Here is a 60,948-nt window from a genome sequence, read left to right on the forward strand (position 1 = left end):
TGGTGCCAAAGACACCATTTCTCTCTATAAATAGTGGTTGTGCCATTGGCTGGTAGCTGACGACCCGACCCTCACTCACTCTCTCTTTCTCTCTCGTTTTTCCGATGGCTCGGTTGGATCAAACAGGGGCCATCCCATGCACGTTCCCCATTCCAACCTCCCTTTTTCCCTTCTCTCTCCCCTCCTCGCCACCATTTCCATGAGACAACAACTATTATGGCCTCTGCGTTGATCTTGAACGAGACCATCCTACCTCTCTCTCTCTTCCTTCTTGAGAGAGGGTCGGGGTTAGAGAGCTTTTGGGATAGGGAACAGCTATGCTTAAAAATATGTGCCGATGAATAAACAAGCCACGTGTTACTTTGAGATTTATGCAGATAGATGAATTAACTATCGTTCACTTTGAGACCTGTGCAGATAGGTGAATGAAAAGTTTCTAAGTGCTTTGAGATATATGAAGTAGGTGTTCCAACGGTAAAATTGTATCAAAAAAAAAAAAATGAACCATAAATGATACAATTCACTTTTTTTTTTATTTTTTAAATTAGAGCTCAGCCTAAAAAAATTGACAACAGTAATAATTTTTTTCAAAAAATAGATTTATGATATCATGTGATAGTCAACTGACACCTCTTTATTAAGAGAGATGAATAATGGGATCATTTTTGAACACTTTAAGAATTTGAAGGTGGCATTTGAAATTTTTTAAAAATGAAAGAGTATTAGCTGTATTGGCCTAAAAATTTAAGAAGGTGAAATTATAATTTTCTTTAAAAAATAAAACAAGGATTAGCTGAAAAAATCATTGGGAGATAGAGATAGGAAGTATGGAAATAAATATATACCTTATGCTTTTAATTTTTTTTTTTATGTGCGAGAATACCAAACTTGAATATTTAATATAAATATTTTAAAATTCAAATTTTTCAATAATGAGTCCAGAAATCTTAAGAGGCTCTTATATTTATTATTATTACAATGGACGTCTATAGTCCTCATTCCTTGCAATTTCAAACGAACCATTTACAAGCATCCACGAAAAAAAAAAAAAGATTTCATGACAAACGCGTTACGAGAAGCATGATATCGCTGGGTACTTCCCTTTTTGGCCGTAGAGGCCTATGTACATGTATCGCACGCAAATGCTGCAGTGGAGGGCGTACGAGGCAGTCAAGTGTGCGTCTCAGGTGCCGATGGGGGCTCCTGATGCCAGTGCCAGAGCCAGACCCAGGGTTCATCGTTTGCCATCACGACAAACCAACGGTTGTGATTCACCCACTGCCCTGTCCCTTTTCCTCGATCCCAGCTTTTCAGCCACTGGATGCCATGCACGTGAACCACTTCCACCCTGGACCAGCACCCAGCCGTACACTTCTGGACCGTCTGATCACGGATAGAGACGTGTGAGCATCAGATACACCACATGCAGGACCATAGCTGACCGTAGTCCATTTTAATGGTTCAGATCTTAGTCAAACTCCCCCGTTGTTGAGAAAGTAGCCAGCGGTCAGATCAGATGTACTGCTATTCTGCACCGTCTGATCAAGGATAGGGACCAGCTAGTCTGGCGAACAACGACTTCATGGAGGACCTCAGGTTAATTATACCAGCGGCTTTGGGTGGTTGGGATTTCAAAGTTAGGAGCCAGCGGCCAAATGTACTGCTCTAGACCGTCTGATCAGAGATAGGGGCGCGTTAGCCTTAAATAGATGGGAACGGGGGACTCGGCACGGGATCAAAAAATAGCTCCATTCGTGATGCAGTTCGGAGTCCCATCTCTACTGAGGTGTTATTTAAGCAAATAATATATATATATATATATTAATTTATTTTTCATCACAGCAGGAAGCAACGCACATCATCGGCAATTATAATATAATAATATATTTAATGTATAGTATTGCTCGTAGGAGTAAAAGTTCAAAAGATGGATAAAAGAAGGAAGGCAAATGAATGCTTGTGAGGGTAGAACTGAAGAGACACAGGAGAGTAGACATGAGTAGGGATAAATGATATCACAATAAATTTGGCTTATAATTTATGTAGACTAAAAAATACTGCAGTGCACGTTTATAAAAATACTTGGCCCATAGTTTATGTAAATGAGGGAACACTGCAGTACAAATTTATAGAAGCCGACCAGATCATAGTAATATTTGTGATTAAATTTGAATAGATTTAAACTTTTAGCTTAACGAGATATGGGCCCTTCGAGGCTTCGATTACCGCTTTTGTGGTTGTTATAGCATCACCATGAATACTTTATTTGTTATCACACGTGATAAAAGACTAAATTTTTATAATAATTTTTAATAAAATATATTTTCTTGCGATGCAGACCCAGTCACCATCTCATCACTCGCATCACCCATTCACATTCAAGGCAAGGTACAGAAGAAAATGCATGGATCTATGAACAAATTGTTCTCAAAATAGACATCCTTTAACTTTTCTTTTTAATTTATGTAGTGACTGTAAAATGTGGTTACTGTTTGCAGATTGATAGAATGCAACAGTAACAGTAGCTCCCTCTTTCGTATGTCCTTTTGATGTGTTCGAGCTTATTATGATTAGACCATCTGATCAAAGATAAGGACCGGGTCTCCCATCATTCTAGCCGAAAATTCCAACGGCCCAGATCTATTAGCGAACAGAGCATCACCCGTCCCACCGTTATGAATGCCAACGGCGCGGTAGCGGCGATCGGCAGGGCTACTTCCGTAAAATAACAGAGAATCGGGGGTATTTCCTTTAGACGGCGACCGCGCGTTCATCGAGCTGGAAGAAGAAGGGGGGGAAGGGAGTTCGGGATTCATAATCCCATTGAATGCTGAAGAGAAGAAGAAAAGGTCGGAATTCTTCGATCGTGACTTCTTGCTTGCCCGCTCGGCGTTGAGGGTTGGGGTTTAGGGTTTACGGAACCGCCAATCCCCTGGTCTTCTCGTCCCAAGTTCGGAGTTTTATTGATTCTGGGCATCATTTGAGCTTTGGATGCTTCTTCGAGGGAGCGAGCTGATAGTTTACTCCGTTTTGAGGGATTTCTTTGCTGTGTGTTGGGTTTGAGGATTTGGGGGGGGGGGGGGTTCGCCGACGGAAAGCCCGGGTTTCTCGGAGGTTTTTTTCTTTGTTTGGAAGGTTTCGGAGGCTATCCGGGTAAGAAATCTAGGATATTTTGTTGCTTTTATGAGACGGCGTTCTTGGTCCTGGATTTGGAGGTCCGGGGGCAGTTTTGGTAATCTGGGATCCTCTTAGGCTCCTGCTATTCCTGTGAAAAGGGGTTTCTCTAGTCTTCCTATCGATAATTAGCAGATTGATTTGAAGGAATAAATCAGGAATTTTTGGAAAGATTTTTTTACCTTTCTTCAAGGTTTCCTAGGGTTTTTCACCCTATGGTTTAAGGGTTCCAGGAGTTAGCTACTGTACAAGGTGGCTGGATCCCTTTTTGTGTGTCGTTTTCTTGCACAAGGAACAGTACCTTCACGGGAACAGTGCTTCGATGCCCGTCTACCGTCTCATGGCCTTCCCCACTTCTTAACTCTTTAAAAAAGAGGACCATTCTTTCAAGCAGCAGCAAAAGCAAGGATTTTGGTCGCATCCGGAGTTTATTTCTCCAAGGACTCGGATTTGGGGGATTGGAAGAGAAGGGTTCTGATAAAGGCTGAGAAAAGGAGGGTCTTTTTACGGATCTTTGATGGCTATTTTGTGAATTCTCGAGAAATTTTATTACCAGAAAATTGCGTAGAAAACAAAAGTGACAGGAAGAAGAAATAGTGTAAGAAAAAGGGTAAGATTATTGTGTTGTCTGGAGTTCTGGTTAAAAGAGTCTTTTCCTTCTTGATTGTTTTGATACAGCGATAACAACAGTAGGTTCTGATGTCTGTTATTTACGTTAGCCTGGCGGGATCGGTGTCGTCTTGATGGGGAGCTTTATTTTGTCACGCACTTGGGACTTTCTTCTGCTTCTCTGTTTTTTGTTTTGCTGTTGCTCATAATAGGAGGCCTGTCTCTGTGGGTTGGTTTACGTTTGAATTCTGAGGGGAAGAGATGAGTTCTAGCCTACTACAGAAGCGAGGGAAGAGTGTCAAGGGCTTTGATGCTGCCGAGAAGGTTGTGGTAGCTGTCAAGGCTTTCAAGGAAATCTCAAAGACCGCCCTTGAATGGGCTTTAACCCATGTTGTTCAACCTGGTGACTGTATCACACTTCTGGTTGTGGTTCCACCGCACAGTTCAGGTATCTCTTCTCCATTGTTTCTTCCTATCCTTTTTTTTTCCCCTGTTTCTTGGCCACTTTTGCCATGTAGTTCTTCTCAGTCTTCCATTAGCTTCCTTCTTATGATGAATTCTGAATGACATTTATTGACCCCTGATGGTGCAGTCACTGGCCTGGTTATGGATACTATGATAGTTACCATGTTATCTCACATCCCTGTTTTTGAAACGTTTTCTATTGTGCGTTATATCTAAAAACCGACGCATTTTTCTCTTTGAAACCTCCTGTTCAGTATTCCTAAGAAGGTGGTTTGGGTTCATAGGTTGCGGAATGCGGATGTTTTACAAACCTTAGCTGTTGATATCACATCCAGATTTCACATTTTGAGCATTGAGAAGCCTTTTTTCTAGCTAAAGCTTTTCACTAGGTCATATCGACTCTTCATTTTGGTGCCTTGGCGAGTAGATTGCTTAATTAGGATTTGCATCCTTGAGAGTTGAGACATGTTAAAAAATATGGCTTTATGAAAAATGATTTTGGTTAGAAGTTTATTCCTAAATCACATGTCACTCTATAAAGCAAAGTATACTATGATGTTAAGGATATCTGTTTGTTGTGAAACTAATTTTAGATCTGAATAATCATATATCTTGCTGTTAGCTGATGACCGGAAAACCTATGAGCTTGTTTTGGTTTTAATCCTTCAGGTAGAAAACTATGGGGATTTCCAAGATTTGCAGGGGACTGTGCCAGTGGTCACAGGAAGTCCCTTTTTGGAACTACATTAGAGCAGAAGTCTGATATTACAGATACATGTACTCAGATGATGCTTCGGCTTCATGACATTTATGATCCAAAAAAGGTAAAGTACCCAAGAAATTTCTGTCAGTTCTTCCTGTTCACTTCTCTTTGCTAGCTGTTACATGATTTCTTTTTTTTTTTTTTTTGATGTTTTGTAGATAAATATCAAGGTGAAGGTCGTTTCTGGATCACCTTGTGGTGCTGTAGCTGCTGAATGCAAGCGAGCTCAAGCAAACTGGGTCGTATTGGACAAGTAATGATTAAGCTGTTAAATGATTTTGTTTGATTTTGTTTTTTTTTTTTTAAGGCAAGCAGGATTAGATGTCTAAGCTATGCTTCTTCCATTGCCAATAGATTTTCTTTTCCATTTTATTTGTTGACTGGATCCACTCTTTTTCATACAACTTCCATTTACAGAGAACTGAAGCATGAGGAGAAGCGCTGCATGGAAGAGCTACAATGTAACATAGTGGTTATGAAACGTTCTCAACCAAAAGTTCTTCGTTTGAATCTCACAGGATCTTCTGAGGCAGAGTCACAAGTGTCCTGTCCACTGCCTTCTGAGCTGGATAAATCATCCAGAGAAACTACAAAGGATATGAGAGATCCTCAGAATTCCATTAGAGGGCCAGCTGTGACACCAACCAGCAGCCCTGAAGTAGAGACACCATTTACTGCTACTGAAGCTGGAACATCTTCAGTGTCAAGCTCCGATCCTGGAACTTCACCATTTTGTATTTCTGAAACTAATGGCGGTCTTAAGAGGGGGGAACAGTTAATCACAAAGGAAATCCAGAATTTAAATGTAACCAGCTCTGACTCTGACAGCGAAAGTTTGTCTCCTTCAACATCCTTAGATTATCAGCCCTGGATGGCTGAGATCCTCTGTGATGGCTGCACATCTTCAAAGCAAGTTGAAGAATTGTCACAACAACGTGATAGTAAAGCCTGTATCTCCAAAGCAAAAGCATTGTTGGAAAAATTCTCTAAACTTGATCAGGAAGGTGGAATTGTTAATCTGAACTCCAGATCAAATTTGAAGTTCAATGGAAATGTCAGAGAAGCAATTTCACTATCTAGAAATGTACCTCTAGAGCCACCTCCATTATGTTCAATATGTCAGCACAAGGCACCTGTGTTTGGAAAGCCTCCAAGGTGGTTCAGTTATTCTGAACTAGAACTTGCTACAGGTGGGTTCTCTCAAGCAAACTTCCTGGCCGAGGGTGGTTTTGGATCTGTTCACAGAGGGGTCCTGCCAGATGGTCAGGCAATTGCTGTTAAACAGCACAAATTAGCTAGTTCACAGGGCGATCAGGAGTTCTGCTCAGAGGTGGAAGTCCTAAGCTGCGCACAGCATCGTAACGTCGTTATGCTAATTGGGTTTTGTATTGAGGACAGGAGAAGGTTGCTTGTTTATGAATATATCTGCAATGGATCATTGGATTCACATCTTTATGGTAATTCCTTTAATTATTTACCTGCAGCCCATTCTTACATGGTAGATAGTTAGTGTAGTTTTACTAGGTATTGTTGTATAAGTGTTGGAGATGGATTATCTATTTTTACCAATTTTTCTAATCTCTAATATCTCAGTTGTTTCGGTGGGTGACCGATACCGAAATGGATCAAGTTCATGGTTTATCCTGCACAAGATGGAGCGCTGAAGAAATTTCTAAATAACTTAAACATTCCAACACTATTGTAATATTGACCTATATAATAAACCAGATTGACTGGTGCTTGATGCATCGATGTTACCCTTTAGTAAATAAAAAATCTATAGTAAATTTAAACATTGTTAGTTTTAGTTTATAAGAAACCTATAACTAATTAAAATGCAGAAAAGAAAGACTGAGATTCTTTGCCAATATGTTGCTATCCTTTCGCAGATATGTTGATTTTTTTATTTATATTGGCATAGATAATCAAGTCTGTATTTTATAAAACTGTATTGATGAGTGCCCAATAGAAATACAAACTGATATATCATTTGAGATTTGGAAAAACAAAAATGTGGCTATCATGACCTTTATACAAAGAAGGGCCTGACTTCCTGGCTGCAATATCCTCTCAGGGACAAAAAGATAAAAATGCCTACAACATGAGATGATAATGTATGTTACTTGAAAGTTGTTAATTATGTAAGTTTTCTGTTGTGTGTAGGCCGTAATAGACAGCCACTGGAGTGGTCTGCTAGGCAAAAGATTGCAGTGGGAGCAGCACGAGGGTTGAGATACCTTCATGAAGAGTGCAGAGTTGGTTGCATTGTCCACCGGGACATGAGACCTAATAACATTCTTATTACCCATGATTTTGAACCACTGGTATGACCTCCATGCTCATTTATTAGGTCATTGATTCTCTGTGATTGTTTTGAACCTATCTTGAAACAATTTAAACTCATTCTTCATTGGATTTACTTGGCCCTGAAAGCAGGTATTAATGTCTTTACTGCATGTATTCAGTTAATATATCCATCATTTGTGCAAGTTACTCTTCATTTGATCCATAGAAAAATCAAATCCAATGACTGTCTAGTTCATCTTGTGTTTGTTCAGTTTTTAGAAGAGTCCTCTGTACAGTTCGGAAGGTCCTTCTCATTGTCATGATTTTTCTTGAATGTATTTATTCATTTATTTAGGCTAGCTCTGTATCCAGTTTTCAGTTTTCAAGGTTAGAGAGCAAACTATATTTCTTCAGAAGTTTTTCAGTTGGTCACACCTGTTTCCTTTGTGGTCTCTACCATGAACAACCAGCATTTTCTGCCAATTTTAGTTGGAGCCATTTTGTCCCTGTGTGAGACCATGACAACTGTCATAACATCCTTCCCCCAAAATCTACACTGCCATCAGTTGCATCCTAGACTTCTCCATTCTTTACCTTTTCCTGCGCTCTGATCCTTCAACAGGTATGTGGAACTTGTTTCTTGTTTTGTATCTATTGGCCTGTATTTGATTAAATGGGATGTATGTTCTGAGGTGCAGTGTGGAGAGGAACTGTACAATTTAGTAAGTTGTTTCAATTGGGTGCTTTGAATACTCATCCTCAAATTCAGAGGGTGGAATGATTATATCTGAAGAAACTAACTTATTATTTTGACGGTCTTGCATGTTAAGTAGAAGATTCACCTTAGGGAGGTATTCCTACTGAGAAATTCACAAATTTAAGTGGAAGATTTACCTTAGGGAGGTATTTCTACTTAGAAACCCATTACCATGTTTGGACTTGCTTTTGGATGCTTCTAGCAATCCCCCGTCATGCATCATTTATTGCTTTCATAATATAGGGTCATTTGGGTAGCTCCTCATCCTCCTCTAATGTAGGAAGATTCCATATTCCATTGTGCAAGCTAAAAACATGTTTATATGGTTTGTTTTGAGTTTAGAAGTTGCATGATACTTCATTTACTTGGTTTTCTCATATGCAAATTAAGTAATCAATTAGCTTCATTCTTTCTCCACCTTTCTTTAGTTTTATCATTTTTTTTTTGTGGTTGAGGAGTTACCTCTATAGTCTATAGTTTGTGTATGCTGGAATTTCTGCATAAATCTGAACAACTTCAACATGATGAGTGTAATCACAGAAAAAAAGATCTGAACTCTTTTCATGGCTAATCTCAAAATCAGTCTACATTAAATATTCTGTGGAAAGGATACTTAGTGAAGATTGGAGCTAAATATTGAACTTAAACAAGATTCGTACTAGTTGCATGGACAAAGAGGAAAAAGTTTCCACTATCATGTTCAGAAGTTGCAAAATGGTTTCGCTTACTGCATTTGCTAGGATGATGAAGGTAAAGTTGACTTCATGCATACGAGGTTGCTAGCAGCCATCAACCCTACCCCAACAGCACATATACATACGCATACACATACAACCAAACAACAGTGGTAAACTTTTAATACCTATTTATGTACATTAAGGTGGGTCATTAGCTTCCTAGCTTTGAATGCATCATATGCAAATGTCGGTTACTTGAGTAATTGAAGTAAATACAGTTCCAAAATGAAATACATAATGAAGATCATCTTTGAACATTTGAAGCATTTTGAACATGATAGCTATTTATTGTTGAGAGGAAAAGGGAAACAAAACTAAATATGACAGTAGAATCAAGATAACTTGTTCCTCATGAAGTGTTGAAGTAGAATAGGCTTTGACCAGTAATAATGTGGAAGCTCATCATCATAATAGTTGTTCTGCATATCTGAAAATCATAGTTCTCTGGTGCTAAATCTTGTGCTTAGGTGGATTTATGCCTGATAGCTGATTGATGCTCATAAATTCACGTACCTCTATGAGATTGTATTGAAACACCACATCTGATGCTTCCCACGTCCACTTTAGCAAGTCTATCAGCCATCATGGTAGCTGTCATCCCATTTGGTACATTTAGCAGTAGTTCAGTAGTGCTCTCCAGCAAACATATACTCATCAAACAAACTAGTATACATATTAATGCCTCCTTTGAGAGGCAACCAACTCCTAAGTAACTCAAAAAAAAATGTTTTTCTCCATTTTCACTTAAATGATACACAGGGTTCCTGAAGTGGATCTTTTCAGAAGAAAATAAATTCTGTGGAACCGAGGAAATTGCATCTGCTTTACTAGATGTCTTGCCTTGGTCAATAATCAATAAACCATGCTTTTGCTATTGTTTCTTTGTTCTTAATCTGTAATAATGGAACCTTTCTAGATTTTCAAGTGAGCTACCATCAAAATTCAACTTTTATGTAGTTGGAGACAATTATCACCTAGGCTTGTGAAGTACTAACTAGTGGTTATTGGAGAAGGATGATGAATCAATTTTATTTGTAGGTTTTGAAAATCACATGTTCATTATGTTTCCTTCTCATATATTCTTTTTCTTTATATAAATCTATCAATGAACTCTGTTTATGTTATATATACATAGACTCCTTGTTTGGTGTTTTGTTCATTAAAAATAGGTTCCTTTAACATGTAGACTTGCTTTTATTCCATAAAAATGTTTTCATTCACTTCCAGACTTGCTTAGGTTTCTGCTAACCATTTTTCTAATTGCTCATTCTTTGAAACAAAGGAACTTGAATCTCTTATGGGAGTGCTTAATGACTTCCATCTGATTTTTTCCAATTTAAACAATGTAATGTGACCTTGTTGACCCCATTTCCTGTTCTTTTCAGCAACAGAAGTTGATATCTGTAGGGTACTGCAGCAATGTAAAGATGTTGTTCCTCTAGATAATCTTATTCCAACATCAAATTTTCTGTACATTGATCTCTCTTTTTATGTTTTAACCATAGACTTTGCAGTTAAGTTCCTGATTCTCATTCCATTGAGCTGACAGTGCTGTCAGTCAACTATGTTAATGAATGTGTTAGGCTATATCCATCACATGCCAACCAAATTATGAAAGTGCATGCATACCTGACTTATCATCTCTTCTTGATTTGCTGGTTCCTCATTCTGGTACATAGAAGATTGGGATGAGTCTTATGTCGGGATTGGAAGTTTGACACCAGTCAAAAGTAAGAACTATTATTCTAAGGCGAACCCAGCAGGGTGGGTTGATATATTTCAAATGTCACGTCTCTGTAGATGCCTCTATTTGGGAACATGACATTCCACTATTACATTTCTTCCATTTCTTCCCTTAGGAGTAATGACTGAATGTATGCATTATATTTGCAGGCCACCCCCCCCCCCCCCCCAATCAACAAAAAAAAAAAAAGAAAAAAGAATGTGTTCATTGTTCACAATCATATAGCATTTAATTTGAGGCTAGTTGTATCAAAAAGCTATACTTCTGTTTTATTGGGGCTTTGGCTTCAATGACAATTGTTGGATGTACATAAGAATCATTATGGCATCTAAGTTTTATGATGATTTTTTTTTAAGGTTGGGGATTTTGGCCTGGCAAGATGGCAGCCTGATGGGGACCAAGGTGTGGAAACAAGAGTGATCGGCACCTTTGGGTAAACTTGGATTAGAATAATACATCTTCATTCTTTTGAGAGTAAATAGGGTGTATCTAAATCACCTCTGGTGAGTTATAGGTATCTGGCACCAGAGTATGCACAAAGCGGCCAAATTACAGAAAAAGCTGATGTGTATTCCTTTGGAGTGGTACTGGTGGAACTTGTCACTGGACGAAAAGCTGTCGATATTAACCGACCGAAGGGTCAGCAGTGCCTTACTGAATGGGTAAGTTGCATATTAACAACACTCCCCATGAGGAACAAATAAATTTCTATTCACGTGCATGGATCTGTTATATCATTTGGTTAGAACCATTAATGTTGGCTTGGTGATAGTAATATCTTTCTCTGGAAATGTACTTTTTGCTGCACTGGCTTCATGAAAATGCTGAGCAAATTATTAATCTTTTGTTCTTAAGAAAATATAGAAACTGTTGCGAACTGTTTTTTGGGTGTAAGGTCCCTGGATTTAATCTTAATATTGTCGTAACTTGTTTGAGTAGGCTCGACCTTTACTGGAAGAGTATGCAATTGAAGAGCTTATAGATCCACGTTTGGGGGACCATTACTCTGAACACGAAGTCTACTGCATGTTGCATGCAGCATCGTTGTGCATCCGACGTGATCCTCACGCAAGGCCCCGTATGTCGCAGGTAAGTCTGAATTATATTTGCAAAATCAAGATCTGCAAAAAGGGACAGTAGACTATTTTTCTGATCCTCAAATAATTTGTGGTTGTCATGTAAATAAAAAAAAAAGGTTCTTCGAATATTGGAGGGTGACATGGTCGTGGAACCCAGTTACATTTCAACACCTGGCTATGACATTGGAAACAAGAGTGGACGGATGTGGCGAGATCAGCAGCAGCATCCACTATACAGTGGTCCGGTCCGGCAGGTGGATTTGGAAGGTTTTAGTAGGAAGCACTCCTATGAGGCTATAAAGGCTGCTTGGGAGAGAGAGAGGGAGGGCTTCATGCGTAGATGGTGATGGACTCCTAAGCACCATGCTATGCCAAGGCATCCCTAATGCAATGTGTATTCTTCTCTGTTCTGTTTTCCCATCTATCTTTGCTCCTACTTAGTATGGTCTTCATCAATTTATAGATGGTATTTTGTTAGGATGCTGTTGTATAGAAATGTCATTAGGTTTATCAATTTATACATTGTAGGATTGATGTTGTTTTGTGAGTGAATGCAGAGCCACTTTTTTGTTAAATTGCTTCTCTCTCTCTCTCTCTCTGCTCTTGGTCAATGAAATCTTCTAAGCACTTGAATTTAACATATCAGAATTCTTCGAGGTGCATAAACCAAAACTGAGAAACCAATTCGCAAATTAAAGGTCGGTTGAGATGTTATCTTTGAAGAGTAATGCCTTATCTAACAAAATTTCGGGGGAACTCAATTCCAGCCCTTTGTTTAACTGGTATCTTATGTGGAGCCCTTATATAGTCGGCATTCTACTTTCCCCCCTTGCACAAAATTAAGCTTGTGATTTGCCAACAATTAGATGTGTACATACTTATCTTTCTTTTGTGTACTTATAAATAAACCAGAGATTACATATAAATGTTTAGGCATAAACTCAGTAGAGTGAGATTATTAAATGACAGTCGATCTGAGGGTTGGGTCTCAATTATCATATTTTTCAGCATTGTCTTGTTTAATTGGATTCATTCAATTAAGGAGGGCTCATTGCGCAAAGCTGGTGAACCCCATCCAAAGCCTAAACATCTTTTTCCTTTGTGTTATTTTTATATAAGCGAAGCAGGTAGAGTCAGACCTCAAGGCTTCTCAACTTTTTTTTTTTTTTTCGAAAAACTTTTCCATTGTTGAATTAGTCTTTTGCGTCTGGTGTCCGGTCACGAGAAGCATTTAGCTGTGGAGTTGACTCATTCCCCGTTCCAATAACAATGTGATCTGTGTCTTCCGCAACTTTTCTCGCCTGGCTCTCGAGCATCAAATCATCCGATATCAAATTCACTGCAGGGGAATCACTCTGATGTAACTACTGAAAGCTTAGTACTTCTTTTTTGAGGACGGTGCCTGCCCTATTGTCAGCGTCTCTTGTCATTTACTAGTACCAGACTGCACTGACCTGGCCACAAGAGGAAAGAATTATTTGGCAGGGTCTGAAAAGATGGATGCTACTTAAAACAAAAAAAAAAAGGGAAGGCCTCCGGTTACCTGCCCTCTGCTATCCCCACCTCACATCAAAGAGAAATGCTGGGTCTTGTTTCTATGTACTCTAATAAAATGAGTGATCTATCTAAGTCTGTCATTTTCTGTCCATCCCAAATATTGATGATTTTTACAGTATATTTATTGAAAAATTTACATATGTACTAGTTTGATATTTGAGAATGAAATCCATTAGCTCAGCAAATCCCGCAACATGCATGTCTCTAATTGCTTTTATCTCTTTATCTTATATCTTAAATATATCGCAAATTTGAATATGAAGGCCTAAGTTGCACGATCAATAATTTTTCTCATCATAGTACTTTTCTAAAACTAGGGTTATAGAGAATTTGCATTCCCTCCAAACTCATTCAAGTTGCTAACAAACTATTTTGCTGGAAGAAATTGATGTCTCTTTATAGTCTTTGTTTCTAAAAATGTACTTGTTTGTAGCAATAAAACTAGAACTTTTTCCATCCCTTGTTATCAATGAATGAAGCCAAGAAAGCTGCTGTTCAAGTTACGGTTGTATGCCATAGTCCATCTTGTGACCTCCAAAGTTGCACAGCTTATAAATGCCGAACATCTGACCCCAGTCGACCCGCAAGTTCCTCCACTTCACCCTTTCCATGACGCTGCTTATATGAAGAACAGGTCATATCGTACGGATAAGACATCTAGGCTTCAAAAGACCTCGTGATTGGTTAGTGCTAAGCTTGAAACCTGTGGACGACAGTGGAATCAGAAGAGACAGGATTTGGTTAGGCTGGGATCCGACCCTGACCTTCATGGTTCGTATGCGCTCAACGTTTGGATCACCAATGCGCAAGGCCAGAAGATGTACGGAGACACGAGAGGACAAGCAACAGGGAAAGTGGAGCGCATGCAACTATGATTTTAAAAAAAAAAAAATAGCGTCCATCAGATTTGATGCAGCTTTAAGCTGGAGGATTTTTAATATACAAAGTCACGACCTGAGGAGGATTTTTAATATATACCAAGACCTGGCCCCGTTATCATCCCTACCGACCGCTCAGGTCAGCTTCAGTCTTGACCTCAGCCTCAGGTCAGCGTCAGGCCGAGATGAGTAGGCTTGGTTTTGAGCTTGCAGAGTATGGTTGTTGTCGCCTTCGATTAATAATCGATCTTGCCGCCTATCAGTTAACTTGTTAATTTCCAATTCAAGTGGTCAATTTGTCGTTGAGGCCATCCACCGAGCAAAAGACGTTGACGGTGAGAGGAGGAATCATCAAGAACTCATCTGACTGTCTTTTAAGAGACCGAAATCTATTGAATCCCAACATCATAGCATACTTCGACCATTTTTTCTACTTTTTTCCATTGCATGATCAAGAGGCCGAGGGTTTTTTTTTTTTTCGGTCTATGACCTGGAACATATTGGTACATGGCATGGGGAAAACATAAAACCAATACAGTGAGAAAAAACAAAGGGTAAAGCATCAATCACAGAAAAAGCTGCAAGAAGTCTCCACCAGCCTTGCTAAGATTGTAGGAGGTCCAGTAAACTAGTTTTCCAAGAAAACACTCTAGTCCAATGATGTTATAGAAGGTGCAGGATCCTGTCGTGGCTCGCGAATTCAGATCAAACTGTTCTCACACTGTTATAAGAAAAAATAAATTAAAAACATCGCTGACAAACTTATGTTGCCAATAACCATGAACAGGACTCAACAGGCAGCGTACAGGCTGGAACATCCAAACCAACCCTATAAGAACCTCATGTTCCCAATCAAGTAAAGATGTGGCTAATGTCACCTGAAAGAGCCAAGATTGTTCAAAACCTTGAGAAGCCACCCAGCATATCAAGAAGTTTAAACCTCTGCACTTGCTTTGTTGGGTAATAAAACCTCTACATCTGGTCAGGGCGGGCAGTTCGTCAATGACTGACTATATGAATTTATTCACTGGAGGAACACGTAAATCCAATATCATTAAGATTTTCATCAACAGGGAGATGCAAACATAATAAAAATATACCAAGTGATGCAATATTCTATATAAGGAGAATAAAATAGCAAAAGGAGAAGCACGACCAAAATCGATATAAATAGCGCGCCATAGCAAGCAGTGGTAAGTCCTACAGTTAATCAGACATATTTGTGATGACTTCCAATTTCACTCAAATATACATAGCTGAAAACAAAGGAGAACAGGAAACAACATTTTTACTGGATCCTAGCAACATATCTAAATTAAGAACAGATTAAATAAAGATAGTCGCAGATAGGCACAATTTTATCACGCAGCAAGCTCTCTACTTCCCAAGAGTGGGAAACTGTCCAGGATCCTCAATTGAAGGAGCAGCAGCTGGAACACTTGTGCCCCCACCGCTAAACCCACCTCTGAATGGTCCACGACCAGCCCGGCCCCTGCCACGGCCACGACCAGCTGGACTGTAGTATCTTTCTCCTTCAGCCGGTTTTAGAAACTCATTGATGTTCACAGACTAACAAAAAAAAAGTCCACCAGTCAATTTATTGAGCAGATGTTATTGCAAGTGAAGACTGGTGTGCAAATTAGACAATATATACCTTCTTAGCCCGTTCATCACGATCAGCAACATCTTTCTTTTTAGCCATATCCTTATCAGAACCCTAAGGAGAAAATGTTGTATCAAAAGGTGATTATAAATTACCTAGAACCTAGATGAGGCCTGTAAAGGATGAAAAAAGAATGAAACATGTTACAATAGCCAAAACAAGCTTACCAGCTTGACAAATACATCACCATTTCCTTTCTTCAACGAGAGCTGTTGCATGGACTGCAACTCCCTATCAATTTCAACTTTTCTCTCTTCGGTCTTCAATGCAAGTAGTGCTTTTCGCTTCTCCTCCCTTATCTTCTCATACTCCTCCAGAGTCATCTCCTATACAATCCAATTCAACAAGGCAAGGGAAAAAATGTCTGTACCAAGTTAGTAATTACAAAATTAAGTCCAAAATCACACTCTGGCATGAAGAAAAAAGAAAAGCAAAAAAAATATACGAGAAATGGTGGTAATAAACATTTTCAATGATGTTTTCCAGAATCATAAATTCTTTTTAAATCATTCACCCTAAGGTTTCTGCGTGTGGGAAGATCTGAGAGAAATTATTCACTATGCCAAACATGATTGCTTGACATGTGGAACCACAGGATCACAATTTCCATTGACCACTATGCAGAATGTGCACAGAATCACGTGAACCTACAAAAAGAGGTTGGACCATGTTATGAGAAAGAGTTGACATGTTGCTCTTTCTGTACCCAAACAGCATTAGAACAGTGAAGTTGGATTCCTGCCCTGAACCAGGTTTTCCAGTTGCATGAATCAAGCTTAAACATCCCAGACATCCCAGAAAACCAATGAATGGTATTCTGGAAAAGATAATCTTACAGCATCATGGGTGCGTCGGTCTCTGTATACCAGTGGCAAGTAACCCTGTGAAGGACTCATACTTCAAAAATTAACACCAAAATTCACAAACATCCAGTAATAACCATTTGAAAACTCTCAAAGGAAAGCTGTGTGGAAGACATGGCTTAGAGCTATTTAGATTCTCTTTGAACAACTATAGTAAATCATATATAACCATCAACTTAAAGGTATGAATGGAGCAGCACTTTTAGGTCAAAATCCAATTGTAAGATAAACAAATAAAATCCTTGATCCATCTTTCATCACAAAAGAAAAAGAAAAGGAAAAAGAACTAGATTGGAAATTGATGATATACATATACAACGTATTGAATATTATATGTATGGCAGTTTCCCGAATCGATACATGATAGAGGTGCATGTCAAAACCTTGAAATTGCCATAATGAACGGAATATCTATTGGCTGGGTGAAATTGAATGCTTGCAGAAACTTTTGTTTGTGTTGTGCCTTAACCCATGCAAGACCTTTTGGAACAGCCATAACAACCACAATTACAGAGAGTTTAACCCAAACTCCCAAATTAAACAGAACTGCTTATAAACAAATAATTTCTCCCAAGGCTCTTGTCACAAGCAGCAACATAAGTTGCTCATGCACAAGATGAACCACAGGAGGCTTTATCTATGCCTGCAACGGAACTGAGTAGCACAGAAGAGCATCCCAACAAGCCACCCAATTCTCTCAAAGGCAAGTAGGAACAGAAGTGATGTTTGACATTATATTTATACACAACAGGGTATAATTGGGTTCAGGATAGGAGCCAATAAAAACTGTAACAGGGTCTAATCTCTAGTCAGAAGATCCTAACTGCTAGTTACAGAATTGAATTACTAAAAAAACAATCTTAAATTTCACTCTATCAAAAAGATACTTATCCAGTATATGCATCAGCAATAGACAACCAGAAATTTTACCTAAAATCCCAAAAAAATGGAATTGCATTACAATATATAGGTAAAAGACTTATAGAGGTTCTTTTGCAAGCAAAAGCATAATAACCAATACATTTTAAAAAAAAATAGTTAGAGATGATTACAAAATACATAGGTGAAAGATTTCCAAAGGCCCTTCTTGCAAGCAACGACGTAGCTTGCTCCCACACAATTGAACATATGAAGGCCTTGGAAGGTTTTATTTATGCCTGCAACGGAACTGAGCAACACAAAAGTGCATGAAAGCAAGCCACCCAGTTCTCTCAAAGGCAAGAAAAGAACAGAATTCTGGCTTATCCATATATTAGTAAATCGTAAGGAAATTGCAGCAGCGGCTCATCCCTATATTTGTAAATGGCAAGGGAACTAATTGGAACAGGTAAACACAGCATAGCTTAGAAGATTCTACTGTGCTTATAATATAAATCTATTATATGCAGCACGTGCAAACACACATGGAGATCTCTCAATAGGGCTGCAAACAGGCTGGGTTGGGGCAGGCCTGCAAACGGGCGGAGCTAGGGCAGGCCACACCTCTAACTGAGCCCGGCCCAATTTTTTGGGCTTCGGGCCAAGCTTAGGCCCAAAAATATTTTGAAAACTCCAACCCGAGCCTGGCCCAAACCCAATTGGGCTAGCCTGAATTACTTGTTTGGTCCAAAAACTAGGCTGGCCTGAACACCAAAAAAAACTTTTGATTGACACCTCCAAAAAAGTTAGTTATAATTCAATATCCAGCTTATAGCCCGGCCCATGATAAGTTCTAATGCAGCCGTCAAATTAAGGCTAATATAAAACAAATGAAACATCCAACCAATCAAACATACTTTGATGCCCACTAGCCCGCTAGCCCAATGAACCCATTGGAGACTTGGAGTATTGATCGTGCCCATTTTGGAATAAGCCTAAATGATTGAACTGGGCTAGGTTCAGGCCTGAATTCGGGCTCAAGCTTGGGCTCGGGCCTGAGCCAGGCCAATGATCTACCCAAGCCCGGGTCAAGCCAACGATCTACCCGAGCCCAGCCCAAAAAATAAATCGGCTCTATAATTAAACCCAAACTCAGCCCGAAATTTTTTGAGCCTAGCCCATAGCCCGAGCCGTAGTCGAGCAAGCTTGATGGGCTTTGGGCCAGCCCAAGCCCATTGCCAACCCTATCTCTCAAAGACAAGATGGGGACAAAATTACGGCTTATTCCCATATTAGACTTCAATAGAAAACCTTTTATTCGATGCTTGCATCAGCAATAAATAAATGGTGATTTAATTTAAATGCCAAAAAATTGAAAACATATTTGTGTGTGGGTGTGATGTAGCATATATATAAAAATATTGACAAGCAATCGGCAAAAATTTGTTCCTTAAAAAAAATGGCCTAGCATGCATCAGAAAATTATTTAACCAATACTCTGATCAGTGATGAACAACCAGGAGTTCAACAAAACTTCCAAATAGTATGAAGCATTAATAGAATTTGGAAGTAAATTATTTCCAAAGGCCCTTCTTGTATGCAAGAGAATAGCTTGCTCATGCAGATATGGAAAGATTGAGACCTTGGGTGGCTTTATGTATGCCACCAACAGAATGGAGCAGCAGAAAAAAGTATGGAGTATGGATGTAAGAACCAAATTCACTCAAGGGCAGGATGGCAATGCAACTTGAGAGTCACACCCTACATATATATGGCGAGGCAGAAACCAGATAGGAGAAAAAACTAATGCGGTGTGTAGAATACTAATTATGGCATTCTGTTTAACCTAATTTAATTGGGCTGATCAGAGGTTCAGCTTGCTTCTCTTGCACCTAGCAAACTCCAGCAGCAAAGCCATAGTGCACCAGCGTGCCCGAGGAACAAGCTATGGATTAAGTGCCAGGCACGAAAGAACAAGTAACAGCAAAAGCCCTTGCACATTGTTTTCTAAAATAAACTAATTGCCTTCATTTGAAAGTTATATAACCAATGCTAATAATTAATTTCATAATGTTTTAACTTTGAAATTTCAATAAACTGCAACAAATGATTCATTGTTTAATGAAGATGATTTGTGAACTATCCACAAACTCTCTCCCCTTGTTACAGTCTCCTGTCTACTATGATGTTCTTATTTTTTAATCATATATGTTATATATGTATGTGATCTTTAACATCTATTTCTTTGGTTCAAATTTTGCTGAATAAGTAATTATCGCATTTGAGGAAAAAAAAACTTAATCACAATACTGTAGCTATGCCAATTATCAAGGTATCACCCAAAAATTCATGAAACGAGGTCACAAAAAAAAAGTCTTGACATAATAGAAAAAAAATATTTGAAAGATTCCAATGATCCATTCACCAATGGCATAATAGACAAAATAATTGAGAGATTACTATGATCCATTCACCCATCAACACTCCATAACAAGAAAGTCCACTATCAAAGAGAAAAAGTTATACTAAAAAATGTTCAAAACCAACCATCCTAAGCCTTGGATAAGTCACAACCCCAAATTCTCAATCTTCTCGACAAGCTTAAGCAATATCCTAACCTTTTTTTCTTTTTACCAAAGAGGTGAAAATTGTCATAATTCATAATCAACATTATATCATAAAAATGGCTTCCAATCTCTACACCTGGTTTCCAGATATCTTCATCTCTAGCCAAATACTATAAGGACAGGAACTTTGCACTGCACAACACTTAAGCCCCATGCGAATTCCAACCTTGGTACAGATAGAGGAGAAATCCTTCCCGAATGGAAAACAAATACAGACAGTATTACTCAGTGGAGAATTGGTTTCTTAAGTGTCGTGTACTTGAAATGTCCATATCATTGATTTTATTGATAAGCAATAATGGAGACACTTAGCATCAAATTGAAGGCTAAGTACAGCAAATAGTGAAAACACATGCTTCAAAGAATATAGAATTTCAAGCTAAGTGCTGTGAAGAGTGAAGACAAGTCTTCTAACAGGTTGGAAGAATATCATATATGATGTTTACCATCATTTGAAGAGTCATTAACCAATTTAAAATAATACCTTAAAAGATCCAAACTTTGTTATGTCTTTGTAAAGCTACTTATTTCATTATAGTTACTTATATTTCATTGAGCATGCTTACGTTGTTTGTCTTTTTTCCTTTGAGGTTTTGCCAAATCTACTTATGCCCTGTCCTCCTATTCTATACAGCTCTTGAGAAAGGATTTTGCAAACCCTTTAGAGTTGGTGTCCAGGTTTCGTTTAAGTATCCAACAATTAACATCCAAAAATCATGACACGTGGAAATGTGTTCAAATAAAAGAAATAACATTTTAATATATTGATTACTAGTCATAATTAGCAATCCTAGTACCATAACTGTATGGCCAGCCTAATATTCTCATTTGTAAATAGTTCCATCAAGAGCTACCTCATTGTTGTTGCAAGTTCTCCCAACCCTTTCTCAAACTTCCACTCACGCTACCTTAGGTCTGTCTATTGTACTGGACTAAGATAATTATTCAACAATAGTTTTTGTTCAATACAAATTGCATTTATGCCAAAGGGCAACACTTTTGGCTGACATCTGTTTAGCACCCAAAGTACCATGCAATGTCATATAATGTCCCACTGTATCCATATACCACAGGTGCTAGTACTTGAAAATTCCTAAATTTTGAGGTTTGCAAGAACCTTGTCTAGAGTACTGCTATGAACACAGTCATGTAGGTTTTTCCAGTTTTAGGGATGCAAATCCAAGCAGCATAGATTTCATACATATGTAAAATCAAAGTGATATGCAAGAAGGAACTTCATAACTTGATGTTAGAAAGCTTAATGGTTTTTTTTTGATAGGATAAGCTTAATGATTTATCATTGCTATTATTATATATGCAATGCATATCTGTAAAATTGCATGGTTTATATCATGTTACGCACTATATATTAGGTTTCAAAATTTTCAATTGTATATTAACATTGTCAAGATGTATACTGATCCATGAAGAGTATTAGTTGCTATTTCTAGTTACATAGTAAAATTTTAAGTTCTTTATTCATGAATTTCGAAAATATCAATACTAATTAAAGCTGATTACTTGTTTAAAAAAAAAATTAACATGCTCAGATCAATCTTTGGTTTCTCTTGCCTTTACTGTTTCATCTCTTCATGACATTAGTGTCCTACTTGTTTTTAGTTCATTCACATTTAATTTAAAAAACCAAATTGTGACAGCGTACTTTATTAAAAACAAATTGTTTTTGCCTTTGGCAGAACTGCCACATCCAGTGCGTGCGTGCGGGCGGGCAGGTGCATGCATGTGTGTGTGTATGTATGTAACACTAAAACATAGGCACATTGCATTCATGATTTGGGGTCAGCATAAGAAAAGAGTCGAGGGGTTACATTACCATGTGCCACTTTGTCACTTCCAAGGTTAAGCAACATCCTTTTAGAAAGAGTAATCCTAACCCATTTAATTACACACAAATAGATAGATAGACAGATAGATATAGGCACATATAAGAATACACTATGAGTTTGTCAAGCGAGAGTACAAGACAACACTTTAAGCTTTCAGCATCATATGGACATTTAGATATTTGAGAGAAGGCACACATATTACTTATGCTCTTAAGTAAAAACCATTCAATTAATTGTTTCGAATTAAATTCATAAATGCTTTCAAAAAGTTAACTCTGACCTAGGAGGAAGTCTTAGTTGTCTTTAGCATCTCCATTCTTTTGTTCTGTGCAAGTATTAGGCCAAAAATCAAAGAATATATTTTTTAGGCTGCCTCGTAGAGGCGAGGCATATGGTACTAGAATCTTACTACACCTTATATTGTATCATGCACCGTATGGTTCACTCAGAAAACAAAAGTACAATGTCATGCTGATCTATACCTAAGGATGCACCTAAGCCAAGATCTATCAATCCGGGCTACAGCTTGGCGGAAAATTTACTTTGAACTTAAAGTTTGGTATGAAGCTTAGCCTGTTCTTTAGCAAATGGAACATATTCAAACCAAGCCAGACACAAGCTATTTTCATTAGCTCGATGACCTTATATTGTATCAAGTTGGGATCAAGCATGATCAAAGCTTTGGTTGAACTTGATTTAAAGCTCAATATGATCTTAAAATAAAGTTCAACCTGATTAAAAAAGCATGAGACACATTCAAAAAGTATAAATTATTAATTAAAGTTTAGCAATTAATGTAATCTATAAATTAAACACTAAATAATGAACCACACATTTAAAAAAGAAAACCATATTATCAAACACATTACCACAACATGAAACATAATGTTTTAACTAGACAGATGGGTAAGGGGCAAGAGAAGAGAGGCAGACACATAGGAATTGACATCCTCACCTTAAGCACCCCAAAAATCAGCCATTGGATATATTCCAGATTTCAAATGGTTGATTATGTATATGTTTTTATATATGTGATAAATCATACAACCAAATTCAAGCCTTCTCAAGCTGAGCCTGATCAAACTAGATTTTCTCAACCTGGCCTGAAATTAATTTTGTGCCTGAGAACTGAATTCAAGCATGGGTCAATCGACTTCCAACCAAGCACAATCGATCATACATTTCAAGCTAAGTATGAGCGAACTCGAGTTAATCAGATCGATTGATAGTTTTAGTTATACCATCATTTGGCCAAAAAAATGCACAGCACCATGACAGGTTCACCATGAAATTATTTTTTCCTGATCTATGTAGTTACAGCCAAGATGACTCCGAAAAGCATGTGAAGTGCTACAAATCCTCAATCAACATATTTGAATTACCAATACACGTCACTTAGCAAAGCAGCAATGTACTTTGGTATCATGAATAATCATGATGTAAAGAACAAATATTAAAATTAAAAGGCATTAGATTTAAATCTATATTAAACTTGACTTTTAACAAAACGAAACCATCCATACAAACATTTTAAACTTTTCATGCACTGATGGCAATTTCATTTATATTAACCTCGACCTTAACAAAACAAAACAAAACCATCAATACAAATGTTTTAAACTTTTTATGTACTGATGGAAATTTCAAAACTTTTGATTGTGCAAATTTTTTCAACATTCATTACAATATCTTAGCAAACATTCCCATTCCAGAAAGAACATTTCAGTTTAGTATCCCATTCTAACAAAAAAATTTCCATTTCACTAGGACAGCAAAACAAATTACCATTTAGTAAATCAGCGCAATATCATGTGCAAAATGCAACAGTTCTTATAGAAGTCCATAAAACTTTGTTACTGAACCATATAAAATGTCGATAATGCATAATAGTCTTCTTCACCATTTTCAATTTCCAGACAAAAATTCTTCATTGCTATATCTTACTCTACTACCGCAGTTCAAAGTAGAGGGCTATATTTTTTACCAAACTTTCTTCACTATTTACCCAACAACATATAGAAGAGGTTACCAACTTTAATCAAAATGCCCTTTCGCCTTCTCAATTACTGATCACAGCTGGAAGAGAAATATGTATTGGCAATACAGATGCCCACCTCATTATAAGTCACAAATCTTTCTTTGATCGAGATATAGTAAGAATATCATACAGCACAGAGATAGCTATGTAGCATAATTGCTTACTTTGTCTTCAGGTTCCTTTTCTTCTTCATTTGCTTGGACATCCTTATCCTTACGTGCCTCTGAAGATGGAGCATCCTCCTGCTCTTGCTGCTTCTCAGCAGCAATGACCTTATCATCAGCGGTCACATTTTCATCAGTAGCCCTATCCAATCATACATTAGCAATGGTAATCAATTTATGTCAATTAAACAGGCATCATTATGGCTCCTCAAAGAAAACCCTAAACAGAAGAAAAGAGAAGACTGATCTTAACTGGGCAATCATGTCATCAGTGGCAGTTCCCCAGTTGCCACGCCCTGCTCCATCACGTTTGATCTCGTACCCATGGCCTGTACCGCTGCGTCGCTCATACATCCTGCGTGGGGGGCGTTCAGAGTCACCTCCAGCCTCACCATTTCGATACCCGCCACGGCGACCTCCACGAAATGGCGGACGCGGACCACGGTCCCCCTCAGGAAGCCTGCCAGCGTCACGTTCCTCACCTCCAAGTACTCCTCCTCGTCCTTCACCACCATAGCCCTTTGAAAATCCATCGGCGTTCCCATTTCCAGTATCTCGATTTGGGCCCATCCCACCTCCTCGCCCACCTCTACCACGCCCAGGCCCACCTCGGCCAGCTCCACCGCGTGTAGGTGCGGTGCTGCTCCTAGCCTCCCTCACTGTAAAACCAAAATAAAAAGAAAAATCCAGATAAGAACAGGAAAAATATGAAAAAAGTAACTTTCCTACCAACAAGCTAGGCCTTGTGCGATACGATCTAAACTCAGGAAAAAAGGAATCCAACTTTCCCGATAGCAACAGGTAACTTATAAAGAAAACCTATCACAACGCCCACTGAAACCAGGATTGGATTGAATCCATAGCAAAGATCACCAAAAGCAACAGATATCTAATAAAGAAATCCTATCACAGGGCGCACTGAAACCGGGATTGGATTGATTCCATAACAAAGATCCACCCTTTCAAAACGATATCAACGAATCGAACTGAATCCAAATCGAACTCACCGGCCTGAGACGGAGGGACGGGCTTGGTCGGGAGTTTCACCGCCGCCGGGGGCGCGGCTGCGGCCGGGGCAGTAGGCTTCTTGGCAGCGATCTTCTGCTGCTGGGCTGCGATCAGTTGCGAGGGGTCATCGTTGTCGTCATCCCCGAGAAGATCGAAGGGGTTCTGGGTGGCCATCTCCGCGGTGACGTCTGGGAGCCGCGGTCGGAGGGGCTGGAGGAAACCCTAGAAACTGATATGAGAAGGACTTCGGCGTTCGATCTCCATGGAACCCTAGATTCGGCGGCAAGAGGCCTCTCGCGAGAGGAGAAAAGTTGGGTTTAGGTAGCAGAGAGGAGGAGCGGATGAAGAAGCGGAAAACCCTAGCCGCACTCCAGGGGAGTCCATTCGTGCGCCCTAATCTCTTCTTCTCTACCTCAGATTTATTAATCTATTCTTCCATTTTCAGAAATGACATAAATACCCTTAATCTTCTAGAATTTTCGAGCACGCTGCTCATTTAAGTACATCATTTTCGCCCTAGACCAAGCCAGTATTGCATGGGTATTTCGGTCATGCAAATTGTTCTAAGAACATTTGTCTCGCATAGCTTCGAGATTGATGGAACTTGTGAGAGGCGAATCCGTGACGTTGAAATCATTCGAATGAGCTTCATCGTGGTTTCTATTTTTCGATGGGTCCATCGATCGGACGGCATGATAGAGTAGATTTTTTTGGCTTAAAAAAGAGGGAGGGGAAGGAAGAGACAAGCCTACCCCTACGTAGCAGCCTCTACTGGGCTCCCACCCCGCCAAAAGAATGTTCGATGCGGGCAGAAATTACCGTGTGTTGGGCATCCGGCCGGTTTTACTTATAACCCTCCCCACCCGTGAGCCCGGCTCGGTTACCCCTCTGGGCTCCGGTACGAATACCACGTGTAAGTACGTCACATCTGGCACCACCGAGACTACCAGCAGAGGGATGCGCCCTTCCAGACCCCGTGTTCGAGCAAGGAGCATCCGGTCTCCATAATTTAATCGACGTCCATGCGTTTCGAATTCAGACCCCGTGTTCGTGCGCCCTAATCTCTTCTTCTCTACCTCAGATTTATTAATCTATTCTTCCATTTTCCGAAATGACATAAATACCCTTAATCTTCTAGAATTTTCGAGCACGCTGCTCATTTAAGTACATCATTTTCACCCTAGACCAAGCCAGTATTGCATGGGTATTTCGGTCATGCAAATTGTTCTAAGAACATTTGTCTCGCAAAGCCTCGAGATTGATGGAACTTGTGAGAGGCGAATCCGTGACGTTGAAATCATTCGAATGAGCTTCATCGTGGTTTCTATTTTTTTATGGGTCCATCCATCGGATGGCATGATAGAGTAGGTTTTTTTGGCTTAAAAAAGAGGGAGGGGAAGGAAGAGACAAGCCTACCCCTACGTAGCAGCCTCTACTGGGCTCCCACCCCGCCAAAAAAATTTTCGATGCGGGCAGAAATTACCGTGTGTTGGGCATCCCGGCCGGTTTTACTTATAACCCTCCCCACCCGTGAGCCCGGCTCGGTTACCCCTCTGGGCTCCGGTACGAATACCACGTGTAAGTACGTCACATCTGGCACCACCGAGACTACCAGCAGAGGGATGCGCCCTTCCAGACCCCGTGTTCGAGCAAGGAGCATCTGGTCTCCATAATTTAATCGACGTCCATGCGTTTCGAATTCGGAACCACTTGGTTGGAAGTAAGGCCACGCTCTCACTGAGCTACCACCTCAGTGGTTAGGTTTTTTTATTTTTACTGTGAAAAGGGAGCACTCAATTTATTCCCATGACGCCATCAAAATTCACATTCATCTATATGGGCCATGATCGTTTCCAATGAACCTATGATACACAGATTATAGACCGAATCTACTTTAATACTATTAATCATAATTCAAAATACCACTAAAATAGGCTAACCGAAAGATGCTATTTATATTATTTTTACCTAAGATATACTCAATATATAGTCAATACGGAATTAAACACATATGTATATTATAGATTTAGATCCTTAGGTAGCAAGGACGCTGGCCTTAAATAAGAGAGCATGTGAGCAGCAGCCATAATGGCATGTGTTAATTCCATATCAACCATACATTCAACATATTATATGTACTTATAACAGGCCAAGAAACTTAAATATTGTTTTTTAGCTAGTTAGTTTGTGGTGGGGTCCTAGGTTGTGACGCAAAGAAAGAGAGAAAGGCCAAGAGACACGATGGCTAAATCTATGGGATGAGGCAAATGAGGCAACACATATTGATTAAAGGTACTCAACCTAATATAGGCCAATGTTGTGATTTCTTGCCCCAAAATATAAAAGGTTACGATTCTTCCATACTTCTTATCTGATACCATTTGTAACAATGTAGGACATCGTCCGAAAAAGCTAGTCGGAAGATATTTTTTTTAGATTTATTAATCCTATATAAGCACCGAAAATCTTTCTGATAAATAACTAATGTAGGATTAAACACACAACCACATGGATTCTCGAAGTAAGTGACTTCTATTTTTAAAGCTACACATATAAGAAGGCAAGAAGAACCTACGGCTGCGGCCTGGTTAGCAGCTCAAGTTCGTGAAGGATAATTCATAATCACTGATCACTATTCTGCTTCAAATGTTTTGGTTAATATCTTCTATAGTGATGCACATACGGTAACTTACTTCTAAACAAGCGTTGCCTCCTCTTTGAATAATAATAAAAAAAATCCTCTCATTCTCTCACCTCTTTGCACTATAAGAAAATAAAGATATGCGATGTATGAATTCTATAAAGAACATTAAATTTGCCTCGTCTCTTGACAGTTGTTCCAGGAAGGCCGGCATTTGAAACCTGTCTTTGCATAAATTTTTCCAGGAAGAAGAACAACATGGGGGGAAAGTTAGCCTACCCCTTAAATTTTCCTGCCACAGATTAAGGGAAAAAAAAATAAACAAAAAAATGGAGATTGACAATTATCTATAGTGACATAAAAAATGATTCAACATTGTGCAAGGATTGACTATAAAAGATGATTTGATAAGTCAAAATATTATTCGAATTAACTTATTTCTCTATTGAATTATATTTCAAAATATTGGGATAGTATGATCGCAACTTGTTTCCTTAAAATCACGAAACATATAAAGTAAACCATCACAATTAATAAAAACTCTTGTTATCTTAAATCTTTTCCAGGCTAAACAACTTGTGAGTTGCTTACCTTTGCAAAAGGTATAAGGAGTGTGAAAATTGTTCAACTAATTTGAAGCAACTTTTTTGCATCTACCTAACATGACATGTTCTCTAATATCAATAATTCAATTTATATATCCTTTTTCTTGCATATTTTAACTTTTCTTTCTCATTTCCTAGGACTTTTTTGAAAAAAAAATAAATGTCCTCTTGCATTATAGAGACACTTTGATTACGTATATAGATTAAGATAAATTGATATCATTGTAGAGCTTTTCATCAGCAATGTTACTTAGCAATACCTAAGATGCCGAATGCGCATAGCAATACCTTGTATATTTTTTCTTTTGTCAATCATTATCTTATACATGGATAGGGTTGATTCAAAAAATGAGTACAAGAAAAAAAATCGACTTACACTTCTACTTAAATCAACATAGAGTTTGGAAAAGAGGTAGGCATGTGGCTAACTATCAACACTCAATGATGATGGCGAGAGGTGAAAGATGAGTGGATATGTCGATCACAGGCACATGGCAGATAATCTCATCAGCACGTAATGTGAAGTTTTCTATTTATAGATTTTATAAAAAACCACCTAATCTATTTCACTATGATCTACATGCAAATTACTCGAGCCTGTGCTCATGGTTCTTGCGACTTTACCTATGCTAGAACAAGGTTATGTGTTTATTTGCTATGCAGTCTATGTATACCCGCGATGCAAGTGGCTACAATTAGGTGATAAAATGAACAATTTGTGTCAACCGGATCGATGCTTACCACTAATTTATCCACATCAATTACATGGATGGAGAGTCATACACCAGTAACATCAGAGAAGAATTCAGCATCTGATGGTGGAGTCTCAGCCATCCATCAAATAGACCACCACTCTCCTAATACAAGCCACGTTCACCGCACGTGCCCAACGCAAGGTTGAAGCTTCTGATAACGTGCGCCGTGCGCGACGCGTGCGTCTATTTAACGCGCTCCCGTTGCCTATTCTTCCTCGCCGCACCCGCTTTCCCCCTCGTTTCAAACCCTTGGGTGGCGCCATGCTCGCCTCCAGAGCGCTCCGCGCCCTCTCCGTCTCCGGCGGCCTCTCCTCTCTCTCCGTCCGGCGAGGGGTCTTGCCGCGTTGGCTCCATCGAGGTTCTTGATCCTATCCTTCAGCTAAAAACCATATAAATTGATGCTCGAAATCATATCTTGATCTCCGCTGGAACTTTTTTGCTACCAGATTATTCGGAAAAGAGAGTGGAGGAATCCAGTTTCATTCATCCAACTGCTGTTGTTCATCCCGACGCTATTCTTGGGCAGGTTCTCTCTGATTTCCCCTCCTCTTTTCGTTGTTTGATTCAAGTTTTTTTGTTTGCTCCCAACTTTGCGTTTGATCTATTAAATAGAAGTAATTGCATTCGATCTTGTTGCTATGTTTCTTGTTGGGTTGACCGATAAATTTTGGTCTTGTCGAATGCGAACTTATCTGAATTCTTCTGCCTATAACTAATAGAAAACAGTCCAATTTTTAGTCAAAAAGGAAATGACATGTACTGACGAGAATGATACTTTTGAGTTTTAGTATAACTGAAAGAACTCCACGGTGTAGTGCTTTGAATTCAAATTAATTATCTATAGTTCTATATGGCCTCCAAATAAAAAAAGTAGTCCATGCTTCCTTCATAGAATTTCAATTGACTAGAAGGTAACAAAGGTCTGTTTCACCAAGAGGCCCTAGTGCTTACTGACTAGGGAGGAAGTTTCTCATGGGGCGAAACTACATTTTTTTTTTTTTGAGACTAGAAGGGGCTAGTCTCCACCTGCTACTTGTACCCACCCAACCCAACTAGGCCCGAGTCTAGGACCCTAGGCTGATCGAGTTAAAGCTTGTAGAACTAGGGCTTTGTTAATCCGGGTTGAACTGAGGGCCGACATTGCTCAGAATCGAACATAGGAATGACACCATGTAGGGTCCTTATAAACTTTGCTCTATCCGTACCCGAACCTGTTTAAAGTTCTACTACCTGAACCCATTTAACATTCTACTACCTGAACTTGTCCCAAACCCGATTAAAAATTTACCAGAAACCCCAAACCCATCCCATCAAAAAGCGGTAGATCTGTCGGATACTCGAACCCGCCCGATTAATCTTTATTCGGATTGGGTTATTTGGGTCGGATCGGGTACCTGATGTGAATTACAAAAAAAAAGAAAAAAGAGGGAATAATATCAACTAAAAATGGGTATAAATAATTTAGCGAACAATCTAAATACAAATGAGTTTTGTAGCCTAGTGGTAAAGGTAGAGGTTAGATGTCTTTGAGGTTTGGGGTTCAGTGTATATGTTTTTATAAAATTTTATAAATATATGTACATTATATATCATCGGGTTCAAGTAGCAGGTACCCAAGGGGCAAATCCGAAATCTGTCTCAAACTCTAACGGGTTATAATTTTAAATCCCAAATCCATTCCAAATTCTCTAGGCTTTTGCTAAACGGATCCTATTATGGTTCAGGACGGGTTAGATATCTAAAAAAAACCCATTTGGTTGCTATCCCTAATCGAACCCCTGCCCCTTGGCCCAAGGGGCAAGAGATGATACCACCCGAGCAAGCACTTGGTAGTCCTGTGGTTGAAACTGATTGGGTTGATCACTGGCCTCTCTTGTAGATGTCCTACTAAAGGTCATCCATCCTTGCCTTACTGTTAAACCAAAAGATGATACACTGGTTGAGATATTTATGTTTTATGTTGGTTTAGTGAAAACACACTAATTTCCCAAAAGGGAGTGTTTTATAATAAAGAACTTGCTTACTGTTTTACTTTTTGGCATTCACAGGGTGTTTCCATTGGCCCTTTTTGTACGGTGGGATCTGCGGTAAAGATTCGTAATGCTTGCCAATTGCATGCAGGGAGCCATATCATGGGGAACACGGAGTTAGGAGAACATTGCACTGTTCTAAAGTAAGTCTGCAACTTCTGTTTTCAGCTTCTATTGTTTATATGCGGGAGACATAGATACACTGTAGAACTAGTGTTACATTTAGTTAGGCCTTAAATATAGTCTTTGCTAGGTGGATGATTCGATACAAGAAGGAGACTAAGAATTGGAAAATAATTTGTCATGTAGAGGGTAAATGCAACTATAGGTTTTTTATTGTTCTCTCGACCATTATTTGGTATGTGAAAAATACGTAGAAATATGATCTTCGTTAGACAAGGAAAAAAGCTGGATGTCGCCGGTCAAGTTGAGCTTGTTATTAGTTTTTTCAGCCGCCTTTTGTTGATTTGACCAAAAAATCTGGAATTTTTATTTTTTCTGAACAAGGTAAGAGTACAGTTTTGGCTGCGTTAGGGTGCAATCATCCAGTGCTGTTTGTCTCTCACAATACTGGCTCCTAGCAAGCACATGCAAACTTAGAAACTTTCATGCATATACATACTATCTTTTTTAACCTTTCACTGTTAGGCAGTGGTGCTATTGTTGGCGCAGATATACCAGGTAGAACAATCATTGGAAATGACAATGTTATCGGACACCATGCAGTGGTTGGAGTAAAGTGCCAAGATTTGAAATATAAGGTACTCCGAATGACCAATGTCATGCTATATGATGCTTGGATACCATTTCGTTGTTTTGTAGCAAGTATTGTTATTTTAGACTACTTTTCAAAGTTTTGGCCGCTATTTTCCTTGTAAGAGAGGTCCTAATATTACAAAGTATTTTGTTCCTATGTTTGTTTTGAAATGTTTGCATTAAGGTTTTTCTTCATTATGCTGAATTTAAAGTTTCCGTGCATCTGAATTGAATCTCTACTAGGCTGGCAAAGGAGCACACAGAAGCTTGCAAAACATAAATTTTATCAAGTCATTTCATCTTAGCGACCATCAAGCCTCAACCATCTCGCCTTAACCGATGATCCCCAACCAGTGATAAGCATACAAGTTGGCAAGCCAAAATGGCTGTTATAACTTCCCAAAATTGTCAATATAAATCGTTTACTGGCATCCTTTTTTGCACATTTGCCTTTCCCTCATTTCTTAAGGGCTAATCAGTTTCAGATCCTATTAGATATTGTCGCAAGCATGGAGATTGGAGTTATTTTTTTCTTGTACTATGAGCTAAGTAGCTTCTAGTGAAAAAATAGATTAACATAAGCATGCATGTTGAAACAATGCTTATGAAGGTGAGAATTAAGAATTAAGGTTGGTGTTAGGTGTCAGGTGTGGCATGCCTATCATATAACACCATTCGACCACCCTGCACGCGTAGGTATAAGATGATAGACTGCCAAAAGATACTTGATTGTCATAAAGGTACATTAGAAAACTTCCTATTCCCCTTTTCTGCATCTATTGCTTTTAATTGCTTAGATTGGAAAGCAAATATGCCTGAAACATATATAGCAAATATAACATTCTAAGTTTTATAAATGTGATACACACACACATACATATAACATTCTAAATTCAAATGTGATATACACACACGTACATGTATCTGTAAGCTATATGGGAACTAACATGAACTAGAACAATGTGCAATCAAACAAGCAATGCCAGATACAAGGGAAAAACCACTTAAAAAACATCATGCTACTTGATATACTAAAATATGGTCTAAGATATTTAGGTGTTTGCAAGAATGATATAGTCAATAAATAAACAATATAAAGCAAGGTGAGCACAACATGCACTTTCGAACGCTTCATCGAGACAATATACACAGAACCCCTGAAGTCCCATTCAAATTTGATCAGTTGGGGAAGCTGGATCATGTCCAGGCAAAAGTCATATGTGTGAATAGCAATGGTGTTGGCATATCCTTGTGCACCATTTTGGTTTCATTTGCACTAATACTAGTAGCTCTATGTGCACTGGTTTTGGCACCATGCACTAATATTCATCACAATGTAGATTAGTTTTGGCATTGCACTATGAACTCAAGGGCATGTTTGGTTAAGTAAATTGCTTGTACGAGGAAAAAAATGAAGAGTTGCAGACAAATCGAGTTGTGCTGAGCTTTAGGCTACTGGACTTATGCACATTAAACAAGGATAACTGCACCATCGTGCTAGAACTAGTGTACGTAAAGTAGTAGGCATGTATATGGTGTCAAAAATAGGTGCAGGGACTTATTCAGTGTGCTATAAGAAATTATGAGGCTTATACTGTGATGTTCTAAAAGAGAGGGATGCATCAGCATTTTTTTTTCCAAAACAAAGCCAGGATGGTTGTGAAAAAATCTCTTTCCTTAATCTTTGTTCACCCTCCAGTTTAGCCTCATATCATGGCTTTGAAATCAATTTCCTAATTTTGGTAAAATAAATTCTGTGTTGCTAGCATATTAATGTTCCTTTTCCTTCCTTTTATATCCAACACTGAACACTCCAAAGGTATAGGCCCAGCCCTGCCCTGGATCTCCCTAAGCCTCCTTTCACATTTCGTATGCTTAGATTGTAGTCTTTGTGAAGCTAGAGTGCATGTAACTGGACAATTGAAGCTACTTCTAATGTCCAGTCATGTATTGGTAGGTTTTTTATCTAGCTATGGTATTTTGAATGTCAATTTCACCCAAAATGTTAATGTTTGTCTGTATTCATGATTTATATGGTCAGGACGACCTAAATATGGTGGAGTCTTGTAAATAACCTAACACAGAGCAACCCCTCAGAACTTCTTTTGACAGTACACATGTTGTTCGTACATATCAAGAAAAGAAAAATTGTTTGACATTTTTGCATCTGCAACAAATCCCATTCCCACCTCTTTTGAAACTTTTGAAAGTGTCATATGTGTGCATTTTTGTATTGATATTGTATGTATATGTATCTATGTTTCATGAACTAATATAATTCCTGTTGCTTGTTTTAGCCAGGGGATGTGTGTTTTCTATATGTTGGCAGCAACAATGACATCAGAGAGTATAGTTCCATTCATCGATCTTCTAAATCAAGTGAATCAACGGTATCTTGAAAACTTATATTAAAAAACTTTTTTTAATATATTACTTTATTACTTATTATCATTCAATATACAGGTTATTGGTAACAACAACCTTATTATGGGATCTTGTCATATTGCTCATGACTGCAAGATTGGTAACAGCAATATTTTTGCTAATAATACTCTATTAGCCGGCCACGTCATGGTGGAAGTGAGTTATTCCTTTTTCTTCATTGTAAAGGTTGCCCAATTTAATTAGTTTCTCTAAAAGACACTAGCTGATTAAAGTCAGTAAAAATGCTTTCATTGTAGGACTATGCTCATACTGCAGGGGCTATTGTTGTTCATCAATTTTGTCATATTGGATCATATGCTTTTGTTGGTGGGGGTTCTGTGGTATGTTAACCTTTTGGCTATTGACACTATTCGTTCTTCTTTGTTCTCTATTTTATTGAAAGAAGAATTCTGGTTTGAATCAAGGTCATGTATTATGCTTGTATCTGTCAGGGCTTAGCTTGGTACTTATTTAGTGTGCACTACTTTCTCAACACTTGAATGGATGAGCATGAACAAATACACAACACTATCATGCATAACTCCACATATATGCTAGAAAAGTTGCTTAATTACCAATATAGGCTACTTATTTTGGCCTGTAATGGTGAGACGTAGAACAATATGATAATTCTAAAACATCTTAGTAGAATGATTCATCTTGGATATATCTTGTTGCTACCGATAAATGTAACTATAGATACACACATGACACTACTGTGACCGCTAAACATACACGTTAAGGTAATTTAAAAGTGTATTTAAGGTAACAAGACTTTCATGAGAACCTCAATATCGAGGATTAGAGTCCAAGAAAACTTGTTTGTATCGACATTTACCTCTATACTTATTTGTATATTGGAATACACTAACTAGTACACTAGACCAAGGTTTGCTGGATTGGTATGAAGGCTCGGGTAGGCCAGCAACCGATTCGGTACGGTACATGTCCGTATCATACTGTGCTAGAGCATACTGAAACAGGGGGAAGGGAGGGGGAGCGGGAGGAGAGGAAGCAAGAAAAAGAGAGGGAGGGAGAGGGAGAGGGGGGAGAGGAACAAGGAGAGGGAAGGAGAGAGAGGGAACTCAATTGTCAGGATGCTGATGCCGTCATATGTGTCCGGATTCGGAGGAGGGCTTCGACAGGCTTCGAGGGCTTTGCAATGAGGGAGAGAGGCCAATCTGGTGACAAGGGCTTCAAGCGAACCCTGATAGAGAGAGAGAGAGGCGGGAGGAGGAGGCAGGGGGAGAGAGAGGGGAGGCGAGAGTTTGAAGTGTCGGGAGAGCCGGAGAGGAGAGGGAGGGTTATTGTCTCGATTGAGCCTCTGAACCGTGCCAGTAACTGACCGGTCCGGTTTGGTACGCCTCAAACAGGTTGGTTCAACACTGTTCGCTAGACCTTGCACCAGACAATGGAGGGATACCTTTAATACTATGTGGATATGTACCTCTAAAATATTAAATATGTATATCATGCTAGCAAGGTCTCACCACATCAAATGATACTGAAGGTGCCTTCATATAAGCCTTGGTTTGAATATCAATTATCACCATGTTCTGAAATTATTCATAAGGTAATAGTTACTTGCACATTAAAGTTCCCATTGCTATTTATTAATTCAATTTTATGCAGACAGATTACACAAGATGTACCAAAGTACATGCTGGTTTCTGGCGATAGAGCAGAGCTTCGTGGTTTGAATCTAGAGGGTCTTCGACGTCATGGATTTTCAAGCATGGAGGTCAGTAATATGTAGAGATTATTGATCTCTATTATTTTCAGAACTTATTTGGATTTGCATTACTAAAAAAAGAACCATTAACTTATTTCAGTTTACATTAGTAAAAAATCCATGAACCTCATTATGCATCTTGCAAAGCCAGCTGCTCGTGTGCTGGGCTTTAGTCCAGACAGACCTTTATTTAACCCAACTTTCTTCACATCCCAAGCTCTTACACACCTTGATCTTTATCTGACTTAAATTGCAATTCTGAGCAGTGCTTGTGACCAAAGGATGAGCCTATATTAGGTCCTATCTGACTCATAATTGCTTGGGACTGATTGCATGTGTATGCGTGTGCTTACATGTGCATGTGTGTGTGAGAGAGAGAATCTGGAAAAGACTGTCATCTTCCAAGGACAATAACATTCCTACAATTCCACTAATTTGCTGTTCCCTTATATTTACAAGTGGATTACCCTAGTGAAATTGAAGCAACAAATGTCTTCATGAAGGAAGAAATACATATTATAATAAATTTTGGAAGATGCTCTGGATGCTTGTTGCTGTGCAAGAAAAGTTCCTTTGCTGACATAATGCTGGCTTGGCAACACAGTGTTCAAACGACCCACAGGGTATCACACCAATCCCCGCAAGCTGCACAAATGCCCTTTCACCTGCTTGCAAAGAATAAATTGTTATTTCTGATCTAACTCATCTCTTTTATTCCAATTTATCCAATTTTATCTTATTTTAAATTGCTGATTCTTTGGGAAATTAAAGGTTAGAGGCATGAGGAGAGCTTACCAAAAGATATTCATGTCTAGTGATATGAGCCTGGGGGGCCTGGAGGACCGTCTTGCTGAAGTGGTAAAGGCACTTACAACCATTCTATTTAATCCTCAGTATTATATAATAAAAATGATCTAACTCGACAGGAACAAGACAAAGACTTGGCTGAATTTCCTGCTGTGTCATCTATGGTGCAATCTATCCGCAGTTCATTTCAGCAACGTCGTCGTGGAATATGCAAGTTCAGAAATTGGAGTGGTTCTTGAAGACTTGATAAAGGTGAGTTTCTCCCATGTCCTTTATTTGGAAATTTTTCAGTATCTAGATGAAAGATTCGACTTTAATATCTACTTTTGGAGTACAGTTGGAAGTTTACATGATAACCATCAAATCGCAACATGAAAATTCCAGCATAGTTTTTTGTATGTAAACAATTACCTGCCAATCCTGCATATTACATTGTTGCGATCCTAATTCTTGCAACTGTTTCATCATGGAGTTTGTTGCATTTCTGGTTGAAACTTTGGATTTTAGACATTGTTTCCTTAAATGCCATGAAATAAGTTCATCTCGCATGATTATAACAAGTCATGATTATGATATTACGTCATGGCTAAAGTCATGATATAATTTACTAAATAGTATTCTGACATATGCCTGAACTTTTGTTCTTGTAATTTTACCATTATTGTTTTCCAATCATCATTTCATTTTCCTCAAGTCAGTGTATATCTTTCTGATTATGCTGTTCACTTGTATCTGTACACACCACATGCTTGCTGAATTCTGCATGAAGTGGCTTGTTTGAAGTGGTGGTAGATGTTGCAGTCTATCATGTCCATTTAATCATATATCTGTTAATCTTTTAATTCTCTTTTCAAGGATAGTATGGATATTTCTCTTATCAATCTCCTGTGCTTCTTTGGTCAGGTTTCGGTGGTTCAAGCAATATAACAATGATGGATTCAAGTCCAGCTGTCATGTCTTCTTCCTTCGAGTTTGTTGTATTAAGTCAGAGTTGAAAACCTTCATTTTATGCCTGTAATAGTTCAAAGTATATTGTAAAAAGAACCTTCTCCCTTCATTCCTGCGTGGGGATGGTAGGAATCAGTCACTGCCAACTACTATAGGTGTACTCTAATTCATTGTATTTCTTTCATGGTGGCTTATGTGCTTCGGTTTGTTCTGGAGAGCTTCCCTGGCCTTGGCAGTGCGATTTACTTTACACTCCATCTTCTCTATTTCTTCATCAATTTTGTGCTCAGATTTGTCAACTCCCTAGTTTGTAATCGTTCTTCAGGATGTAACCATGTGGGACCCGTAATTAACGAGCTTATATTACAATGCTGAACTTTATCTGCCTCTCGTTTCTCGAATGACATCAATGAATTTCGGATTGAGTTCCTATCTTACTTGGTATACTTATGCAATTGAGTTATGTGTTGTTAATTTATCATGCATGTAAACTGCTGCTTTCTGTTTGAACCATTGCTGGTGTGTACAAAAAGTTTCAGTAGGGGGGCAGTGGGATTTGGCAGTCTATCCTAACATCACATTTCTTTCAGTACCATCATGTAGGTGGATGTTAGGCCAGCATGTGTTGATCTATTGAGATCTTGCATCAGTGCGAAGTGCAAAATGTCTCACTATATCTAGGTAGGTGGCCGCAATTTGATGTGGATATTGTTTGATCATGAAGTTGGACTCTACATCTTTTAGTTGTACTATGCTGTCCTACACTGAAGCCATTAATGAAGGATGAGTTGTTACCCAGCACCGTAGCAATCTTTTAATGTAAGGCAGTATGGTACAACTAAGACAGCCTAGAATTTAGCAGTTACCTTTATTATTTTTTAATGACCTAAAAGCAAGTTGGTATTTCTAACATATGGAGTAGGGTGCACGATTGTGGAAGGATGGATAGCAGACCTAGAGAACAAGCATGCTAGTATTTAACAGGAGGCCTTGTCTTGGAGAACTTGTTTCTGAGAGTGCAATTACATGTACTATATTCTACCAAAAGAAAAAAAAATATGTACATGTACTACAAAATCAGGATTTTTAAGAATTTTTATAGCTGTCCGGACGTTCATACTTTACATGAAATTTGCTAGAATTGTGGGATTTAAAACTTCTAAGGTTGGTAGAAGTTTCATTCTATGAACCAGACAATAATTCGGTTCCACACTCTTCTTCCAAATGGATGTTCCAGGTTTAAATACTTGGATAAAAATATAAACTCAGTAAATGCTCTTCTTTAGCATTCAATTCTCGTCAAATCCACTCGATGGTAGCACATATTAATTTTTGATTCCCTATTTTTTCAGTAAAGAAACACTGCCTAAGTATAAATTATAGATGACAGAAGTTTTAACTATTATCTACTGTAGTGCTATCACGACTGTAACCTGTTGTGATATAAAGTTTCAACATATTATGTCTCACTTGGTTTCTCTTATTGGAATATTTTTTTAGAAAAGCTGATTTCTGAAAATATGATGCCTGAAAAAATGATTTTGGTATGTTTGGTTGAGTATCTACTTTTCTAAAAAAATTATATAAAATATCTATTATACCCTTAATAAAAGAAAAGATATTATCCATGAATTTTGATGGCTTAAAGGTAGTTTTGGAAAAAAAAAACCTCAATTTTCAACTGGTGAAAAAGTAGCTTTCTCATGTCCCTCATAAATTTTTCTTTTCCATGAAATATGAGAATCTTATTCTGAATGCTACTTTCTCATCTCTCTCTTTTGAAAATTTCAACTAAATAAGAGGTTTTTCTTTATTTTTTTCATTGATCATACTTTTCTCCCTCCTTTTCCCGCAAACCAAACTAGTCCTTAAGATAAAGGTTAAGAACATATGGTACAAAAAATTCGAATTTTCAAATAGAGCTTTCAATGTAATATAAAGGATAAGTTAGTATTTCTCTATCTATAGCATTTAAGAATTTGATTTTATGTGACATGGGAAAGTATTCTATCATATTTTCCGTTAGCATGACGTGGTGCATACGAGGGTGTGCTAAATTTTCTCATCGAATTATTATAGTTAATGTACATGAGGGGTAAAAAAAAGCCAAAACTCCTCCTACTTGAACCAACCAGATCAACACAAAATGGAAGGTCAATATTATCCATATTTCCTCTTATGAGGACAAAATTACCTGTATACTTTTACCAAAGCATCACTCTTTACTCAAATCTTATAAGTTTCTCAATCACCATTTTCTAATTTTTGACTTGCTCTTGTAGTTTTGTGTTCTGAGTACTAGTAGGATGCATCTCTTTGCAGCAGTAACTAAATAATATCCAACTATCCATATACTCCTTGCAATTGTTGCGTTACCAATCATTCAGAGCATGAAGCTGTAGCCACTTGGTCCATGAATTTTTCCTCCATGTTAATATGATAATGAAGGAAGAATATTGATCCAATGCTCCCTTACAACAACTTGTGTGACATGGAAACATTTAGCAAATAAGCGAGGGTTGGTGATGTATCTTGTAGCTTACAACTATATGCAGCCTGTGTTTTGGTTTCGTCTTGATCATTGGGATTGGAAAGCCAATGAGGTTTGGGTGGGTGAGGTCTTGGAGAGTGGAAAGTGACCCATGTGGTGGTGCTCCTCATCAACACCACCATCAGGCGATTATGATGTGATTCCTTCTATAATCCCAAGTTTTCTATAATCATAAACAAATCGACCCGGTTTGTTTATTAAGCACAACTTCTCTAGAAACTATATAAGAATTGGTTAGAGGAGATGTCCTTGTCGAGCAGCAAAAACATATGAATCAATTCAATTATCCTGATCAATGGAATTAACTATGCACTGCATGATGTGATCGCCCGACTGCTTTGTTAGATAAATGCTCAAAGTTGGTATTGACATACTTTCACCGAACAGAACTAACATTTTTCGATGCATCATGGTGCATCACTTAATGACATAAAAGTATTACCAGTTCATCTTATGAGTTAAATAATATCTTGGCCGACACATCGTGCTAATCATGGCTTCTATTTAAAAGAATTTGAGTAGACATAAATTTCCTGAACTGGATTCTTGATAAGAATATTTCATCCGGATTCAAAAGTATAATGATGTTTTCACCCTTTGCAGGGGTGGCCAGTGCTGCAATGCAGATCGAGGTTATCTAGTGCTTTAAAAGCTGAAACCTAGCAACTGCGAGATAATGTCAACTTCTGAGAATCTCAAGAATTGGTGGATGTTCTTTTCTTTTTTTATATCTTGATAAAGCTGAAACCAAAAACCAAGCAATTTTTGCAGTTTTGGAAATTTGAAATTTTTATATCTCGATCAAATAAATTTATTAATTCGATCATCATGACCAGCTGGTGTACAAGAAGAAAAGGCCTTAATGATAGTTTTCAGTCTTTTTTTCTTCTAATGTAAAAGATGAGGCAGCCTGTCAACCATTCATTATGCGAATGAAGTCCACAGTTTATTTAATCTCTGTTGATCATGATTAGAAATATAGGTTCTTGATATTAGATGGCCCACTATGCACTCTGACATCAATATTACTGAATGACTTAAGGCTTTAGATTGTTCGAGTTGTTCGCAGCGATGTGGTAGTGGTAGTATGATTATGTAGGAAATCTCATTTATGATAATAAAAATCCAGTCCTTTTGCAAGCATGTGCACTCCAGCGCAGTGTGTTGGGTCCTTTCCACCAATTTGAGTAGAAGATTTCAAGGCAAAAGGATATCTTGGCATAAACCTACTACAAATTGTGCTGAAAATTACCTCCACAAGCTTCTCAGATGTTGGACTGTACTGCTTTGGAGCCTTTGCAGCCTACCAAACCTTCTCCCACCTGTCATTTGCTTTGGATCTGAATGCTGTGTCTTACTTCCCCACCAGCGTTAAAGAAAGCCCTGAGGTGGCATATGACCTGTAGCAGAAGCAAAGCCTTCAGCTACTTTATTTGAAAATGTGGGAAGGTGAAGAAAGTTAATTAGCAAGAGATCAGGTAAGAAGACTTCATAGGAATTAAACATAGTAGTATCTAAAAGGTTCCATATCTGATCACCAACCATGTATTGGATTCTCTAATCTAATATAATATTGGATGCTTTGATGCGAGATTAAACAGCTCTTGTTATCTAAATAAGCGGTCGATGGCTGTCTTATCTTCCCCTAAAGGCATACAGATATTGGTCACCATCCACAGGTGATTAGCACTTAGCACTTTGTATTATTGTATTACTTATTAGAGTGGAAACTAAAGGAGCATTTGTGCTGCCATCTAAAGCAGATTACACCTATAAAGAGTAGTGATCTCGTCAAAAAGCAACAGCACACAAAAGAAAATCCCAGCTCGAGGCATTAGAATAATAAAGCACTTTCAGAAAGCCGGTGAACAAGAACAAGTCGCTCAGTGAAGACTTCCTCAGCAGCAATGTTTGAACTTTTTTATCTCAGAAAGAATAAATCCTCAACATATTAATCATACAACTGGAGTATGAAAGTGGGGGCTTCTTTAATAGTGCAAAGGAGCTACATATTTTTGTACTCCCAACTTGGGCGTACATGGAATCATGAAAGCTATTTAACTGATGTCGGTTCTTGAGCTGGCCCATGAATGATAGTTCCCCTGATAGGCAAAACAAGGACAAATATCTTCTCAATATCCCCTGAGAATCTTATATCTTTTTTGATGATAAGGGAGGCCCAACATGAGAATCTTTTATCACAATGTCCATTTGCATTTCTTTGAACCTTTTCTGCACTTGCTTGTATGATAAGAAAATAACTTTCAAGTTGTGTGTTTCATTCCTTTCAGAAAAAAACTCCCCTTTCTTTCATTCCCATGGGTTGGACAATGAACTAACTGGCTTTTCATTAAAACATAATTGACCCACAAGTTTGCCAAGGACTTCTAGAAAAGTCTACCATTGAAGGTGGATAATGTGTCAATTTAACTGACGATGTTCTTTTAAGTAAAAATCGGGCAACCGATGTCGGATAGCATCTTAATGGAATTTAACCTGTAAATTTTCCTAGTTGAACTTCAGAATTTGAATTTCCAAAGTCCATGGAAGATAAAATAACATTTTGTTTAGTCATTTCATACATAGATCTCTCTATAAGATAGTCAAAAAGAATTGTTGGATCGAGCAACTCAATTAAAGAAGTGCCTCACTAGCATCCAAACTTCAAACAACTCTTTCTATACCACGTTAGTTCCAGCTACTCACCTTCAAACTATTGGCGGATCTTGTCTTCTTCCAACCACCCCCCAATTTCTCTCTCTCTCTCGCGCGCGCGCACGACAAGATCTCACCACACACGAGTGCAAGCATCTAATATGAAGGATTCCAATGTCATATCTATAAAAAAAAAGTCTTTGCTCGGCAAAACAAATAGCTAATTGTATTAGTCTTTCTTGACAAGAGCTCAATGGAGCTGACTTCTGATTGTTAGACCTGGAGATTATGCTAATATCCAAATAAGATATTCCTAGATTTTAGAAGGAAGAGGGGGGACGGATACTATACATAAGGTACTTGATCCTATATGTGCATGTCTAAGTCTACAGCTCTACGTATGTCCACCCACATGCAATAAAAAAGCAGTCGCACGCATACATGTAAGAGATGTCAGCGATGTCACCAATGATGACACAACCCATGAAGCGTATGGACAAAGAAAAGCTGTCCAGCCATTCCTTTCCTGTTCTTGGCTGGTCTTATTAATCCACATCCTAGCTATGACCCAGCAATATAATTTAGACTCTCTTCAAGTGTGTGGGTGTCTCTAGGCTTGTAGAGCTGAAGGATGGGAAGGAAGTGCTCTCATTGTGGGAACAATGGGCACAATTCAAGGACCTGCAGCACCCCAAGAGGTGTGGTCGGTAGTGGAGGACTGAGGCTATTTGGGGTGCAGCTTCTTTTAACTTACCCTATGAAGAAGAGCTTGAGCACGGAATGCTTGGCCTCCTCATCCTATCTCGCTTCTTCTTCTGCCTCCCCTTCATCATCCTGTTCTTCTTCACTTGTTTCCATTGATGAAACCACTAAGAAGATTTCTAATGGCTATCTCTCGGATGGTCTTCTCGGCGCAACACCGGAGAGGAAAAAGGGTGAGAAACTCTTATTTCTTTCCTTCTCTTGCTTGAGGATTTTTTTTCGCTTATTTACTTCCTCTTGGGATATAAAGATCTGATAAAAATTCAGCAGTATCATGATCCATGACGAAGAAGAGAATCTCATTAACTTTATGTTTGAATTTTGTGTCTTTAAATTTTCATCTAAGCTTATCTGTATGTATTGCACCCATAATTCAAGTTTCAGGTATATTATCCTCTTTTTTTTTTTTTTGCATACGCAAATCTTAAAACTCTTTCTCCTGTGCTTGAGGTCTCTCTATCACCCTTCCTTATGTAACTGGCATTTTGATCCATAAACATCAATATATATATATCATACTTGGGCGACGACTGATATATGATATTCTGCTCTTCAAAATTGTTTGCAGGCATTCTTTTCTGAGCTGCCTTCCATTTGCATTATTTATCATCTTCATATTAATGAACTAGTGGGTCCATAAATCCACAGTTATATTAGAACTTGTCTTGATTACTTTTCACAACTATCCTACCGATCCTATTATTTTGTTCTTCTCCGTTCAGCTCTAGTTGCTGACTTTGTTCTAATGTCTCATCATATTCACAATTTGGATGATTTAATTGGTCCTATGGTCCTTAGGACTTCCATGGACTGAGGAAGAGCATAGGTCATTTCTAACTGGGCTTGAGATCCTTGGAAAGGGAGATTGGCGAGGCATCTCCCGAAGCTTCGTGACCACGAGGACCCCAACTCAGGTGGCCAGTCATGCTCAGAAATATTTTCTGCGGCAGAACAGCCTTAACGAGAAGAAGCGCCGATCCAGCGTCTTCGATGTGGTAAAAAAAAAAAAAAATCAATGAATTTTCTTCCTGCACAACTTTCCTTAGAAACAAGGGATCGAATTCATTCTCGTCGCTTCTCCTTCAGGTTGCAGGTTGCGACAGGGCAGCTCGAGTCACTGATTCTTCCAAGTTCAAAGAGCCTTCCATCTCGAGCGAATTGCATGCTCCTCCTACTTTGACAACATATTGTGGAGCTTCTTCTCAGATCATTGCGATCGATCTCAACTCTTCAGAACAAGAAACCCAGCTGCCTTCTTCCCTCCCACTGATGCCTAATTCATCTGCTTGTCCATTGCCGCAGTCGCCTTTAGTGGAAAGGCCTCGTGCTCACCTCTCACCACTGAATTTAGAGCTCGGCATTTCCTCAACGAGGCCCTTGGATCAAAATAATTCATCGCCGAACTCTCTCTTCGTCGGGACAATTAGAGTTACCAAAGTGGCCGGAAGACATCGAACAGACTCACCTTTTGGAGTTCAACGTTTCCTCAAGACTCATAATAGTGGAAGGAAAGGTTATACGACGTAAGATTCTACGTTTTTGTAATTGATGTTATTCTATATATATATATATATATATATATTTGTAGGATCATATGTTAGATTTCCTTGCAAGGCTTTTGCTACGTATTTGAGTTCAGCACAGGTAGAAGAAAATGACAGCCAATCTATCAGCCTTGACTTGGGCACCTTGTCCCCACCACCACCGACTTGGGTTATTATGTGCATCTGTACGCCAAATGAAGTTCGTGATATGTGCTTTGTGACTGCTCTTTTTCTATAGTTGGATACAGTGCTTGCATCAAGGTGGTTTCTTTTTCTCCTCTCGTATCTCCTCGAAGAAAAAATAGGGGCTCATGGGTCCCAACTCCCAAGCAAATGATTTGGTGGCTTCTCTTGCTATATAACCAAAGTTAGGTTGTGCAGCTGACAAACCTGTACGTGTTGTTCTGATGCTAATCTTCTGCATCACTTCCATTTTCCTCAAATTAATAAAAGTTTATTTGCAAAGATGATTATTTCTTCAAACAAAAGTAGCAATTATTTCCTTTAGCCTGCAATGACTGTTAGGTGGCTTTTCATGTGGGAGGGATCCCTTCAATAAAAATGAAAAGATCAAAAGGCATTTGATTCTCTTTTTATCAGCCTGCAGTAATGCTACTTGATGGCATAGCAAAGCCATCCGGCCTTTATTAGCAACTTAATTTATAAATTTTAAATTATTGCGGTGAGCGTGGATCGAACACGTGACGATACTGGGGAAAATCACCTCCTTCTGGTTTGCATTCCTTAATTTATAAATTTGGCACTTCCCATGTTAAGGATCGCATAAAATGAGACAAGATCTTCTCTAGATTGCTAAAGAAAAAGAAGATAGAATTTGGTGGTGATGCATTGATGTGATCTTAAAAGATGTATGGGAATTTTCTTAACATATATTCTAGAAAAGCAACACAAATAGGAATCCAAGCTCAATTTTCAGGAAAAGGAAAGATGAGGAATAATTCCAAGAAAAGAAATCGATCGAAATCGTGGGGATTGTTGAGGGCTCAGGAAAGTTTGGTAAGCAAGGATATCTGCGTCGAGTGAAAAAGGGACAGGCCGGCTATCATATTTCACTCATCCGAGAGTTTTGGCTGCTGCCACACAGATGGATGACGAGAGAGAAACCAAGGGGAGGGAGAGCCTACCACAATTGATTTCATGAACAAGAATAATGTTTCTAATGTGGGCTCCAAAATTGACTTATTGCTGATGGCTTGGAGAACTTGGACCACTCTTTTTTGATTGGCCCTTTGTGAACGTATCTCTCTGGTTTTTGTTTCCTTGTTCAATTCTGTCCTTGGTCCTTCTCGGTGAAGAATAGATTTTTAAGACACACAATGATCCTGATATGCTCACAACTAAATTGGAGGACAGGCCATGCATCCAGGCTTAGAAAGTCGGGAGGCCAATGATTGCAAATTAAATCGGAGGTTCTAAATGAGACCTTGAATAACTATATTATGAATTTGAAGTCCTAAAACCCGGTTCCAAATGATGCAAGGCCGCTCCTAATTTTGCGCTCGAGACATCAGACAGGCACTTTTGTAGGATGGTGACAGGTGAACTACCGTGTCCTGCTACATGACAAGTACCTATCAAATGAGGTGTCCGAAAGCACATCTTGTTGCAATGGATGATACCACCTAATGGCGTCTCTGTCCACATAATTCCCTGGGGATTTAGACCAAGTAACCAACATCAGAGAAGGCCAGCAGACATTACCAGCTCATGGATATCCCTGTCCTCCTTCTGGACTAATAGCCATTGTGCTCCTTGTTTTCTTTTGATGGAAACCGAACGGAAAGATGTGTGAAATGGATCTGCGATTACAGGGCTTCACTTCTTGTACTCATTATCCAGCATATATGCCAGTAATAGACAGTCCATGGTTGTATTTTTCATGCACAACAAATAGATGTTGGATAATAAAATATACTCATTATCTTTTTTTTTTATTTTTTTTTGTCCCTTGTGCTATTCTATAAGCTTGATTGATCAAGCGCAACTTGAATGTAAACTATTATGCAAATCACTTATTATTTATTATCTTCAATATTCAGGCATAGAGTCCAGTCTTGGGAGAATCTGAGGCCGATTGAAATATATAAAGAGAAGAAAGAAGCTTTCGTTTTGGCATGTTCCGCCGCTATGGTGGGAGAAGTTAGGAGGCAGCATCTGTCGCTACCATTGGTCCAACGCCATCCCTTGATATCCGAATAGGATTCTAAGGCTAAAAACGGATTGGATATTATTCGATTGAATCCATTCCAATATCCGATTCGGATCAGATTTGGATATAAATCTTTGTATCTAATTAAATTCAAACACAAATTTAAATATATACTTACAATTTTGCTAGATATAAGATAAGAATACAGATATTAAGATTTTTTTTGGATTCGGATTTAGATACAAATATTATGGTTTTTTTGATCTGGATTCCGATATGAATATCAAGATTATTTTGGATCCGGATTCGAACATGAATATCAAGATTTTTTTTTCAGATACAAATATCAAGGTTTATGACAACATTAACTTTTAACATACAATTAAGTTTTATCATATTTATTCAACACTTGTTCATATTATAAATTACGGCCATTTCAAATAAATCATGGTATTTTATACTTTAATAGTTAATCATTTTTTACAAAAAATCAATCCTCTTCCATTTGACAAAAAATAAAAAAATAAAAAACTTCTTTTTGTTCTTTATAATATTTTGAAACCCTATTTTAAAAATATTTAAAAATATATAATTCCAAAAAATTGCTACATTCACATATATTTTTTATTTTTTTTAAAATATATAATTCATGATTCTTTTTATTTATGCTACAAGTAAAAAGTAACAATAGTATTTAATATACAAAACTTCCAATACTTTATATTATATATTTTATTTAAATAATTTTAATTTTTAATACAAATCAAGTTGGATCAATGATGCAAACTTCTGATAAAATCAATCTCTATGCAAGTTTAATAATTATGTCTTACTTAGTTATAATGCATAGCTTGCAATCTTGATATGGATTTCACACCCATTCTTTATGATTATATTATACAGAATAATATATGGATTTTCCACCAAATTGATGCATACTTTTTGAGCTTGCTGGCGACTAACTTCATCCATCAATCGTTGGAAACTTCATTACGCTCGAAGACTTGTTCATCTATGTAGAGCCAATCAATGTACTCTTTAGGTTGCAGGAAATCTTCAAAATTAAGAATGTCTATTTTGATGCCGAAGTTACGATGGTTGTGATGTGGTCTCTGTTCACGGTGGCATCGGATATCTTCTTTACTCGATGAAGATGCTCTTATGCTGTAGAATGAATTGAAATCTTCCACTATTTTATTGGAACATCTGCTTTCATCATCAAATAGCTCTCTATTAGAATAATGATTGAAATCCTAACGATGTCAGCATTCATGTTGCTCTTGATGCTGTTGAAGTCGTTGAATTTCATCTTAAAGTTGTTCAAACTGGTGGCACAATTCATCTAATTCGATGTTTCATAGATCTCGTACTCGTTGAACACGCTCTTCAACATTGTGGCGGCAGGACATCCTGAAATTGTGCTCCAATATCGAAGCCAAGGAGGTATTGAATTGGGCTGAAAATTCGAAAGAGAAAGGGTAAATCAACACAGTCAATTATGGCAAAGAAGAAACCCTATTATGACCCGTACAAAACAATGTGTTAGAATAGGAAGATGGTAGTTGAAAGAGGAGCAGAGGTGAAACACTCCTCCAAGGCCAAAAATATGATCTTATTTGGCCACTCCAAGGATACAGCTTGTTCACTCGCGAATCCTAGAAATTCACCAAAAGAGAGGAGAGAGAATACTAAGAAGGCAAGAATAATTCCTATAAGAGAATTCTCACTAATCGATAACTCAAATGTTTCTAGTATGATTACAAGAGGAGCCTCAATGGAGGTATTTATAAGTAATAAAAAAGGACGCTTTTCTTCAACCTTTCAATATAGGATTCCAAGTTCCATTCCAACTCGAAAAACCCAAACTACTAACTTTCCTAATAACATCAAAGTTCTTAAAATGAAAGTTCATAAAAATCAAAACTTCCTAGAATTTACTAACATCAAACTTTCCTAATTAAGATAGAAAAAATAACTAATCATCAAAAACTAGTCGTGTCTCGAGACCTACGCATATAGGACCCACGACCCATGCGGCTTGGACTCGCGACCCATGCCACATCATGCACTTGGCATCAATAGAGAGGGGCAAAGGGAACAAAAATATTACTCTGTCAATAGATGCAAGAAGTTTTCAAGCTAAATATAGTACTAGTATCACTGAAGGTTATCCTGATTTTCACAATTTTTCAAATATAATCAAGAGCTATTGTTAGGAAAGATGATCTAATATCTATAAATCCCTTTGAATGTTTCATAATAAAAAATGCTAGTGAAACAATGCAAAATGCTTCATGTAAAAGAAACTTGACAGATTCCTCAAGTCAACCTTTAGTTCAGATAACAAAACTATGTTTTTATTAAAACATGAGGTGAGTCAGACAAGAAGTAAAGAGTCAAAACAATCAACTTTAATTTTGTCAAGAGAAATTAGCATAGTTTATAACCATGAGGTAGTCACCGTAACGTAGTAAGGAAAATGAGCAAATTGTGCACATAACGTTTTTTCATGAAATATGAAATTTTCCAATGTAGCTAGTATATGATGGTCGCAATGATTGTTATTGGCAGATTGAGAATGAAAGTGAACTTGTCCTGCAACATATATATTTGCTTCAGCAAAGCACTCCTTGTTGATTTTAAGATATCAACAAAAGGACTAAAGATCTTGTGTATGTTTTAGATTAGATAGAGCCAAAAACAGAATTCATCTCAAAACTTGTCAATGAGGAAGCAAGACATACTAAAGCGGTTATACCACATAAGCACGTGAAAAGAAAAGTTTGAAGTAAGCCCCCAAGAACAGCAACTTCATGCAACAACGCGAAGCTGCAAATGCATTTGGAGATGGTCATGATTTGGGAAGCATGCATCTGTCATAAAATTGTTAAGATGCATCTACAAGGATACAAATTAAACCTTTGCTGCAGAGAACTCCGAGCCCCACACGAAAACAAGCAAAATTACACCAAACTGAGCAACCGTGTCAACCTGTAAAAGAGAAGGTCAATCAAGACAGACAGTAGCTCAGGAAGATCTAAAAGATGTGTGCATACATGAATGCATGCATAGATACATACATAATTACATCTGCACATATGCACTGACATTAACCCACCACAACTAGGAATGCCTGTTTAACAGAAATAAACAATTGTCACCTTTTATGTTTTACATCAATTATGCACTACAAAAATATGATTGGCGAGTGAAAATTTTTTATTCCTGACTTGTTACATAACTAGCATTTCAGCTGCAGAGCAAAATTACCACATTAATCCAGCTTAAAATAATTTCAAATGCTTCTGTTGTTAATACTAGCTGCCAATATAAAAATACATCAAAATGTATTCAAACAGACACAGATATCTTTTTTTATTGACTCTGAAAAGAGTGAGATACTTATGGGGATAGCAAAAATATAATATTTAAACCACATAAATTGGAAATATCAAATACTTTTAGTCCCTTCTGTTGTAATACCACACGGACATGAGCACAATGTTGTATGCATTAAAATCATAGTATTATAGCATGCCCCATGCAAGGACATATATGCACAGCAATAGGTTTTCTCTGTCTTAAGAAAAACTATGCTAGCATATTACCTATTTTATTTAATGGAAAATAAAAGGGTATCAACATCCACATAGCCTAATAATCATAGTCAACAAGCTCTGAGGATTCTAGCAACTTATATTGAAACTATGGATAGCTAAATCATACCGAACCCACCCGTTCGGGGCGTATTGAACCGGACCGGTTGGTTAATGACATGGTTCAAGCATCCCGTTCTGTTCAGCACATAAAAGACTCGATCACCCTCCTCTGTCGCCGAGAGGGGGGAGAAAGAGAGAGAAAGAGAGGGAGAGAGAGGAAGAGAGATAGAGAGGACTAGCCATGGTGCCGTCCTTTATGAAACAAGGGAGAAAGAGAATGAAGCAAAGGATCATAATTGCGGTCTTCTGTTTCAAAATCCTATTTTTATTTTTAAATTTCGTATTGAAGTCGGCATACCATCTGCCAACTTTCCTTTGATGAACTCGGTGAACAGTTTGACGACTTCAATTTGAAATTTTAAAATGAAAAAAGTAATAGAAAATCACGATTCCTTGCTTCATTCCCTCTCCCCTGTTCCTCAGAAGACAACACCATGGCCGATCCTCTCTCCCTCCCTCTCCCTCGCCCTCCCTCCCTCTATCTCTTCCTCTCTCTACTTCTCCCTCTCAGGCTCTCCCTATTTTGGTACGCCCTGAAAAGGCATGGTATGTCCTGGAACCGTGCCAAACCAATCGCCAACCGGTACACCCTCTAGTACTAGTTCGATGAACCATGATGAAGACAAAGATCTAGCCTTTAGGCACTACATTGATTCCATAGATTAATTTGTGGTGCTACTGTCCACCTTTATCTGAATTTGGGAGTAAAAAGAATATCCACAATAAAATTTGCTACAGGCAACACCATCATACGAGCTTGACAGCACCCTCCCCCCACCTCGCCCCCTCTCCCTAAAAACAAACTCTATGAGATTTCCGAATCTCCCCTCCCCCACCCCCCTTCCTAGAATTCTAATATACTATAAATAATTATAAGAGAAAAAGATAACTGAGAATTATAGTTCAACACTTGATAACCATAGCATGTTTCTTCAGCTAATGTAGTTAATGGTAAGCAAGAAAAAAGTAACTTATTTGCACATACCGGTTGTCCAGGACAGTCAAAAGGCAATGCCACCACAGGTTGCAGACACAATGACCACAACAAGATCAGATATCAACCTGCAAAAAAATATTCAATGAAATGCGTGTCATCATGTAGAGTAGATTCCAAGCAACATATGCAATATCAACAAAGTCTAAGATGGCCAAGATGGAAGTTGTGGGAGAGGATTAGTTAAAACATGCCCCCGATGAGAATGTGTCCCAAAGTATAGTTCATATAATGAAACTGAATCAATGGCACAAGATTTGTTGGTTATGATTACCTGCTAAAAAATTCAAATCTCTTTTGTTGTTGCATTAGTTATAGGCGAATGAAGAGGCACCATGTCTATTAAAATCATGCTAATAATGTGAGAATAGGGTGGAACAATAAATTGCATATATGGATGAGATTATGAAGAATATAGCATGATTCTAATCACCCATGTCAAGATTGATGGCCAAGTTATAACCTAGTGCAATCACATATGAGAATGAGAGAGAGGGAGATATGGATGGTGTCAGTGAATAAAAGGGGCGACCGATTAGGGTTAGTAATAAGTACATTGGAAGAGGCATCGAAGTTGCCACAGTGAAAGATGCACTCAATAAAAAACAACAATTGTGATCATTAAAAAATTGGCTAAGCAAAAACAGATTTGATTTCAAAGGTGAAACTCATGGTCTGCCGTACCGGCCGGTACGAGCCAGTACGGGCCGGTCCGGCCTGAAACCGGCACCGGATTAGCGTGGAATCCGGTACCGATAGTTTATTGTTGAAGAACCGGTACGAGACCGGTACGGGACCGGTTCGGACCGGTACGCCACCGGTACGAGACCAATTTCGTACCGGTCCGGGCCGCCACCGGTACGCCGACCGGTACTGGTACGGCGGACCTTGGTGAAACTACTATTTTTAAAAAAAAAACGAATATAAAAGTGAAATACCAAATTATATTTCTTTTTTTACTCGTAAAGGAAAAAAAATGAAAAACCCTCCAAGATCATAATATCTTATAAAGCATAAAATGCTGTAGGGTATTTTGCATGAATGGCCCTTCACATTTTCAGATTTGAAGAAATGGCCATTTTTATCTTCTCTGCAGGATCAGCTGTTTTTTCAATTTTTCTGACCTAATTTTCTCTTGCCCGATCAACATGAAACATGTGCATCCAATACCCAAATTTTATACTCTAGAATATGCGCATCAGTTAGTAAAAAGATGTACACCCTCGAGGTACACATACTATTCCATATTTTCTATGTGTACCGATAAATATGTGAACTGGTTAGCCCAAATGTGAATCACACTTATGATATACCAATTTGTCTAAGTGTGTATACTACATGCAACAGATTATTTCCTATTTATCCATGCACACCAGGTAGTTTAAATGTGTGCAGCTAGTCATTTAGATGTGAATATCTTGTTAAACATACTCAGCCTAAATGCCTGCACTGGTTAGTCTAAACATGTGCACTAGATAATATATGCACAAGACCCGCTAAGCATTTCTTACTAAAATTCATTTTTATGACAGCCGCTTCCTCATTCCCGCATCCGCACTCGCACTCACTTCTAGTGACTAAGCTATAGAAGAAAAGTGCAATTGCAAGAAACATGTGGGTTATGACCAACTTAATACATTGTATACAACTAACCAGTGGATTCATTCACGATGAAACCTATTCCATTGGAGCCAAAATGACCAGAACTGATGTTGTTTCCACCAAAATCAGTCTCACGCTAGCATATATGGTTCGATAAGTATTAGGCATGCGCTCATGCACTAACAAACATATATGTTTAAAACTTCAGCCAAAATTTTGATCATTGATAATACAGAACCAATTTATTTGACATGTGACCTGAAAGGAAACCCTGAGCCAAAGAGTTCCAAATAAAAGTATATACTATAAACCATAGGTTGAGTGGTGGAAAATCAACTAATGGTGAGGAAATTTATACCAAGGATTACAGGAGGCATTATGACGGAGAAGCCTGCATTTCAGGATGGCAAAGGTTCAAATCCAAGATAAATTTACAAATGAAAGAACAGAAAATGCTCAGTTGACCAGGGAAGAAGTGCTGGATAGGATCAAATGGTGAATAATTCATAGCTAAGGTCTAATTTATACAGAAAGAGACTAACTAAAAGGGTGAAACATTGGCAATCTATATTGAGTAAACATAACCCTTATGATCATGGACAAAGTGCAGAAGACATACCTCAAGTCTAACTGCAGGACAGGATATTTTTACCTGGGATTTGATATAATAAAGACATTATCCTGAAATGACAAATTTGTCTTGTGCATTTAATAAAATTGCTTATATAATAACCTACAAAATCAAACTGATTGAGAAATTCATCTATTTCAAGTGTCAATTTTTTTTTTTTTTTTTTTTTTGCAAAAAGAGGAGTTTTCCAATATGAAATTGTCGTATCATACCATGTGGTCTATCAAGGTAGGGCTGTCTTCTGCCAGATTCTCATTGTCTAAATTGACAACATCAAGAAACTGAAACAACCTACGATGACAAAAAATATAGATCTGATATGTCAACAATTTGGAGAATAGCAAACATTCTAGATATAACAATTCAGAAATATATGAACTATCTCTAAAAATATGAACAATCTAATATATCCAGGGACTAACAGTATAGTAAAACATACTTCTCTTTGGTGTCATTTTTCTTTGACGTAACTCCGGCTACAGTTTCCAGATTTCCTAGTAAATCAACAAAAAAAAATCATTTTACCTGATATATGCACATAGTAAGGAAAAATTAGGCTTTCAGGTGACGTTTTCTTCAACAAAATGGTAGCATAGAATCTAGAATGAAAAATAAGAAGGAAAAAGAATTGAATTCTAGGCAACAGAAACAGATTGTCCTATGAAAGACTATAATCATTTCCTCTAGCTAATAATAAATTTCCTGTAGCTAGCAAAGATATGGAGAAACCCACTTAACAAAGAGGGGGGGAGGATACAGATTATAATTCACCAAATGAGGACATCCTTGATATATTTGATTATATATAAGAAGATAGGCCTTGTACATATAACATCCTTCATCCGTTGCAAAGAAATGCCATTCATCTTACTCATCTCATACTTATGCAAACAAGAAAGAAAACAAGGAATTGGAAAACATGCAAAAAGAAAAAAAGAAAGTAAACGTGCTCCTCGGCAACACTTTTGTTGAAGCCACCAAGATCAGTTTCCGTGAAATAGACAAAAAAAAAACAGAGCAGGCAAAAACTTTATGCACTGTGAAATACTTACGTTCGTTTTATTTTTCAGTGCATATTCCAACATTGAAACTCTACGGGAGAACATCCTGCCTGAATGATGCCATGTTTGAATACTTGCAATCCATTGTATGCTGATGTTGGGCGGAAAAAAAACCCAGTGAGCTCTTTGAACGGAGATAATGAATTTTGACCAAATTATTTCCTCGAATAAAAAAAAGGCATATCGTTTGCCAAGAATACTAAATGCTGCGGGAGAGTGGGTGAATCCTCATAAAACTAAGTAGGGCATGGTCAGAGGGTGTTTAATATGCCCCGGCACCGGATTTGGTCAACAAAGAAGTTTCCAAACATTCAATCAGATCTCGCACTTCATATAGCCGTTTCAGATTCTTTCTAAAGAACCGTTTTCTTTAATCTTTTTTCCGAATTAGCACTAGAATTTTAGGCACTTCATATACGCATTTCAGCATCAAATAAAGCAAAATGCAAATAAAATATTTATAAAAGAACTGTTTTCTTTAATCTTTTTCCAAATTAGTACTAGATTTTAAAAAATATCTACAATATAAAGGACTCTAAAGACCAAGGGAGGAAGTGCGAGGCACGGGCTGGATCACCGCGCATCAAGATTCCCCTCGAATCCTTAATTCTACGATCAAGAACCCTAACTTGAGAATTTTAACTCCCTTTGCATCACATTGCCAGAAGAAGCGATCAAACGAAGCCAACAAAGGGAGATTCGAGGGAAAGAAAGAAGAGGGTATCAGATCTACGGACCTCCAACGGTCTGCTCGCTTTCGGGGAACTCCTTCCTGAGAGCCTGATCAATCATGTCGGCGAAGCTCTCGTGGGCCGGCGCTGCCCTCGACGCCTCCGTCGCCACCGAGGGCGGAGAGAAGATACAAGACATGAGAATAGGGAGGAGAAGGGGAGAAGCTCCTCATCCCGGAGAGGACGACGAGGAGGAGGGCGATGGCTCACGGTAACGAGCCCGAGGCAGGTGGACGAGGGACCGAAAGGAGAGATGGGAGGGAAAGAGGGCATGTAAGCTTGGCCTTCGGGTAAAGGGCGGAGAGTGGAAGTGAGATCGCCGCCCTCGCTGGAGACAAAAAAAAAAAAAAAAAGGGTGTGTTCCACGATTATAATAAAAAATTAATATATATATATATATATATATATATATATATATATATATATATATAAAATAAATTAGTTATTTAAGAAGCTAATTATCTAAATAGTTTGAAATATAATTTTCATCTAATGTGGGGATATCCAGATAGCTAATTTTGGAATCCGAAAAACCAGCCTCATATTTAGTCTCAACCTCGAAAATTAGTACACACTACGTGGCTCGTAATACATACTCATCGACTTTCTGATACATACTACAAACTTATTTGATACATACCTAGCAGCGATCTAATATACATCTTTCGATAAATCGATGCATAATTACTAGAATATACTTTTTACTAGTACATACTATATAGTCAGGTCATACACACCAAATAAATTAATCATCTCGCAAGCTAGTACACACGTTTAGATAAATTGATATATAATTTTCAGCATACAGTATTCATCAATATTGATACACAATTTCTTATCTTTGTCTAATATAAGGAATTATATGCGTATCATTTCTTAGATTCCATAAACTTTTAGTTGCAAAGATCCTGGAAAAAAGAGGAATTTGGGGGAGGAGAAAAAAACTATGAAGAAGAAAGAAGATCACGTAGATGGGATAAACAGCTTGATAAAAAAAAAGGATAGATGAAGAGGCTGGACGAGGATGAAAAAAATGCAGACGGTCTCTCGTGGACGATCTCTTTTGGCGCATGTAGTTTTTTTTCTTCTTATTATTTTTTTAAGTTATGATATAATGGACGTCGGTAGGAGGAGTTCTATCTTTAGTTGACTCTTAGGTTCTTTTTAAGATTAGTGCTATAAAAAATATAGCAAAATAAAAATTTTACGACATATGATTTACCATCAACTGGCGGTTGTTAGGTTGAGATATTTCTTCCTAAATTTTTTCATTTTTATATAAACAATGGTTTTTCCAAATATTTTTTCATTGTAGCAGTGTTGAAGGAGGAGCATTTCCATTTTAGACCAGTGGGACCAGGCTTGTATTTAGCTTCGATCAGTTTCATGGGATAGTCATAAGTAAAATGGTTACTCTTCCCATCCCAACTGCTCTTCACTTCAAGGTGCATTACCGCGATTAAATCTTGGTAAGTTTTAATTACGTAAATCCATCAGCATTCCAGCCTTTTCTTTTAAAAAGATTCTGAAGTATAGCTAAAGAGATGGGATAACTTAAAATAAACATACATCCATCAACATGAATTAATTAATTACATGACCGAACATAATTTTTTTGTATGAATGAGGAAGACGGAGACATGTTGTCTTTGTCCCGCTTTCTCACTCTCAAACAGAGGAGGCAAAGAAAAGAAACATATTATTTTGTCTTTCAAACAGATTGCTTCTTCTTGCGTCAACTTCCTTGGGACATAATAATAAAAAATATATTATCCACCAAATAGAGTAGGATTTTGGGCTTCACCATCTCAGATTGGCCGGGAAGTACTGCAACATAAATTCCAATATCAGTAAACATACTACATAGAATAGTATCAGAAAAAAAAGGAAAAATTACTTCCAATTCAACACCGACCTTTTGGATGAGGGATAGATAGTATGGCTTCACTTTCTCAACATCAATTCTAACTTTGCTCTTGCTGTAGAGGTCATATTTGCTGCATATAGTACAGAAAGATTAGTCAAAGAGGTGATGTTTCATTAAACTCTAATGTGTCTAAATTTTCAGCTAAACAGAGATAGATGCTACTTGAATATTCTCAGCCATTTCAGATTTTCTTCATCCTCTTCATTCATTAAGTGCTTATAGGCCTCTTCCCTGTGCAGCGCTGAATAATGGCAAGATATATAATGTTAGTTTTCAAATAAGAGGAACTAATTAATAATCTATTTAAGAGAGACTACCAAAGGAGCAATTAAGTTGTCGAGACTTAACGATAGAATGAATGGTATCTGATAATAAACAATGCGGCTGAAGGCAGAGTGGTCTTGTTTTCCTTGGCCACCTACAATTTAACCCGAATAAAAAGATATAAACCAGCTTCAGCAAACATAGAGAGGAGAATTATTTCATGTTTGATGTTTGATTGACAAGGATATGAGAGGTTGCTGCATTATTACCATGTACATATAATCATCATGCCCCCATGACATCAAAACATTATCAAGTCCACATCCTTCGGAATAGATTCCGTGCTTGGTGTTGTACTTAGGATTGTCATTGTCAGGATTCTCTTGGAAGAACTGCAGTAATTTGCCATAGAATCAAGTAATTAGATACTTGCAACGAACCATGCAAACCACTTTGTTTAGATAAGGGATGAACCTTGTGATGAACGTTAGATTTGTCAAAAGCACAGCCCACAGGGAATGTGTCACCTACGAAATGGATCCTGATTAGTAATTTGAGGAGAAGAACAGGTTAACCAAGAATGATGACTTTCTTAAAAGAATCAGAGAGCATCAGAAACTAAATTATGATGCTAACCAACAACGGCCCATTGAGGAAGCTGTCCAAAGCTAGGATGAAGAAGGACCTTTCCCAGATCTGAACCACACAAGAAAAAGAAAGCCAATTAGATGTTTCTTCCATTGAAAAGTTTCAAAGGCACACTCTATCCCATAAAATGTTTCGAGATATTGTATCGAACAAGGGAAATGGTTTCGAGGAGCGGAGGAAGTAGGATTCGATAGTATCAAACAGTGCTCATTGGAGGAAAGAGATTAGAACTGTTGGTTGTGGTTATTATGTGAGCTGTTAGAGCATAATTGCATGCATGTACCATGTATGAGGCCAGTCAGGTGCAACCAATCTTCATTAGGATAATCCTTCCTAATAGCTTCAGCAGTCTGGAGCAAATGCTCGATCTGAGGTTCATCGAGATCGGGATCGCTTTCATCCACGAACTCATTAAGTAGCTCACAGCATTCCCAAACACTCATCTCTGCTTTGTTCAACTTGCCATACTCCTCCCTCATCTTCTTTACCTACATAAACAAGTGTAACAACCATGAGCAAAAAATCCAAACATATAGCTTGATAAGGAGCAAAAACATTCAACCATCAACAGATAAGAAATTAAAACTCCAAATTTTAAATGAAATGATTTGGCCAGAATCATAAGTATCCGAGATAGTGTGGCAGAAAGAACCCGCACTAGATAGTATTGTATATTTTTATCATATAAAGTTGTATACATATATGGTTTTATATAGATATAGATCAATTTACAATATGTACATCTACTTGTATGGGTTTCGATCAATCCAAAATAATCCAAAATTGAAACATATAGCTTGACAAGGAGAGCAAAAGCATTCAACCATCAATAAATGAGAAGCATGTTTTACATACAAATTCAACTGTTTGATTAATGTGCTGCTTCCAATAGAACTCTTCGACGGCGTCTTTCCTCTCCGAATTGGCTTCATAGTCCCTGCAATGTTTCTCTCTCTGAGTTGAGCAATGATGGGAATTCATATAGCATAGATGGTGACAAACTAAGGGAAAAAATGTACCTAAAAGTATAGCAAAGGCGTTATTGTCAGGAACATGAAATCCAGCATTCGACACCAATTCGACAGGGAGCTTCTTTTCCTCAGCTCCTGATGCTAAACAAAAAGAACAAAAAAAAAACAATATCAGGAAACATAACACATCATTGATTGTAAAACCAAGCACAAACTTCACCAACTTTGAAAAGAAAACAGAGGAAGCCCAATGAACTTACCAAGTTGAGGCTTCTCCTTGGCGATAGTCATCTTCTTTTGAGCTTACGGCCGGCAATGCGATTCTTCTGCCTGCTGTGGAGAAAGAAAAGGAAGGGAAGGGTATATATTAGATGGAGTGTGGTTTTAGGAGTCCAAAAACGGGTAGAAGCGGGGCAGAACTGATGTCTGGAAACGCGGCGTTAGTTTAGAGATCACGTAGGGCCTTGATGACTATTTACGGGACGGAAGACTGGAGAAGATACTAATTGGGGGGAGGAGACCGGTTAAAGGTTTCGAGGATGAAGAAAAGAGTATAAGACTATTCGAAGGATGAGTCAGCCATGGCGTGGAAATCCCAGAATTGTGGGAGTTCCACGCAATTTTAACGGCTTGACTGCGTAAATCGGAAACTGCCGGAATATACTTAGAATAGGAAAAGGAGTCAGGATGAAGGCGGGGAATTAGAGAATACAGCGGGGAAAAAATAGAGTTTTTTACATAAATACCCTTCAACAATTCAAATTTGCACGAATATCCTCTCTAAATTTATATTTATTTTTATATCCTTATAAAGAACTATTTTTGCATAAATGTCCCTAATATAACGATTCTTCTAACGCCGCCATATTTATTTTAATTAAAAATAAAATAAATTTTTGAAAT

At 38.1% G+C, this 60,948-nt stretch overlaps 6 protein-coding genes across 28 annotated transcripts; 3 read left to right on the plus strand and 3 right to left on the minus strand.

Annotated features, from left to right (window-relative positions):
• The first annotated feature begins 2,784 nt into the window (after positions 1-2,784).
• Positions 2,785-12,189, plus strand: LOC103711197 (inactive protein kinase SELMODRAFT_444075). 2 transcript variants are annotated; one of them, XM_039131663.1, is made up of 10 exons: positions 2,785-3,784; positions 3,894-4,231; positions 4,918-5,072; positions 5,170-5,264; positions 5,429-6,468; positions 7,175-7,335; positions 10,892-10,968; positions 11,050-11,197; positions 11,475-11,624; positions 11,731-12,189. In XM_039131663.1, exons 2-10 carry the CDS (start codon positions 4,045-4,047, stop codon positions 11,959-11,961), a joined length of 2,244 nt encoding a protein of 747 aa, XP_038987591.1. In that variant the 5' UTR covers positions 2,785-3,784; positions 3,894-4,044; the 3' UTR covers positions 11,962-12,189. The 2 variants fall into 2 exon arrangements, with proteins under 2 accessions (XP_038987591.1, XP_038987590.1); XM_039131662.1 differs by having other exon boundaries at positions 2,785-4,231.
• Positions 12,190-15,184: 2,995 nt separating this feature from the next.
• LOC103711198 (RGG repeats nuclear RNA binding protein A-like) lies at positions 15,185-25,523 on the minus strand. Its single transcript, XM_039131664.1, has 6 exons — positions 25,117-25,523; positions 24,363-24,768; positions 24,110-24,251; positions 15,880-16,038; positions 15,704-15,766; positions 15,185-15,618 (listed from the first exon to the last, which is right to left on the minus strand). Exons 1-6 carry the CDS (start codon positions 25,289-25,291, stop codon positions 15,427-15,429), a joined length of 1,137 nt encoding a protein of 378 aa, XP_038987592.1. The 5' UTR covers positions 25,292-25,523; the 3' UTR covers positions 15,185-15,426.
• Positions 25,524-29,327: 3,804 nt separating this feature from the next.
• LOC103711199 (probable acyl-[acyl-carrier-protein]--UDP-N-acetylglucosamine O-acyltransferase, mitochondrial) lies at positions 29,328-38,191 on the plus strand. The gene is made up of 11 exons (XM_008797259.4): positions 29,328-29,476; positions 29,565-29,644; positions 31,167-31,291; positions 31,801-31,909; positions 34,202-34,294; positions 34,368-34,484; positions 34,586-34,669; positions 35,965-36,069; positions 36,832-36,918; positions 36,987-37,119; positions 37,771-38,191. The coding sequence occupies exons 1-10, from the start codon at positions 29,380-29,382 to the stop codon at positions 37,104-37,106; spliced, it is 1,017 nt and encodes a 338-aa protein (XP_008795481.2). The 5' UTR covers positions 29,328-29,379; the 3' UTR covers positions 37,107-37,119; positions 37,771-38,191.
• A 5,376-nt stretch (positions 38,192-43,567) lies between these two features.
• Positions 43,568-45,792, plus strand: LOC103711233 (transcription factor KUA1-like). Its single transcript, XM_008797300.4, has 3 exons — positions 43,568-43,956; positions 44,582-44,778; positions 44,870-45,792. The coding sequence occupies exons 1-3, from the start codon at positions 43,653-43,655 to the stop codon at positions 45,308-45,310; spliced, it is 942 nt and encodes a 313-aa protein (XP_008795522.1). The 5' UTR covers positions 43,568-43,652; the 3' UTR covers positions 45,311-45,792.
• A 2,516-nt stretch (positions 45,793-48,308) lies between these two features.
• On the minus strand, positions 48,309-56,561 carry LOC103711200 (K(+) efflux antiporter 6-like). 22 transcript variants are annotated; one of them, XR_005513922.1, is made up of 10 exons: positions 56,242-56,561; positions 55,496-55,595; positions 54,883-54,937; positions 54,656-54,734; positions 54,432-54,493; positions 54,171-54,203; positions 52,202-52,278; positions 50,578-50,630; positions 50,417-50,488; positions 48,312-50,326 (listed from the first exon to the last, which is right to left on the minus strand). XR_005513922.1 is itself a non-coding variant. In XM_039131665.1 (6 exons), the coding sequence occupies exons 1-5, from the start codon at positions 56,372-56,374 to the stop codon at positions 52,218-52,220; spliced, it is 357 nt and encodes a 118-aa protein (XP_038987593.1). In that variant the 5' UTR covers positions 56,375-56,561; the 3' UTR covers positions 48,312-50,488; positions 52,202-52,217. The 22 variants fall into 22 exon arrangements, 1 of the variants encoding a protein (XP_038987593.1); XR_003386494.2 differs by lacking the exon at positions 54,171-54,203; XR_005513921.1 differs by lacking the exon at positions 50,578-50,630.
• A 1,307-nt stretch (positions 56,562-57,868) lies between these two features.
• Positions 57,869-60,336, minus strand: LOC120112536 (inositol oxygenase 1-like). Its single transcript, XM_039132104.1, has 11 exons — positions 60,306-60,336; positions 60,096-60,186; positions 59,930-60,014; positions 59,358-59,562; positions 59,063-59,122; positions 58,901-58,953; positions 58,696-58,818; positions 58,511-58,580; positions 58,325-58,403; positions 58,151-58,232; positions 57,869-58,062 (listed from the first exon to the last, which is right to left on the minus strand). Exons 1-11 carry the CDS (start codon positions 60,334-60,336, stop codon positions 58,036-58,038), a joined length of 906 nt encoding a protein of 301 aa, XP_038988032.1. The 3' UTR covers positions 57,869-58,035.
• Positions 60,337-60,948: the final 612 nt, after the last annotated feature.

This window comes from Phoenix dactylifera, chromosome 11, assembly GCF_009389715.1.
Source record: "Phoenix dactylifera cultivar Barhee BC4 chromosome 11, palm_55x_up_171113_PBpolish2nd_filt_p, whole genome shotgun sequence".
Classification (NCBI taxonomy): domain Eukaryota; kingdom Viridiplantae; phylum Streptophyta; class Magnoliopsida; order Arecales; family Arecaceae; genus Phoenix; species Phoenix dactylifera.

Excerpts from the sequence above, each read along its gene's own strand:
- LOC103711199 (XM_008797259.4), top strand. The coding sequence starts at position 29,380 with ATGCTCGCCTCCAGAGCGCTCCGCGCCCTCTCCGTCTCCGGCGGCCTC. Across the intron at positions 29,645-31,166 it reads CCGACGCTATTCTTGGGCAG|GGTGTTTCCATTGGCCCTTT; the intron begins GTTCTCTCTGAT and ends TGGCATTCACAG. Across the intron at positions 34,670-35,964 it reads TTGTTGGTGGGGGTTCTGTG|ATTACACAAGATGTACCAAA; the intron begins GTATGTTAACCT and ends TTATGCAGACAG.
- LOC103711200 (XM_039131665.1), bottom strand. The coding sequence starts at position 56,374 with ATGTCTTGTATCTTCTCTCCGCCCTCGGTGGCGACGGAGGCGTCGAGG. Across the intron at positions 54,494-54,655 it reads CTACCTTGATAGACCACATG|GATAATGTCTTTATTATATC; the intron begins GTATGATACGAC and ends TTGTCATTTCAG. Across the intron at positions 52,279-54,464 it reads TTTATTATATCAAATCCCAG|GTTGATATCTGATCTTGTTG; the intron begins GTAAAAATATCC and ends ATTTTTTTGCAG.
- LOC103711233 (XM_008797300.4), top strand. The coding sequence starts at position 43,653 with ATGGGAAGGAAGTGCTCTCATTGTGGGAACAATGGGCACAATTCAAGG. Across the intron at positions 43,957-44,581 it reads AACACCGGAGAGGAAAAAGG|GACTTCCATGGACTGAGGAA; the intron begins GTGAGAAACTCT and ends TATGGTCCTTAG. Across the intron at positions 44,779-44,869 it reads GATCCAGCGTCTTCGATGTG|GTTGCAGGTTGCGACAGGGC; the intron begins GTAAAAAAAAAA and ends CTTCTCCTTCAG.
- LOC103711197 (XM_039131662.1), top strand. The coding sequence starts at position 4,045 with ATGAGTTCTAGCCTACTACAGAAGCGAGGGAAGAGTGTCAAGGGCTTT. Across the intron at positions 6,469-7,174 it reads ATTGGATTCACATCTTTATG|GCCGTAATAGACAGCCACTG; the intron begins GTAATTCCTTTA and ends TGTTGTGTGTAG. Across the intron at positions 10,969-11,049 it reads AGAGTGATCGGCACCTTTGG|GTATCTGGCACCAGAGTATG; the intron begins GTAAACTTGGAT and ends GGTGAGTTATAG.
- LOC103711198 (XM_039131664.1), bottom strand. The coding sequence starts at position 25,291 with ATGGCCACCCAGAACCCCTTCGATCTTCTCGGGGATGACGACAACGAT. Across the intron at positions 24,769-25,116 it reads CGTCCCTCCGTCTCAGGCCG|TGAGGGAGGCTAGGAGCAGC; the intron begins GTGAGTTCGATT and ends TTGGTTTTACAG. Across the intron at positions 15,767-15,879 it reads GTGATGTATTTGTCAAGCTG|GGTTCTGATAAGGATATGGC; the intron begins GTAAGCTTGTTT and ends TTTTCTCCTTAG.
- LOC120112536 (XM_039132104.1), bottom strand. The coding sequence starts at position 60,336 with ATGACTATCGCCAAGGAGAAGCCTCAACTTG. Across the intron at positions 59,123-59,357 it reads CCTGACTGGCCTCATACATG|ATCTGGGAAAGGTCCTTCTT; the intron begins GTACATGCATGC and ends TGTGTGGTTCAG. Across the intron at positions 58,581-58,695 it reads ATGATGATTATATGTACATG|GTGGCCAAGGAAAACAAGAC; the intron begins GTAATAATGCAG and ends GTTAAATTGTAG.